The sequence below is a fragment of the Scyliorhinus canicula genome, unplaced genomic scaffold, assembly GCF_902713615.1.
Source record: "Scyliorhinus canicula unplaced genomic scaffold, sScyCan1.1, whole genome shotgun sequence".
Taxonomy (NCBI): Eukaryota; Metazoa; Chordata; class Chondrichthyes; order Carcharhiniformes; family Scyliorhinidae; genus Scyliorhinus; species Scyliorhinus canicula.
The window spans coordinates 1-60,117 of record NW_024055992.1 but is presented as its reverse complement, the minus strand read 5'-3'; the positions used below and the strand labels follow the sequence as shown (position 1 = coordinate 60,117).

General features: G+C 47.2%; 1 protein-coding gene and 1 non-coding gene across 2 annotated transcripts; both read left to right on the top strand.

The window, feature by feature from the left end:
- The first annotated feature begins 37,523 nt into the window (after nt 1–37,523).
- trnae-uuc lies at nt 37,524–37,595 on the top strand. Its single transcript has one exon. It is a non-coding gene; the product is annotated as a tRNA-Glu (tRNA).
- Nucleotides 37,596–55,090: 17,495 nt separating this feature from the next.
- On the top strand, nt 55,091–59,374 carry LOC119961411 (BTB/POZ domain-containing protein 17-like). Its single transcript, XM_038788799.1, has 2 exons — nt 55,091–55,100; nt 57,812–59,374. Exon 2 carries the CDS (start codon nt 57,812–57,814, stop codon nt 59,117–59,119), a length of 1,308 nt encoding a protein of 435 aa, XP_038644727.1. The 5' UTR covers nt 55,091–55,100; the 3' UTR covers nt 59,120–59,374.
- Nucleotides 59,375–60,117: the final 743 nt, after the last annotated feature.

Below are 60,117 nucleotides of genomic sequence, written 5' to 3'. Positions count from 1 at the left end.
TTTTTCCACCTCTTTCTGGAATTCCTGATTTCATTTCGGACATTGCGTTTCTCACTGAACCCCTTTGTTTCTCTCACTGTCTATCTCACTGCTTCTCCTGTTCCCTCTGCGTTGGTCTCCCTTCGTTTTCCCGTCTGTATGACCTCTACATATTTGCATGTGTTCCCTTCAGTGTTTCTTAACCATATTTTAAACTATTCCCCTTCCTGCCCCCGTCTCTCCTTCGTTTCTCTCGCTGTCTGCCCCAACCTGCATCTCTCCCATTTCCATCATTCCCTTTCCTCAGATTTATATCCCTGTATATCCAACGGGGTTGTCCTATCTCTGTCTCCGTATCTATCACGGTTTCTTCTTCTGATTCACTCACTGTCTCCCTTTCATATGTCGTACTTCTCCATGTTGGCTATCAAATATTAACTATTTTTCTCAGCATTTCTATAATAATATCTTTCATTTACAACATGGTATCAATACTCCAAACACAGCCTCACATTATCTTCCCAGTGTTGTACCTGTTGCTTTCGGCTTATTAATAATTCGGATTTATTTTGAATAAGAACAATCTGCTGATAGGTTTACAAAGTCCAGGTGTTCCACCTCTGCCCGCTATTCCCTTTGTTACGCTGCGGCAGTGTTTTTGTCCGAGGCTCCCACTAGTTGCTGTCACTGTTTCTCAGTCGCAGTAATACACCGCGCTGTCAGACAGCCGCAGCTCCCGGATGGTGAATTTCCCCTCACTTTTCGTCCTGTTTAGAGATGCAGAAATTCGAGTCCCCACGCCCTTTGCTCTGATAACATCTCCATAATTAGGGATGTAGATCAAGAATTCAGTGGTTCTATCCAGGTCCTGACGGTATAGCTGTAAAGAATATGCAATATTTGTTGTCGAATATTTGAAATCAATGGTCATCGATTCTCCTGCAAACTTTGTGGCTGTAACCGGCTCTTGTGAGACAGAATCTGCACCACTCGCACCTGCAAACAATTAGAAACAAGGACTTTAACTTTTTATATCACCTTTTAAGAAACAATGTGATCAACGTAATTATGGATATTACAAATAGAAGGAAAACACAGTTGAAGGGTAAGATGTATATGTCAGTCTCCTGAACAAGTTTGAGATTGTGTAACTTGGGAACTTACCAGTTAGGAGATTGGCTGTTGTTAGGAATGAGTAAAAGATAATGCACAACATGTTCACGGGGCTGATGGTGGATTTGAACTCAGTGAGTTACAGCTGTGATGAATATTTAACAATTAATGCACAACATGTTCACGAAGCTGGTGGTGGATTTGAACACAGTGAGTTACAGCTGAATTGTTGTAATGAAGAATTCAGAAGACGTTGAGTGATACCCGGCGTCACAACCGATTGGTTCATTCCTGACAGAGCCAACAGGTGACACCCAATCAGGTCACGGCTCCTTTGTCGTACGTTTCATCCAATTAGATCCATTTATTTGTTCTCCAATCCATGACGTCTGAGCGAGGAGCAAGGTACCACTTGCACCTGTTGCCAGAACAATGAATTGAACAGAACATCACACGATAAGGAACAGGAGCTGCAGTGGACCATTTGTCCCATCACTTGGACCTACTCCGCAATTCATGATTCAAGATCATGGTTGATCAATCTCACATCTACCTTCCTACCCCACATCCTTTATTTCCCGGAATATTCACAAATCCATCAACTGTCTCGATAAAACTAAACGACTGAATAACCTTTGACACAGGGAGAGCATTAAAGTGAATGTTGGCCCTTTTACTCATTGAATTTTGAGAATGGACACTGATAGGTGTTACTCAATGTTGTGATAACAGCGTAAGAGTCTACTAGACAGCTAGTCAGGAACCTCGGAAAATACTATTCAGCGCCACAGAAAGAAATTATTCGGGCGAACTGCTCGTTATAGTGTTGTTTTGTTTATATTGACGGTTCACAATTCAGGTCACAGAACTGGTTCAGAGAGGAGGATTTTTTGATTCTTTCATCTGACGTGGGCGTAGCAGGCTGTGCATTTATTGTCCATCCCTAATTGTCCTTGAGGGGGCAGTTAAGAGTGAACCACATTGCTGTGGGTCTGGAGTCACGTGTAGGCCTGACCAGGTAAGGATGGCAGATTTCTTTCCCTACATTAGCGAATCAGATGTTTTTTTTAACGAGAATCGACAATGGTTCCATGTTCGTCATTAGACCTTTAATTCCAGATTCAAATGTAGCCATCTGCTGTGATGTGATTGAACCTGCCCCCAGTGCATTTTTATGGGTCTCTGGTTTACTAGTCCAGTGATAATACCACTCCGCCACCGCCTCACCAAGAGTGCCTTGCAGGTTTGTGTGCAAACTGACTGTGTCTCTGCAATAATGTGGGACTCAACGCACAGTGATACACGACAGAGTCAGAGACACTAACCACTGTGATATTTAAAGAAACTGCTGTCTTGTCTTGGTCTAAATCAGCCGAAAACTGGTCTGGGAAATCTGAAGACTTTTCCCCATCCCCCGTATTGCATTTCTTCAGTAAATATCTCGGAGCTTCTCCTGGATACTGGATGTACCAGAAGAGAGTCTGGCCAGGGTATTCCGTTTTGTAACTACAGATCAATTTTGCCGTCCATCCATCCTGAACCGTTAATTCAGGCGGCTCCTGGGAAACTGAATCTTGGCCACTGGTTCCTGTAACAACGGATAGAACGTGTGAGAACTCTGTGAGTAAAATGACCCATGAAACACAGACTGAGGATTTGAGCTCAGACTCACCGGGCAACAAGACGTTTATTATAAGTAAAGCACACAGGGAGCACGTGGTTCCTGATGGACAGTAAACAGCGATACTGTTTCAAATATGTTACTGTTTAAAGTGTGAGATCAAAAGGTACACCCAGATCAGAGGCCATGATGTGGAGATGCCGGCGTTGGACTGTGGTGGACATAGTAAAAAATCTTACAACACCAGGTTAAATTCCAACAGGTTTGTTGGGAATCACTAGCTTTCGAAGCACAGCTCCTTCATCAGGTGAGTCACTGTGTGGAAAGAAACGCACGCAGACAGGGGGAGAAAGTTCAAACTCTACACAGACTGTCACCCAGAATTGAACGCGGGACCTTGGAGCTGTGAGGCAGCAGTACCACTTTGCCTCCCTGTGATTGTCGACCTGCTTCAGTTTGTGTATGAGCCCCGCCGGGCCCTCATCCACTGTGGGTCTCAGCGCGCAGTAATACACGGCGCTGTCTGTCATCTTCAAATCTGTCACAGACAAGTGAAAAGTGCTTTGCGTCCTGTTGAGTTTCCCGCTGAAGTGTTCAAAGCCGGGAGCCGTCTGTTTAAATCCATTATTATCAACTCTGAGCAGATACTGAGGAGATCGGTGTGGATACTGACGATACCAGAACAGATAATATACTGTAGCTGAATTCGATACCGAGTAACTACAGGGCATTGCTGAATCGTCACCCTCTTCTGCGTCGACTCCTCGTTCTACCTGGGATACGGTGTCTTCCTTACTCATCCCTGAAATTAAACAACAAAAATACAGCGGGTTAAACGAATTAACATGGGGACGATGTGTACCCGAAGATAGAAATGTAAATAAATATACGATTTGGGTAATTTAGGACAGGGGTTCAATATAACCGACCTGTTACCAGGACAATAACCAGAGACAGACAGAGTTTCACCCCCATGGCTCCAGTCTGAAGTCCAGAAACAGAGGCAGTGATCACTGTCTGCAGCAGTCCTGCAATTGCGGAAGTTCAAACATTCAGAGAGATGTCATGAGGTTAAATGCGATTTCTTCTCTCCGCCCATTGTCACGTCCTAAAATAGTCGCTTCCCCGGAGAAGGGAAACATGCTCTTTCATAAGCGATTAGAGAGCGCCCTCCCGTGGAAAACACGGCGCAAATTGAAAACAGACACACGGCCACTGCAAAGACATAAACTATAAAGAGACAACCATACAGACATAAGTTCCAACGTGCGTTGACATAAAACCAGAAGTGCTTTGGAGATTTTTGATATATATTAGTCTGAGTTGCTAACGATGAAAATACCTGAATAAATGTGCCTCCCATGTTCACCAGAAGCCTCGAACATATCGGAGAATCGACAGAAATATAGACACAGAGACAAGTAACCATACTGATAGATCCCCAAACTGATCTACTAAATCATAGATACGGAGATCAACACTTAAATCGATAAATAAACAGAGTAACAGCGCCATAGATACAGAACCTTCGAATTTTCAGAGTGAGCTTTCTGAAATGGAATTCCCGAGGTTGTGTCAGTGTGGTAATATCGGGGAGATATCCGTTGCCATTAAATTGTGCAATTTAGCAACATGAACATCCATGGAATGTATTTGTCATTAACCGTGATCATGAATTTGTACATGCGACCAGATTGTGGACCCATTCGTAGAATCAGTGTTCGGGAATGCATGTATGTTTTACAGACAAGCGCATTCTCGAAGCTTCCGTAACATGAGGGAGATTAGAGTAAGACAACCATTCTCGGAGACGTGCTATCGGATTTAAAGGAGAAAGGCTTCCTTGATCGGTAGATTGTGTCTCAGGATAGAATAGTGCGGCTAACATAGAATATGAAGTTTTGCTTTTCAGAATCGTACCCTGTACAATTGTATCGGGGCTAGTTTAGCACAGGGCTAAATCGCTGGCTTTTAAAGCAGACCAAGGCAGGCCAGCAGCACGGTTCAATTCCCGTACTAGCCTCCCCGAACAGGCGCCGGAATGTGGCGACTAGGGGTTTTTCACAGTAACTTCATTTGAAGCCGACTTGTGAAAATAAGCGATTTTGATTTAATTTCATGATATTGCTATTTGGTTGTTTCATTTATGTTTACAGCTTTGTCTGTTTGTCCATTCCACTGTCGATACAACTCTCTTCTATTTACCAATCTACTGTTGTATTAATTTCAGTCTCTCTTTACCGATCCAAATCTATCTATAACTCCAGTTATCTCCCTCGTCTATCTCGCGAAGAATAAATTGCATCTATTCAATCTTCACTGTGGACATTTCTGTACAACTGTTTCGTCAGAACCAAAGTATGATTCTCACTTTCGTATTCATGCATACTCCGAGGGAAATAATGAAGTTAACATTTATTTTCCTGTCATTCTGGACACGACAAAGAATATCACCATTTTCACATTGAATGTGCTGCAGCTCGCTGAGAGCACTGCTCCTTCTGTGTGTCAAGATCAACACATTGAGAAAGGCTCCGGGACAACTCGGACCTTTATTGGCTTCTGTGATATAATTGAGAAGGAAATTTATTCAAACGGACCACCAGGTGGCGCATGCCACCGCCTGTCACGCTGCAGGAACCAAATAATGACCATAAAACCATAAGACACAGGAGCAGAAATCGGCTACACGGCCCATCGAGTCTGCTCCGCCATTCAATCATCGCTGATATTTTCTCATACCCGTTCTCCTGCCTTTTCCCCATAACCCCTGATCCACTTATTGATCAAAAACCTATCTATCTCTGTCTCAAAGACACTCAGTGATTTGGCCTGCACAGTCTTCTGCGGTAAAGAGTTCCACAGATTCACCACCGTCTGGGTGAAGCAATTCCTCCACTTCTCTGTTTGAAAGGATCGTCTCTTTATTCTGAGATTGTGTCCTCTGCTTCTAGTTTTTTCTACAAGTGGAAACAGCCTCTCCACGTCCACTCTAACCAGGCCTCGCAGTATCCTGTAAGTTTCACTAAGTTCCCCCTCATTCTTCTAAACTCCAACGAGTACAGACCCAGAGTCCTCAACCGTTCCTCATACCTTAAGCTCTTCATTCCAGGGATCATTCTTGTGAACCTCCTCTGGACTCTTTCCAAGGCCGTAACATCTTTCCTTAGATACGGGGCCCAAAACTGCACACAATACTCCAAGTGGGATCTGACCAGAGCCTTATGCGACCTCAGAAGTACACCCCTGGCCTTGTATTCTAGCCCTCTTGACATGAATGCAAACATTGCATTTTCCTTCCTAACTGCCGACTGAATCTGCACGTTAACCTTAAAAGAATCGTGAACAAAGACTCGCAAGTCCCTTTGTGCTTCTCATTTCCGAAGCATTTCCCCATTTAGAAAATAGTCTATGCCTAAATTCCTTCTTCAAAAGTGCATAAACTCACACTTTTCCACGTTACATTTCATCTACCACTTCATTGCCCACTCTCCTAGTCTATCCAAATCCTTCTGCAGCCCGCCTGCTTCCTCAATACTACCTGTCCCTATACAGATCTTTGTATCAACTGCAACTTAACAACAGTGCCTTCAGTACCTTCTTCCAGGTCGTTAATGTATATTGTGAAAAGTTGTGGTCCCGGCTCAGACCCCTGAGGCACACCTCTAGTCACCAGCTGCCATCCTGAAAACGACCCCTTTATCCTCATTCTCTGCCTTCTGGCAGTCAGCCAATCCTCTTTCCATGCCAGGACCTTGTCCTTAACACCATGGTCTCTTAACTTATTTAACAAACATCTATGCGGCTCCTTATTAAACGGCTTCTGGAAATCTAAATAAATGACGTCCACTGGTTCTCCTTTGTCTAACATCCTTGTCACATCCTCAAAGAACTCTAACAGATTTGGCAGACATGACCTCCCTTTGACAAAGCCATGCTGACTCAGTCCTGTTTTGCCATGCACTTCCAAGTACTCCACGATCACATTTTTAATAGCAGATTCTAAAATCCTACCAATGACCGAAATCCGGCTAACCGGCCTATAATTTTCCGTCTTCTGCCTCCCTCCATTCTTAAACAGTGATGTTACATTCGCCACTTTCCAGTCATCTTGGACCCTTCCTGCCTCCAGTAGCTCCTGAAAGATTACCACCTATGCCTCCACCATCTCCTCAGTTATCTCTGTGGTGTAGTCCATCCAGTCAAGGTGACTTCTCCACCTTCCGACCCTTCAGTTTCTCCAGAACCTACTCCTTAGTGATGGTCACTGCACGTACCTCTGCTCCCTGATTCTCTTGGGGCTCTGGCACCCCAGTCTTCCATCGTGAAGACTGATGCAAAGTAACTATTCAGTTCGTCTGCCATTTCTTTGTTTCCTATTATTACTTCTCCAGCCACGTTTTCCAATGATTTAACATCTATTTTTGCCTCTCTCTTACCTTTTATATATTGAAAAAATCTCTTCCTATCTTATTTTATATTACTAGCCAGCTTGCACTAAAATGTCATCTTCTCTCCACTTATTGCTTTTTTAGTTGCCCTCTGCTCGCCTTTAAAGACTTCCCAATCCACTGGCTTCTCACTAATCCTCGCCACTTTGTCTGCTTTTTCTTTTGCTTCTCTGCTACCCTTGACTTCCCACGGCAACCATGGATGCCTTGTTCTCCCCTTAGCATGTTTCCTCCTCCTTGGGTTGAATTTGTGCCTCCCGAATAACCCCCCAAAACTCCTGTCATTGCTGTTCCACTGTCAACTCTGATACGCTATTCTTCCACTCAACTTTGGCCAGCTCCTCTCTTATGTCTTTGTAGTTACGATGTGGAGATGCCGGCGTTGGACTGGGGTGAGCACAGTAAGAAGTCTTACAACACCAGGTTAAAGTCCAACAGGTTTGTTTCAAACACGAGCTTTCGGAGCACGGCTCCTTCTTCAGGTGTCACCTGAAGAAGGAGCCGTGCTCCGAAAGCTCGTGTTTGAAACAAACCTGTTGGACTTTAACCTGGTGTTGTAAGACTTCTTACTTTGTAGTTACCCTTATTGAATTGTAATACCGTTACATCTGATTCCAGCTTCTCCCTCTCAAACTGCAGGGTACATTCTATCATATGGTGGTAATTGCTCCCGAAGGGTTTATTCACCTCAAGATCCCTAATCAAGTCTGCCTCAATATACATCACCAAATCCAGAATTGCCTGATCCCTAGTGGGCTCTACCACAGTGGCTCCAAAACAAATCTCTTAAACACCCCCAAAATTTATTTGCTTCGAATCCACTACCAACCTGATTTCTCCAATCCACCTGCATATTGGCCCCCCATGATTATTGTGATATTGCCTTTTTTACGTGCACTGCCACCTCATAGCACCAGGGACCTGGGGTCAATTCCGACCTTGGGTAACTGTCTGTGGAGTTTGCACGTTCTCCTCGTGTCTGCATGGGTTTCCTCCGGGGGCTCCGGTTTCTTCCCACAATCCAAACCGAACGACATCAGGAATGAGTTAGGATTCTGTCTTACCCTCACCAGCTTCACTCATGCCATACATCCAGGACATGCTTGTCTGCAAAACATAAACGCATCTATTGAAACCTATTATCCGGAAGGGTCGACAGTATGCTCATTTTTGTAAATCAACGATCATGGTTATTGAGAAATACATTCCTGGATGTTCATGTTGCAAAAATGTATAGTTCCATAGAAATTAATGTGCAACACAATATTGCCACACTGACACAACCTCAGGGAATTCCATTTCGGAGAGCTCACTTTGAAAAGTCGATGGTTTTTCGCAGCCTCACTGACTCTTTGCTCTTTTATGTGTCTATGGTTGTCTTAATCAGTTTTATTGTCTACCGCAGTGTTTGTCTCTGTGTCCGTGCTTGTGTTGCTTCTGTGCTATATTCGAGGCTTCTGGTGAACACGGGAGGCGGACACACGTGATAAGAAATCTAAATCTAAATCTAGGTGTGCATCTTCGCATGGGGCCGTGTTCCCGTATCCAATATGGGGTAGTGCTGTCCACTAGAGAGCGCTTTCTGATCATATATGAAAGATAGCGATCCTTTCTGGGGAAAGCGACTGCTTGAAGACGTAAAAATGGGGCGGAGAAAATATGTCGTATTCGACCTCACAACATCCCTCTGACTGTTTGAACTTCTCCAATTGTAGGTCTGGTGCAGACAGTGATCACTGTCTCTGTTGCTGGAGTTCAGACTGAAACCATGTGGGTGAAACACTGTCTGTCTCTGGTTATTGTCCTGATCACAGGTCGGTTATATTGAACGTCTGTTCTAAATTCCCCAATTCTCATATTTATTACAATTTCCATCTCTGCAAACCCATCCTCCTCATGTTACTCTTTGTAACCCGCTGTCTTTCTGCTGTTTGTTTTTAGAGATGAGTAACGGAGAGTCAGTGTCCCAGGCAGAACAAGGAGTCGACGCAGAAGAGGGTGAAGATTCAGCCATACCCTGCCGTTACTCTGTACCGAGCTCAGCTCGAGAATATGGTCTGTTCTGGTATCGCCAGTATCCACACCCAGCTCCTCAGTATGTGCTCAGAAGCGATAGTTACGGATATAAAAAGACGGCTCCCGGCTTTGAACGCTTCAGCGGGAATCATAACACGACACAAAACACTTTCACTTTGTCCCTGATAGATTTGAAGATGACAGACAGCGCCGTGTATTACTGCGCGCTGAGACCCACAGTGAATGCGGGCCCGGCGGGGCACGTACACAAACTGGAGCAGGTCGTCAATCAAGTATTCGGTATCAGAAAAACACAAGGAGTTGAATCTCATTAAAAATGAAAGGGACATTGCAGCTCCATCTGAATGTTTTTTCCTGGCACAGGTCAATGGTTGTCACAGTTGGGAAATGTGACAAGTGGCGGTCATATTACTCCGGAAACAAATTCAATAATTTCCCGATACCGATTCGGGAAATTCGCACAAACCTCTAGATCTCTCGGCTGAATAACTTAATGTATCTGTAAATTTAAAACTTCTGGATCAGCTGACAGTCTATCAGGCAGTATCTTTCAAAAGTGAAGTGATTACAGATTTGTCACATTTTAAATGACCTTGGGGAGAAATAATGACTGACTGATATCAGTACATCACACGAGTAGCCCCAATGGAACAGCAACTCGGTGTGGGATTGGGTGACGATTTATCTCCGGTACTCTTAAAACAGTCAGTATTAATTATGGTCAGGCACTGAATGGCCTGATTAATATCTGTGCATTAGACTGACTTTTAATATATTGATCTCACCTTTCAGCTTCACGAGAGCAGATAGGTAGATAGATTTTGGAAAGGAGTAAAAGCAACAGGGTTGTTGTGACGGGAGACTTTAACTTCCCCAATATTGACTGGGACTCACTTAGTGCTAGGGGCCTGGATACAGTAGAGTTCGTAAGGAGCATGCAGGAGGGCTTCTTAAAACAATATGTAGATAGTCCAACTAGGGAAGCGGCTGTACTGGACCTGGCATTGGGAAATGAGGCAGGCCAGGTGGTAGACGGTTCAGGAGGGGAGCATTTCGGGAACAGTGACCACAATTCAGTGAGTTTTAAAGTGCTGGTGGACAAGGATAAGGGTGGTCCAAGGGTGAATGTGCTAAATTGGGGGAAGGCTAATTATAACAGTATCAGGCGGGAACTGAAGAACCTAGATTGGGGCGGATGTTTGAGGGTAAATCAACATCTGACGTGTGGGAGGCTTTCAACTGTCAGTTGAAAGGAATTCAGGACCGGCATGTTCCTGTGAGGAAGAAGGATAAATACGGCAAATTTCGGGAACCTTGGACAACGACAGATATTGTAGGCCTCATCAAAAAGAAAAAGTAAGCATTTGGCAGGGCTAGAAGGCTGAGAACAGAAGAAGCCTGTGTGGAATATAAGGAAAGTAGGAAGGAACTTAACCAAGGAGTCAGGGGGCTAGAAGGGATCACGAAAAGTTATTGGAAATAGGGTTAAGGAAACTCCCAAGGCTTATTACACGTACATAAAAAGCAAGAAAATGCGGGTTAGGTGGATTGGCCATGCTAAATTGCCCTTAGTGTCCTAAAAAGTAAGGTTAGGGGGGGTGTTGGGTTACGGGTATAGGGTGGATACGTGGGTTTGAGTAGGGTGATCATTGCTCGGCACAACATCGAGGGCCGAAGGGACTGTTCTGTGCTGTAGTGTTCTATCTATTCTATCCAAGAGGGTTGCCAGAGAAAGGGTTGGCCTACTGAAGGACAGGGGTGGGAATCTATGTGTGGAGCCAATGAAATGGGCGAGGTACTAAATTAATACTTTGCATCAGCATTCACCAAATAGAAGGAATTGGTGGATGTTGAGTCTCGAGAAGGGTGTATAAATAGCCTGGGCCACATTGAGATCCAAAAAGACGAGATGTTTGGCGTTTTGAAAAATATTAAGGTAGATAAGTCCTCAGGGTCAGATGGGATCTACCCCAGAATTCTGAAGGAGGCAAGAGAGGAAATTGTTGAGGCCTTGAAAGAAATCTTTGGATACTCACTGTCTTCAGGTAATGTCCCGGAGGAGTGGAGAAGAGCCAATGTTGTTCCTTTGTTCAAGAAGGGTAGCAAGAATAATCCAGGGATCTACAGGCTGGTTGGTAGCCTTACATCACTGGTAGTGAAATTACTGGAGGGAATTCTTCGAGACAGGATCTACTCCCAGTTGGAACCACCTGGACGTATTAGCGAGAGGTAGCATGGTTTTGTGAAGGGGAGTTTTTCAAGGAGGCCACAAAAACGATTGATGCAGGTAGGGCAGTGGATGCTGTCTATCGGGACTTCAGTAAGGCCTTTGACAAGGTCCCTCATTTCAGACTGGTAAAAAAGGTGGTCACACAGGATCAGAGGTGAGCTGGCAAGAGGCATTCAGAACTGGCTAGGTCATAGAAGGCAGAGAGTAGCAATGGAAGGATGCTTTTCTGATCGCAGGGATCAGTGCTGGGACCTTTGGTGTTCGTAGTATATATAAATGATTTGGAGGAAAATGTAACTGGTCTGATTAGTAAGGTTAAGGACGATACAAAGGTTGGTGGAATTGCGAATGGCGATGAGGACTGTCAGAGGATACAGCAGGATTTAGATTGTTTGGAGACTTGGGCAGAGAGATGGCAGGTGGAGTTTAAGCCGGACAAATGTGAGGTAATGCATTTTGGAAGGTCTAATACAGGTACGGAATATACAGTGAATGGTAGAACCCTCAAGAGTATTGACAGTCAACGAGATCTAGGTGTACAGGTCCACAGGTCACTGAAAAGGGCAACACAGGTGGAGAAGGTAGTCAAGAAGGCATACGGCATGCTTGCCTTCATTGGTCGGGCATTGAGTATAAAAATTGGCAAGTCATGTTGCAGCTGTATAGAACCTTAGTTAGGCCACACTTGGAGTATAGTGTTCAATTCTGGTCGCCACACGACCAGAAGGACGCGGAGGCTTTAGAGAGGGTGCAGAAGAGATTTACCAGGATGTTGCCTGGTATGGAGGGCATTAGCTATGAGGACAGGTTGAATAAATTCGGTCTGTTTTCACTGGAACGACGGAGGTTGAGGGGCGACCTGATAGAGGTCTACAAAATAATGAGGGGCATAGACAGGGTGGATAGTCAGAGACTTTTTCCCAGGGTAGAGAGTTCAATTACTTGGGGCATATGCTTAAGTTGCGAGGGACAAGGTTTAGGGGAGATATACGAGGCACGTTTTCTACACAGAGGGTAGTAGGTGCCTAGAACTCGCTACCGGAGAAGGTGGTGGAAGCAGGGACGATATTGGTATTTAAGGGTATATTGACAAAGACATGAATAGGATGGGAATAGAGGGATACCGACACCGGAAGTGTAGATGTTTTTGTTTAGGCGGGCAGCATTGTCGGCGCAGGCTTGGGGGGGGGGGGGGGGTCGAAGGGCCTGTTCCTGTGCTGTACCTTTCTTTGTTCTTTTTTCTTTTACATTGATTAAAGGTAAAGATCTACCGAAATTTCGAAGAAAAGCGAGTTACACCCAGAAAAAGCCAAAATGTCTAATAATGTGAGACAGAGAAAAGGGAACAAGACTGAAAAACACAACCGGGGGTGGAATCTGATTGGAGAGAACCAGCTGTGTTTCGTCCTCAACTAACTATGATTGGTCCACAGCGGACGGCAAGACTGAGAGACGAGCCAATCGCAGCACGGAGGAAAGCCCCTCAATTTCCCACTAAGTGAAGCCTTTACATCTGGTCTGAATTGACTCTTTGCTGTGAGGCTAGAAGCAGGAACATATCTGAAACAGTGACGCTGTTAGCTGTCCAATCGGGAACCATGTTTGCTTTACTGATAATAATGGTCTTACTGCCCGGTGAGTCTGAGCTCAAATCCTCAGTGTGTGTTTCATGGGTTATATTTACTCACAGATTTCTGACACATTCTATATCTTGTTACAGGAACGAATGGCCAAGATTCAGTTTCCCAGGACGCGCGTGAATTAACGGTTGAGGAAGAACAGACGGCAATGTTGAACTGCAGTTACAAAGCACAATACTCCTCGCCAACTCTCTTCTGGTACATCCAGTATCCCGGGAAAGCTCCGAGATATTTACTGAAAATGTTCGGCAAGGAAAGCGGCGATAAGTCACCAGAGTTTTCTGACCGATTTTCTGCTGATTTGGACAAAGACAAGAAAATCGTTCCATTAAATATCACTGGGGTCCGTGTCTCTGACTCTGCCGTGTATCTCTGTGCGCTGATCCCCACACTGTTACAGAGTACAGTCAACCCGTACAAAAACCTGCAATGCACTCTCACCTCCTCTTCACGGAATCAGATCTGTCAGTAGAATTGTGAACTGTTAATATAAATAAAACAATATTATAAAGAACAGCTGCGCGGATGATCACCTCCTGTGATACCGAATGTTTATTATTCTGTGTAAAATCCCGCTTTACATTAGTTTTCCTGATCTCCAAGCAGCTCTGTAAATGGGAGGCTCTGGTTCTGTTATCAGAACAATATGAAATGTTACCAATCCGTGCCCCATCTCAAAGATTAATCCCGATAAAGATCCAACAATTGATTGAATGCTCGTTTTGTTATTGGTCTGTAGCACAGAGAACGTAGTTGTTCAGTCGCTGAGTTTCTTCAAGGAGGGTTCCAAAGATCTGCGGATATTAAGGCAAATAAGACAGTTGTGGATAGTGCAGAAAGGAGGATATGAGTTATATCAGCCATGATCTTATTGAATGGTGGAGCAGGCCCAAGTGAAGGAGCAAATGGTCCACTGCAGCTCCTGTTTCTTATTCTCTGATGTGATTCAGTTCAGTTCATTGTTTTGAGAAGTTTCATGCGGTTCCATTTTCCTTGTTCTGACGTCATGGAGTTAAGAACAAAGAAACTCTGAGCTGATTGGATAAAATGTAGGACACAGGTGCTGAGGGCTGATTGGGTGTCGCTCAATAGAGGGAATAGAGATATACGGACCCCGGATGTGCAGAGGAATTTAGTTTAGACCGTCAGCATGGTCGGCACAGCCTTGGAGGGCCGAAGGGTCTGTTCCTGTGCTGTACTTTTATTTGTTCTTTAGACTCTGTCAGGAATGAACCAATCAGTAGCGGGGTGGGATATGACTCAACATCTTGTCAAGTCTTATCTGAAACAATTCAACTTCAACTCACTCTGTTTAAATCCACCACCAGCACAGTGAACATGTTGGCTGTTATCTTTTACACAGTGCTCACAAGTGCAGCTCTCTTAACTGGTAAGTTTACAAGTTGCACAGTTTTTTCTTTGCTCGTAATACCGATATAGAAATCATCATTGAAATGTATCTCCCCTCCGTTTGCAATCTATGTCCTTAACTTGGAAACACCGTGATAATAAAAAAATAAAGACCACTATTTCTAAATGTTTTCAGCGGTTAGAGGTGAAGACTGGTTCTCTCAAGAGCCGCTTGCAGTGACACAATTTGAAGAAGACTCAGTGGCCATTATTTACAGCTATTCGACCAGAGCGGATTCATATTATTTACAGCTGTACCGTCAGGACAGGAACAAAGCCCTCACATTATTGATCTATATCTATAACTACGGAGATGTTTCCAGAGCAGATGGTGTGGGGAGTCGATTTTCTGCATCTCTGGATACTTCAAAAGGAGAGGGGAATTTCACCATTCAGGAGTTGCGGCTGTCTGACAGCGCGGTGTATTACTGCGGACTGAGAGACACAGTGACGGCAACCAGAGGGAGCCTCGTACAAAACACTGGCACAGTGTGACAAAGAGAATAGGGAGCAGAGGGGGGAAAGCTGGGCTTTATGAACCTATCAGCTGATATTTCTGATTGAAATATACCCAAATTATGCACAAGCCGAGAGCAGCAGATGCTGCGCTGGGGATGGGTTTCTCTGCTTATTTTACATCCAAAAAATTGCAGTATTTATTTCGGGTTCCAACTTGAAGATATTGTGACAAAAGTGCTGATTTGACATTGACATTGTGAACCAGTCTTTCAAACACCAGGTAAATGCAGCAGTGGGTATATAACACTGAGGTGTGCTCAGGTCAAATGTACAAATAGTTTGTGCAGAAAGCCTTACCCGATGTGTTCAGATTTCCCAGAGCGATTCTGGTGCTTATGGAAAACTTCGTGCTGTTCATTTCCATTTGATTGTTGTAGTCAGTTGTTTTTGTTACCGTTAATCCAGGTGCTTAGAACACGCGAAATCTGCCCTTATGGATAATTTACTTATGAATCATTGTTCATCAGCTCCTAATCATGTCCGGAAAATAACCTCTGTACTTTTTCTACATTAAGGATTGATTGTTCGGTAGCACAGACCTGAGCATTGCTAAAAATAATTGTCGAAGTTTTTGGCCTTGTACTCACCAGGACAATGGTAAGAACAGCAATGTCAGGGGAAACAACAACATGGACTTTTTCAGCGATGTTAAAGATTCTGAGTTTTAATATGTGTCAGTGACATTAACATTGAGAGATGTTCAATCGGGTTATTATGATTATTAAGATTATCCTCACCCAGTGGGCATTAGTTTGCACTATAGACTGATATTTCAAACCAAAAATGACTTGTCGCTCAGAGATTTCCTGAACAGCGGTCAGGGATATAAATAGTTCCCGGCCACCTGCACAGTTTACTTTCTCAGTGGTTGTGGCCAGTTCTCAGATATCCCCGTACCAGCATCAACTAATTCTGCTCTCAGTAAATGCAATAATCGGACTGAATGATTTTAGATGGTGTTTATGTGGATTGTACTCGGGGTCTGTGCTCACAGGAAACATTCACGTTTCAGTGTCTGAGTCGCTGTTATAAACAGCTCCCAACATGCAGCAGCTGTGACCCAGAAACCTACGGCAGTTTTTATTCGAGACTTTCCCTCGTTCCCATCAGGGAGACTCTGTGCACAGTAATAGACCGCGGTGTCAGACAGCCGCAGCTCCGAGATGGCCAATCAGTACAACTTGTCCGACTGCTGGACTGTATCAGAAACCGGCCCTGTGCGAAATCCGCCTTCAATTCATCACCGCCACCCGTGTGCCTCCGGACCGCAAACTCGGGCTGTCTGTCTGGGTATTGATGCTACCAGAATAAATAATAAGCATCATCGATATATGTATAGGTTAGCGTGACATCTTCTCCCTCTGTCTGTGTGAGTGAGGATTCCCGCTGAGTCATATAATCTCCATCGCTCAGACCTGCAACACACGGTTATAGAATGTGGAAATAAGTGATTGAATTTCAATTTAACTGAACTGATGGTGAAAATTCCATCAGTGTAACATTAAAAAAATAGAATTTAGAGCACAAGAAAGCTCGTTCGGCCCAATTGTTTCATGTCAGTGTTTAAAATCCCCAGGAGAATCCTCCATCTCGCCTCATCCCATTGTATCAGCAAATCCCTCCACCCCTATCTCTCTCATATATTTATCTAGTTTCCCTTGAAATGTATCAGTGCTCCGCTCCTCAACTCTTCCTTGTGTTAATTTGAGCCACATTCTTCCTCTCTTTCTAAAGTGATTTTTCCTTATTTCCCAGTTAGAAAATTTGGGGGTGCTTCGATTCCTGGCACCGAGATTTGGAACCTGTGGAATTATCCTCTCCACACGCCCAACAGATCATAGTAAAGACATCAAGGTTGACTTCCTGTTAGTACAGAAAAGAACCAGAACATTTACATTGCTTTCTGATAGATATCATCATCCAATTCGGTATCGTCACTCTAAATCACGTATGCTTTGTGTTTTGCCAATATAAACTCATATAAAGAAGAGGCTAGTAGGGCATAGACTCGTGTTTTCCCAGGCAGGTTGGGTACTTGATTAACACAAGGGTACTGCTTTCCAAATTTCTTCCTCTAGAAATGAACTTTTAAAAAAGTTTTAAACGTCTTACCAGCAATGAATGTTATCCAGATCACAGCGAGAACGGGGATCCGCATTGCTGCTGGTCCTGGATTGCGCGGACTAATTATGTCGCAGAAACCCGCAGAATACCCAACAAGATAAAGCTGAGAGCATTGGCTGAGGCTGCTCTGACGTTACTGCCTATGGAACGAATGATAGGAAGAGCTAGGATAGCTGGATCTGATTGGTCTGTTGTCACTTTTTTAACAATACATGTTTATTCCAGGGAATTAAGGCAGTTGCCGTGCATTTTGATCATCAGCGCGAGACCGGAAAACACAGAAAACTTGATCCCGAATTGATCTGAGAGACATTTGTATCTTCGGCTCTCGAAAGAAACAGCCTTGAAGAAAGAAAATACAAGTGCTGAATGTGAATGAAGGTGTTCCGAGCATTTTATTCACTAAAAATACTTAATTTGAGGAGGGGATGAAAGGAAATATGTTCTCAGACTTGTTTTGGCTTCGTGTCGTATCAAACAGAGCGGGAAAATACAATGACAATCAGCTGGAGAAAGTTTCAATTTAACCTATGTTAAAATGTCAGTTTGTCAAATAAACCTTAAATGTTTCCACTCAATTGCTCATTATTGAGTGAATCAAATCTGACATCTAACACCTCTGTTCAGAGCTTCTGGGATCTGTCTTGTGGCTCCATTTTCAAGTCCATCTGCTCATTGCTAGCAGTAGCGATACATCCCTCCACGGTCCACTATTCCGTCCACTCTGTCACAATGCTGCAGTGTTTTTGTACGAGGCTCCCTCTGGTTGCTGACACTGTGTCTCCCAGTCCGCAGTAATACACCACGCTGTCAGACAGCCGCAGCTCCCGGATGGTGAAATTCCCCTCACTTTTCGAAGTGTCGAGAGATGCTGAAAATCGAGTCCCCACGCCCTCTGCATGAAAACATCTTCGTATTTCGGGATGTCGCCCATAAATGTGGGGGCTATATCCGGGCCCTGGCAGTACAGCTGTAAATCATGCTAATCAGCAGTGGTCGAATTGCTGCAATTAATTATCACGGTGTCTCCTTCAAAATGTGTTGCGGAAACCGGTTCGTGTGAGGCTGAGTCTAAACCACTAACGGCTGGTAGAAATAAAGAGAAAACACAGAACACATTGCCTGCACGATGGAGATTTTGTATTCTGTAAACTTCTCAGTTAAGAGAGCTACAGTTGTGAGGAATGAATATAAAGCAACGACCAACATGTTTGCAGAGAGCTGACAGCGGATTTGAACCTGAAATTATATTTGTGATGAGTTGGGTTCGGGATGAGTAACACCTGGTATCTTTGCCGATTGGTTCTTTCCTGACAGATCATCACCTTTTACCCAATTAGTTCATGGGGTCTTTGTTCCAGTCTTGATCCAATCAGCTGAGAGCTCCTTCATGCTCCAATTCATGACATAAGGGCGGGAAGCATTGAATCGAACAGGGAACAGGAATTAAACACAATGTTGTCCCTTCAACAGTTTCACTTTGCGAGATGGGTAAAGTGAAGGGAAATAGCTCTTAATGTGTTACTAACAATGCCGGTAGCTCCCATTCACAGAACTTCTCACTGGTTATTGCAGCTACTACGGCTAGTAAAGGCCCATCGAGAGGACAAGTGAGCAGTGAAAGCTTTCAGTTCCGCCAATTCCAGCTAACGGCTGGTATATGGAATAAATGGCGTCGGTTTGGCAGGTTTGAACAGAATATTAAACATTAAGGATCAAGCTGTCTGTGTTCTCGTGCCGCTCTGATCAGCAGAATCCACGGCAACTGCCTCAGTTCTCTGGAATAAACGTGTGGTTAAATAGGTGACATCAGACGAAACAGATCAGCGAATCCTGCTCTTCCGATCATTCGTTCGATAGGTAGTGACGTCAGAGCCGCCTCACCCAATGCTCTCAGCTTTATCTTGTTGGATGTTCTGCTGGTTTCTGAGCATCAAGAACCAGCAGCAATGCAGATCCGCTGATGTTGCTGAAATGCGGGTAACATTCATTGTTGGAAAGGCGCTTAAAACTTTTTTTAAAAGTTAAATTGTGGCAGGAATAAATTTGGAAAGCAGGACAAGCACGTCAAACAAGCATCAGACCAGCCTTAGTGTACAGATTAATCTTTGTCCTGGTCTCCTCCTTACAGGGGTATATATTCGCGAAACACAATGCAAACGCTAGTTACAGTGACGTTACCGGAATTAGAAGATGATATCTAGCAGAAAGTAGTGTAAATGCTGTGGTTCTTTTCTGTACTGACGGGAAGTCAACTTTGATGTCTTTACATTGATGTGATGGACGTGTGGAGAGACTAATTCCACATGTGGAATGTTCCAACTCGCCGTGTCAGAAATCTGCAGAACATGCACATTTTTGGACACAAGTAGAAATACAAAATCCAGTCGAACTGAACTGCTGACCGAACCAACGACAGAAATGGGCCCTGGGATGCAATGTCTGCAGTAGCACATCGGGTTAAACCGAGAGAAGTAAACGCAATAACGCAATGTCCAGCAATATCACAGATTCAAAACTGATCAAACTATCAGCTGCCATCGCAATTGATGGAGTGGAAATATCAGCGATTGAGTCTCCGGAAGTTTTTGCCCATTCTGCACATTTTCATTGCGCCAGTGACTGAGGAAACAGAAAAACATTATGTGGGCAGGAAGGACCCAGATTCACAAACATTTAGGGAACGGAATGAGGCTTATTTTAAAGTGCGACCCCTAGCGGCTTTCACACCCGTATTTTCCACGTTGCCATCCGTTTTCAATTTATGGCAATATCCATTTGACAAGTTCCTGTGTATCTTCGCTCTTTATCATTTTGACGCGGTATTCCCGATAATAAGAAATCACAATGGAAAAAATAAAGTTCGTCCTTCACTATCCATTTTTCCATGAAATTAATGTGGTTTTGTCATTGAATCTTCTTCCAATGGAAATAATTACATGCGATCCCCTCCAGGACAAGGGCAAACATCTGAGGAGGTAAATTGATTCTCTTTTCTATCTTTTTTGTGTGACAAGCAAAAGAATCCAAGATTCCCTTGTCTGTTTTCATTCCTGGTACTCTTCTGCTATATAATGTGGTCACTCTCTCCAACATTGTCAGCGTCCAGATGTTCCACTGGGCCTTGGTGGCTCCAGTTTGATAGAAACGAAGAGAAAACAACAACAATTTCAAAATTCAGAATCAGCCTCATATCGAACAACATAACGGTCTTCCATAGCATCTTCGTTATTATGTAATGGACAATAATTACACAGTGAGGGGAGAATGGGGGTTTTGCAGTGAAGGAAATACTGAATAGCGAGATCATAACGAAGAGAGCGAGAGGCGGTTCCCCGCGATAGTTCCTGAATCAATCGCTCTTCAGGGCAGGCAATTATCTATCGGAGGAGCAATCTAGATTCAGGTCCCACTGCATTGCTGATCCAACCAAAGACGACAATCAACCAGCGGCTGCAATGTCTAGAATAACACAATGGTGTTAGAGCGAGAACAACAAACGGAAACTGTGACCGGGGACGGGGCAGACTCAAAGCTGAAAAAAGTGTGCGCCGGTTATTATCAGCTGCATTCGCAAGTGAGGGAGCGGAAATAGTAACATGCAGCAGCCTGTGATCACCCTGCAGCCGCTCACTGCTCAACTCGCTGAGAACAATATAGCGTCAGGTGGAGGGGGTGATTCAACTGACGCTACCTGCACCTATTTGTAAGAGGTATTTCTATTGCCCTTTTCACCCTACATTTAAATCCCGCGCTTGTTTCTGCTCCCACGTTCTGACAAAACCTTTTCAAATGTTCCACTGATTATTCTTCTCCCATCAATTTTGACGCCAGACTCCAATTGGTAACAACTCACAGTGCAATTAATGCAGCTTGCTTGCACACAATGCGGTGGCCAAGCGGAAAGGCGTTGGTTTCGTAAACCAAAAATCGTGTGTTCAAATCCCGTCCGTACCTCCGTGTCGCTGCTCGGCTTACCCATCCTTACCCGCAGCAGGCAATATCATCCACCTGCCCCTGTCTTCTTTTTAAAACATTGAACCTTCAGCTGATGAAAATAATTCCGGACAATCTGAATAAAACAAAATTCTGAGCGCATCAGTTTTTGTACTCTTTTGTACCTTCTTCGTTATAATCAAAATAAACAAAACTAGTCTGTTCAGCCCTGCTGTTATTCTGATTTATAACCTCCGCAAGTCTTGGAAATCTTTCGACTTCGTCATCCCAGGGCTTAAACAGAGAAATGCAGCGATGATTTGCACAGACTAAGCATCCCTTTCTGATTACAAACACCATTAGTAACAAAGACAGTGTCTAAACAGCTGCAATTTCGATTTCTAAATAGCTTTCGGGTCCTGGTATTTTTTGCAGTAAACTCTGAATCCACGCAACAGCTGAATACAATGTACGCTTATTGTACAATAACCGCAACATGAGAAGTACTATCAGCCTGGGACATGGGAAGCACAGGTGCCGGGTTTAGTCTTTAGTAGAACATAATTTGTCGATCGGAAATCCTTGAAGTTTCTATTTACATGACATGTCTTAAGTTGGATTCCCACACAGATCAGGGACTGACTTCGCCCAGTTGAGACGAAGGGGCGCAAAGGGGCAACTTAACATGGCTAATCCAGATTTCTTACACATCATTGAACTGTGGGAGGAAATTGCTTCTCGGCCTTTTGGCGAAGATGAGCGTGAGGTTAGGTGTAATGCCTGGATCTGGTATGTCTCTCAGATGGGGTCCGTGAATTGGATTCAATTTGAATTGTTTTTTGGAGCAGGCAAGGAGCTGCATTAGGGGTTCTCCCCGGTCCGCACTCTGAGCTCCGGCTTTGTAACTTTGATAACGTAATAATAATAAAAAAGAAACTTAAGCAGTCAGAGGAAATCCTCGTAGACACGGGGAGAAAGTGCAATCTGTACACAGATAGTCAGTCACGGCCGGAAGTGAACCGGGGTCCCTGGCGCTATGAGGCAGCAGTGCTATCCACTGTGCCGTTCCTGTGCCACCACACCGCCCCTGTTTGCAGGGACAACAGAGGCATGAATTATAAAAGCAGGGAGATCATGTTGGACTTGTACAGAACTGTTGTGAGACCATAGCTGGAGAACTGTGTGCAGTTCTGGTCGCCACATTATAGGAAGGATGTGATTGCACTGGAGGGGTAGCAGAGGAGATTCACCAGGATGTTGCCTGGGATGGAACATTTATGTTCTGAAGAGAGGTTTGATAGGCTTGGGTTGTTTTCGCTGGAGCAGAGAAGGCTGAGGGGCGACCTGATGGAGGTTTACAAGATTATGAGGGGCATGGACAGGATGGATAGGGAGCATCTGCTCTCCTTAATTGAAGGGCCAGTTACGAGGGGACACACGTTCAAGGTGAGGAGCAGGACGTTATGGGGGATTTGAGGAAAAACTTACCTAGAGGGTGGTGACGATCTGGAATAAACTACCTGGAAGGGTGGTAGAGGCAGTCTGCTTCACATCCTTTAAATAGTGCCAGGATGAGCACATGGCACGTAATAACATTCAAGTGCTGGAAAATAGGGTTCGGTAGTTCGGTTCGGTGTTTTTCGCGTGTTGGTGCAGACACGATGGCTGAAGGGCCTCGTCTGAACTGTGTGGTTCTGTGTATCTGCGATTCTGAGGGCTATAACATTCCTGGCATTATGTTAATTCCACGAGTTACAATCCTCTAGGTTTGCCACGTATACATTTATATCCAGATATTGGCTGCCCAATACTACTGGTCTTGCCTTTCACTGGAGTGTCGCTGGCATGGAGGAATGCATTTCTCTGCTGCAATAAAGCAAGATATGATAATTTTCTGATAACAAGAACCGCGAACCGGCTGCGGCATAGAGCTCACCACACCATTGAAGGATAACAAACACTGACTCGGGAAAATGCAGGGATTTTTCATTGCCATATGAGCATCCGACTTGGGAGCAGGGAGTCGGTCAATCGGCCACTCGAGTCTACTCCACAATTCAATGAGATCATGGCTAAGGTGACCATGGCCTCAGCTCCACATTCCGTGTCACCCAAGGACGCTGGAAAGACGTACAATCAGTAAGTTCGCAGATTCCGACAAAATTGTTGCTGTGGTTAATAGTGAGGAGGAAAACCTTAGAATAGTGGCAAATGGCCTCTGAAAAGTGCGAGGTGATGCATTTTGGCAGGACCAAAAAGGCATAGGAATATACAATGAAGGGTAGGACTCTGGGAATTACAGTAACCAGAGGGACCCCGGCTGCGGATCCAAAGACCCCTGAAGGTTGAGGGCAAGTTGTTAAGAAGGCTTATGAAATATTTGAGTTTATTTTCCGTTGAATATAAGATCAGGGAGGCTATGATGGAGCTGTAGGAATGCTTGTTGGGCCACAGTGTGCAGTTCTGGTCACGACACTGTAGCAAGGATTTTACTGCAGTGGAGAGGGTGCAGTGGAGAGTCACCAGCATGGTGCCGGGGCTGGAGTGTTTCAGCTATGAAGAGAGGCTGGTCAGGTTGGGGTTGTTGTCCTTGGAGCAGAGAAGGCTGAAGGGGGACTTGATTGAGGTATATTAAATCCACCTAATCCACCTATTCTGCATATTGTTAGCCACAGCATATTTTTGGATTGAGGGAGAAAACCAAATCAGACACGGGGAGATGCACAAACTCGTCCAAGGCCTGATTGAATCTGGGTCCCTGGCGCTGTGAAGTAGCAGTGCTAGCCACTGTGTCACCCCAAATAACCAAACTCTTTAACCACGTTTTTGACCATACGACCTAAATGTTCCTCACAATCTCCTCGGGACATGTAATGATGGGAAAAGCTCGATTTGTACATAAATTGCTGCATTTGTTGTAGTTCAGTGAGAACTGATAGTTTACTGAGTGAGTGAGTCTGTGCACAGGATATGAACAAGAAGCAGGAGTTAAGGAATCACAGATCGATTCGTCAATCTTATATCTGTTATGAATGTAAGTTGGAATCGTCAACTGGTATAACTGTGCAAGTGGACCTCACCTCTTGCTATTTTTGAGTGTTGTTTTCTTACAAATTATGTCACTCTGAGTACGGAAACTGAACTGCCCATGAGGACGCGCCCCAAGCTGAGCAGCAGCTGGAACTGCCAGTGTGGGGTTTTTGTACGGGATCCCCCATATGTCTGTAGCAGTGTGGGCTCCATGGCACAGAAATCCACGGCGCTGTCGGAGACCATTGTGTTACTGATTTTTAGCTCGGTAGTCTTGTTCCTTTTATCAAACGTAGAAGAAAACCGATCATTCAGGTCGCTGTTCATTTGCACATTTTGTCCAATAAAACGAAACATATACATTGGAGCTTTCCCGGGCTGCTGACTGTACCAGTACACATAAAGGTTAGCAGCGCTTGATTTCAAGATGCAGGTTAATGTAACTTCACTTTTCTCTTTAACGGTTATTTCAGGTTCCTTTTGTTCCACGGTGTCCTGCTGGCTCCATTCTGACAGAAATAACAGCGATAATGACAATCAGAGTCAGCCTCATGTTAAGCAATAAAATAATCTGCAAAATAATCATTGTAATTTTACCAATAATAACATCTGGGTTACAGCAGTCAGGAAGACAATGGGGTGTTGCTGGGAAGGAAATACTTACTGAGAAGTGAGATAACGATGATGAGCGAAGCGAGATGATTCCTCATGATCCTTCTTGAGTTTGTAATTCTGCAATGAGATAAATCCTCTGTCAGACAGAAATACAGATCCCCGTTACACCGCACTGCTGACCCGACCAATGAGAGGAATGAACCAGCGGCAGCAATCTCTCCACAATTAGGTCAGAGTGAGAGCAGCAACCGGAAGCTGTGGGCGGGGTACCGCAGTCTGAATATTGAGTGAAGTGTGCGGTGACTCTCAGCTGCACTCGGAACTGATGGAGCGGAAATAGCGACAGTTGAATCTTCACTACACCGTGACCATGCTGCACCTGCTCATCGTGCAAGTCACTGAGAAGAAAATATCGGGAGGACATGACGGACTAGAATCTAGAATCTTCGAGTCAGGGATGAGGCCACACGATCTATATTGCCCGAGACACTTTGAAATCGTTATCTTATTCTTCTTTCAAAAACAGCTTTTTCTATATACCCCGGTAATTCTATATACCCCTGTAATTCCCTTTAGATTTCCTTCTAAAAGTTATTGTTGAATCTTCTTCCTTTATTTAGACACGACTTCTATAGTTTAGCAAAGCGCAGTGTCCCTCTTCATGCGGTCAACTGTCAGCCTGGAGGGAGCAGCGGGAAACGTGTGACCATGTCGCCCTCTGGTGGATCTAATCAGAACTTGACACCGTTCGGACACTTGATGAAAATAGAAACTCAAAATATCAATTTTAGGGGAATTAACGCAGAAGGGGAAATATACACAAAGCCTGCAGCTTGTCGACAAATATCATCGACACCAGTTGAACAGAGGGGAAATATAAGTTAATATTGCAGCATGATTGTTGTGGTTGGTTGTTGTTCATTGTGCAGCTCAGAACGGGAAATACCGACAGGCAGGCAGCTGGGAATTTTCCTTCTTAAATTCATTTGATTATTGTTTTATGTCCTGGTAAGTGTTGCACAAGCCTGGACATTCACCGACAGCATTTCTTTAGAAATTGACGCCACACAAACGCACACTGCCAATTGTACTGGTATATTTTCCTATTAAGAATGAGTATAATTTATATTCAGAGGAAAGCCATCCACATAAGAGACTAAGCACAATAGGTTAAATAGCTGACCTGTAATGCAGAGCAATTCTCGCAGCGCGGGTTCAATTCCCGCACTGGCCTTCTCGAGCAGGCGCCGGAAGGTGGAGACTAGGGGCTTTTCACAGTAACTTAATTAAAGCCTGGTTGTTATTATTCTGAAATGTAAGAGGTATAACGACAAGCAAGGTGGTCCGCTGGTGAGAGATCTTCGACCCCCTCTGACTATAACATCGCTGAAGTGTTATGTGCAGAAACGCTTTGACAGTTTTTGTACAGGTTCAGCGGGTTCTGTGTGTCTGTGGGTCTCAGTGCGCAGTAATACACCGCGGAGTCAGTCAGTTGTGCCTTAGAGACTTTCAGCGGAACGGTCCGACCTGATTCATGGAGCTTCGCTGAAAAGCGGTTCTCTGGAATGCCCTCCGTTTTCTCGCTGTATCTGTTCCTCTGCAACAAGTACTCCAAGGAGCCGCTGGGATACTGACGGTACCAGAATAGGTAAGGAACGTCGCTGCTTGTAGATGTGAAATTACAGAACAATTCAATGTCACCTCCTTCATGGACTGAGGTTTCAGCTGGTGTCTGTGAAACCGAATCTCCTCGGCAATAACCTATAAGAGCCCAGAGCGATAGTAAATTAAACAATGTCGCTCCATTATCTATCCCCATTATCAGCCGATCACTCCCAACAGTTACCCAGGAATTAAAGGAGAAGTGTTAAGAAGAAAGACATTCCCTACAAAATGTGAGTCAAGGAGGAGGGGTTTGAACAACTTTCAGCACTTTCCAGCGGGGTAAGATTAGGGGCAATGGGGGAGAATGCGAATTTCCTGAAGAGTTTTCAATGTTAAGTTCAGATCGGTCTGAATGATTGTTTCTGCACTCAGAATCAAGGTGTGGATATTTCTGTGTTCTCTATATTGGCCGCCTAAATATAAAGTATGAGATAGATGTGAAACGCAGAGTTACATAGCATTCGAACTTACCAGTTAAGACAGCAGCAGCTGTAAAGATAAAGGAAAAACTGACAGTGAACATGGTCACACAGAGATGATGGCGGGGTTTGACGAGGCTTCTTCCACCTGAAATAGTTTTAATTCCAGAATAGGGTGAAGGTTGACTCATATCCAGCCTCTTTGCGGATTGGCTAGTTCTTGACAGAGACAGCAGCGGATAACCAATCAACCATTATTCTTCAAATCATCCAATCAACTCGCAGTTTCTGTGTTCTTCGATTCGTGACGTCAGTGCGGGGAGGAGAAAACAGTGAAATTGAACCTAAAATTCTCACCGAGTGTAAATTGTTCCGTTCGAAATTGGTTATTATTTGATCCGTCCTATTGATTAGAAGGCGATGAACTTCCACAGGAGGACATGCTTGTTAAATAATTCTAAAAGTGTTCTCTCACATCTAGGAACGGTTTGTGTAGAGAGTCCACGGTTCGCCCATGAATATATCAAGTCAGTGACATATTTAATGTGGCATCAGTGCCGGGATTAACATTAATCTTTCTGCTGTATCCCGCTGCTGTTGTATATTTGTCACGGATTGTATGTTGTGAATATCAATCTTCACACCGACAGTGTTCCTCTGACCAGACGGCACGCAAATAGTTTCAGTTCAGAACTTATTTATTCAAGCTGTGGAAGGGGAGCTAAACACCCACAAGGTGATTTATCAGCTCTCGGATCATAGAGAATACAGAACAATTATATTTTACATATATTTCAGGTAATTAACATACACTAACAATGCACAGTGGGTAAAACTGCCAGTGGGTAGCGTCAGGGACCCGGGTTCAATTCCGCCCTTGCGTGACTGTCTGTGTGGAGTTTTCACATTTTGTGTGGACTTCCTTCCGGTGCTCCGGGTTTCTTCCATGGATGTGCAGGTTAGGTGCAGTTACAGGGCGGACGATTGGGCCGAGGTAGGATGGTCTTTCTAAGTATCCCTGCGGACTAGTTAGGCCGAATGGCCTCTTTTTCCATTGTGGGGATTCTATGACACAAACAGTAGATGACATTGGGCAGCACGGTAGCACAAGTGGTTAGCACTGTGGCTTCATGGCACCAGGGTACCAGTTTCGATCCCCCGCTGGGTGACCGTGCGGAATTTGCATGTTCTCACCGTGTCTGCGTGGGTTTCCTCCCGGTGCTCCGGTTTCCTCCCATTGTCCAAAGATGTGCGGGTTAGGTGGATTGGCCATGCTAATTTGCCCTTAGTGTCCAAAAATGATTAGGAGGGGTTATTGGGTTATGGGGGTAGGGTGGAAGTGAGGGTTTGAGTGTGTCGGTGCAGACTCGATGGGCCAAATGGCCTCCTTCTGCACTGTATGTTCTATGATCTGTGACAACCTCTCAACGTGTCGTTCCCTTGTTTTGCAATCCAGAGCAAAGCTAGTTGTTTTCTGATTAATTATATTAATCTAGAGGGAATTAAGTTGTTCTCCTCACAGTAGGAACGAGGATTTAGTAAAGACAATGTTGGGCGCTGAATAGGATCAGTCTTTGAGGTGGGATAGCGAAGTGACATTTAGTATCTTTGTTTTGTCAGCGCTCGAGATGCCCTCAAAGTAATCTGCTCAGTGGCGGCGTAAAGCAGAAAGAGTGCTGGATTGAATTAACACAAACAGGTATACAGCAAAACTGATCTACATATTGTGATTTCTCATATGATATCAGCTCACAGTCAATGAGAGGATGTGAAAGTGCCTTGTCAGTTTTTGTATGGACTGACTGTGTCTCTGCAACAGTGTGGGTCTCAGAGCACAGAGATACACAGCAGAGTCAGACACACGGACCCCGGTGATAGTTAAAGGAACTGTTTTTTGCTCCTGGTCCAAACGAGCAGAAAAACGGTCGGGAAAATGTGACGACTTGTCCCCCTCCGCCTTGCCGTACTTTCTTAGTAAATATCTCGGAGATTCCCCTGGATACTGGATGTACCAGAAGAGGTAGGGATAGGTACCGGTTGTGGAGTAATTGCAGTTCGATATTATCGTGTGTCCCTCCTGAACCGTCACATCAGGCGGATCCTGGGAAACTGAATCCTTTGCCTCTGTTCCTGAAATAAAGAAAAGCCTGTGTTATACAATTGGGAGTAAACATGATCAATGGACAGAGACGTATTGAACCGTCGACTCACCGGGTAGCAGAACCATGATTATCAGTAAAGGATATACGCAGCACATGGTATGTGGTGTTCAGTTCGACTAGCATAACAGAATGGTTTAAACTGCGGAACTTTTTATTCTCATATTTAAAAGTAAAAACAGACCACGGATTACTGCCCTTAGTCAGACACTGAGGGTGCTGCTCAGGACGGGGATTGGCAGATTTTTAAAAACAGATACGAACTGTCAACCAATCAGCATCACTCGTGTGAAATTAACTGATCCATTCTCACCTGCTTCCGCTTGACGTCCGCCAGAGGATATCGCTCTTCTCACCCCATCTCTCTTTGTGCATACATACAGGCATAGTCACACACACTCACACACACAGAGACACACATAGACAGGCACACGCACACTTTCTCACACACAGACACCCATACTCGGACACAAAAACAGACATACATGCAGACACACACACAAACAAGCACAGACATACGCTCACCGACAGACACACACAGACATAAACATACACAAATAAACACGCAACAGACAAAAGCACAGGCAAACAGGCACCCATATGAACACGCATACAGATACACACAAACAAACACACAAATAAAACAACGCACAGGAAAACACAACACATGCAGGGACACAGACACTGACGCACACAGACACATACCCATTATACACACACGCATTCGCAAAAACGGACACAAGGGCAAAGAGACAATACAGACACAAGGAAACATACACACAAACAGAGACAAGCAGGCACAGGCGCAGACGCATCTATGAGGCACCGGCAGACACACACAGACGTACACATAAACACAGACACCAAATGGACACACACACACATACATAAACACACGTAGACACACTGACACCGGCACACTCACACACACACAGACAAACACAAGGACAGACACACATAAGGACAGACACACAGACACACGCACCTACATATATCATAGGATACAGACAGACAAAAACACACGCACTAAGACAGAGATAAACAGACCTGCCAACACACACAGACACAAATAAAACAACACCAAGCAAGTACAAACACAGGTAGTTACACACACATACACTCACACACACTGGCACACACACATTCGCACACACAGACACACATGCAGGCACGTAGAAACACAAAGACAGGCAAACATGCACAAGCACAAACGAACCAGCAGACATTCACAGATACAAACACAGTCATAATCATAAACACTGACACACAGGCACACACACAGGCACGCACAAACATACACAAAAACAAAGGCACACACAAACAAAACACAGACAAACGCGTACACAGACGCACACAGATATATACGCACACAAAATAACAGGCAATTAAAAACTCAGATACACACAGAACACATGCTCAAAGAAACTTCCCCCTCCCTCGGCTTATTTTGGTTGTTGCGTGGCTGATGAGCCAGATCCTAGAGCAGCATCTTCAATCACTCACTTGGCAGGAGTTTCCAAAAAGTGGCATCGGTGCTCGGACGCTCAGTCGCAGGCATTGGTTTCTTAGGCTCCTTTCCCGGGCCTCCCCTTGCCGTCGGGTGTTCTCGAAGAATTGTGACTCTTCAATCAGGAGGTACCGCCAAATAGGTCTCTTCTGAGCAAAGGATTCCCAAAAATTGACTTCCATGTTCCATTTCTTGAGGTAAGCCTGCAAGGTGTCTTTTAAGAACATACTTTGTCCTCCTCTTGTTCGGGATCCTTCCTTGAGTTGGGTGATGAAGATTTGTTCAGGCAGTCGGGACCGTGAAATCATATGGACCGGACAGCGGAGTTGTCTTTGGATGATCATGACCTCGATACTGGTGCTTTTGACTCCTTGAAGGACACTAATGTTAACATGTCTGTCATTCCAGCTGATTCGCAGATAAAGTGCGTTTGGATTTTGCGATTTACTTTAAGCTGAGTTGTTTACGCGTAGCACTGATGCCATGTTTATCCTTCGAAGCCTCAGTGATTATTTCAAATGGTTCAACAAAGTTTGCTGCCGTAGTTGACACATACAAGCCTCCTGTAAGCTAAAGTGATCTATCGGTCTGACAGGGTTTGCAGCGAGTCGATCACCCACCTTACCAGTGTATGATGCCAGAGGAGATGTGTGCCAGGATGCTGCGCTTCAGCAGCTGCTTCTCTCGGACCTTGAGCTTGTCAATTAACACTAGTCAACACTCCCCTTCCCTCCCTCCATTCCTTCTTCCCTCCCCCCTCTTCACATCATCCCTCCAACTCTTCCCTCCCTCCCCTTCCCGCGCTGCCTCCCACAAATATACACAGCCGTTGTGTTTAAGTCAGAAAATATATTTTATTGCATGAAATTTGAAACGGTGAAGTCGTTTTATCTCATTGTTCATTTGAGAAAGTCAAACGGTAAGTTAAATGTTAAGTGGTTTCAAACTTCTGTATTTCGAAAATTATTCTTGGTCATAAATGTTTGACATTAAACTTTACAAGCTTCTACAAATGTCTTACTGACACATCAGAACAAAGCATATAATTGAGATAATTATAAATGAAGAAGATAATGAAAGTAAACAAGGCAGAAACATTTAACACGGTGGCACAATGGTTAGCACTAATGCCTCACGACAATAGAGACCCGTCTTCAATTCTGACCTTGGTTGATGTGTGGTGTTTGTGCATTCTCCCCGTGCCTGCATGGGTTTCCTAGAACCTGGAATAGAACCATCGACTGGAGCCAATCAGTACATCAAGTCTGCACTGACCCTCTGAAAGAGTACACTACCTGTGTCCACTCCCTCGCCCTATCTCCGATACGTAACCTGTGCATCTGAAGTCGGAAGGGCAGGTGATTGGGGTGGTGAAAAATGCATATGGTACACTTGCCTTTCTCAATCGTGGCATAGATTGTTAAAGCAAGGATCTCATGTTACATTTATATAGCGCATAGTTCAGAGGAGAAGTCACACCCGGGTGTGGTATATCTGCTGGTTAATGAACCCGGCAGAAGAAAGTGGAGGACTTGGCCAAGGACTTCATTGAGACCTGTGGCGCAGTAGCAGTGGAAGGATCGCGGAGGCGGGAGCGCCAGTGCAAGTAGCAAAACCCCACAGGGAACAGTTGAATACCTTTATCAAGGAAGAGTTCTGCCAGCAGAGGAAGAAGATGCAGGAGGATGGCTCGAAGGCCATAGATGGGGCTGTGACTCCCCAAAGGGATCGATGGAGAGCGTGGAGCAATGCTGGGGGGTACAGAGGTCGCCGATACAAGAGATTGAGAAGGTGATGTCGGGCCACAACGATCGGGTGGTGGCATTGAAGGCGGAGGTGGAAGTCTTAGGAGACCTTTGTAAGAGCAAAGGTGGAGGAGCAGGAAAGTAAGTCGAGAAGGCAGAATCTGTGGATAGTGGGCCTGCCTGAAGGAATGGAAGGTGCGAGTACGGCAAGGTACGTTTCAACGATGCTGGCGGGTCTGGTGGTGGAGGGGGTGCTGGGCAAGGCCCCTGAGGTGAACAGAGAGCATTGGTCATTGGGGCAGAGGCTTAGAGGCAGGAGCCGCTGCGGGCGGTGATCAGGAGGTCCCACAAGTTCGTCGAGAGGGAGAAGATTCTGCAGTCAGCTGGCGAGAAGCGGAACTGCGAATTGGAGAGCAACAAGGCCCTAATAAACCAGAACATGGGAGCTAAGCTGGCAAAACGGCGTGTGGGTTTAACGCAGCCAGGGCGGTGCTGCATCGACAGCGGATCAGGGTTGGGGTGCTATACCCGCCGAAACTATGGCTACCTATGAATACCCGGAATGCTATTTTGAGACTCCAGAAGCGGCCAATGACTTTATCAAGGAGCATAAGCTGAGGATCACTGAACTGAACAATTTTGGGACGAGGTGCTGGTACTTTGAAGTAATTGAGATGGGGTAGAGCGGGGGTTGGAGGGAGGGGTGGGTTTCTTTTACTCCGATTTTTACTGTTGGGTTGACTAACCGTACCAGGGGTGAAAGGTTTGAAAGGGGACGGCTGCCCCCACTCCCTTCCTCCTCCCCCCCCCCCCCCCCACCCCATCCTGCTGCCTCGGGCTGTATTGTTTTTGTTTGACTTTGGGGAGGTGACCTGTGGTTCGAGATGAGTCGAGATGGGTGGAGGAGGGGGAGTTTATCGAGAACTTTTTTCACAGAACAGATAGGTGAGGGCGGGGGATGAGGGTAGTGGGGGGGGGGGGTGGTCAGTCGGAGGAGCCTTTGGGAACGAGTTTCCACGCTGGCAGGTAATGCTGGTCAACGGAAATGAGGTGGGGGGAAGGCTGAAAGAAGTGGCTGTAGGGGGATGGGGGAGGGGGCGGGGGGTGGGAGAGGGTTGGGGCGGAGGGAGGGTTATGCGAGGTGGTGAGGTTTGATACGAAACATGGGAGGGGCGGAGAAAAGGGGCGTCTAGGATGGGTTAGGTACAGGGTGAAATTTTATTTTTATAAAACATTTAACTGAGGTATTTGTGATTTTGTAACAATAACAGAAGAAACCGTGTACATACAAATATATACACTGTGCAAAGGCCGTCTTCCTCACTCACAGGTTCCACCTTTCTTACACACTAATCTAAACTAAACTACCCCCCCCCCCCCCCCCCCCCCACCGTTTTTGCTGACAGTTAATTTTGTCTAAAGAAGTCGACGAACGGTTGCCACCTCCGGGCGAACCCTAACGTTGACCCTCTCAAGGCGAACTTGATTTTCTCCAAATTGAGAAAGCTAGCCATGTCCGATAGGCAGGTCTCCGTCTTCGGGGGCTTTGAGTCCCTCCAAGCTAATAGTATCCGTCTCCGGGCTACCAGGGAAGCAAAGGCCAGAACGTTTGCCTCTTTCTCCTCCTGCATTCCCAAGTCTTCCAACACTCCGAAAATCGCCACCTCTGGACTCGGCGCCACCCTTGTTTTAACACCATGGACATGACATCCTCAAACCCCTGCCAGAATCCCCTAAGCTTTGGGTATGCCCAGAACATACGAACCTGGTTTGCTGGTCCTTCCGCACACCTTGTACACCTGTCTTCTGCCCCCAAAGAACCGTCATGTGGGCCCGGTGAACAACCTTAAATTGTATCAGGCTGAGCCTGGCGCATGATGTGGACGCATTGACCCTCTTTAACGCATCCGCCCAGAGACCATCCTCTATCTCTCCTCCTAACCCCTCTTCCCATTTGTGTCTCAGCTCCTGGGTGTGGATTTCCTCTGACCACTGTCCCAGCCATACTCTGGAAACTACCCTGTCGTGTATCCCCCTTGGTGGCAGAAGCCGGAAGGTTGAGACCTGCCTGCGTAGGACGTCCGGTGCCTGCAGGTACTTAAACTGTATAGGGTGAAATTAACGGGGTTAGAGCTGAAAGGTAAGGATGGCTGATAGTAGAGGCAATGGAGATGTAAGCCGCCGGTAAGGCTGATATCATGGAACGTGCGAGCGCTCAATGGACCGGTGAAGAGATTTCGGGTCTTTGCATACCGAAGGAGTTTAAAAGTGGGGGGGTGGGTGGGTGGCGGAGGGGGGGGGGGGGGGTTAGCACGTCTTTCAGCAGGAGATGCTCCTACGCTTGAAGGGCCAGGTTAGGCTGAGGAAGGGGTGGGTGGGTCAGGTTTTCCACTCGGGGTTTGATTCAAAGTCGCGGGTGGTGGCCATGTGGATGAGTAAGAAGACGGGGTTTGAGGGCGCGAAGGAAGTAATAGACCCGGGTGGGAGATATGTGATAGTGAGTGGGGTATTAGCAGGTAAGCTGGTGGTATTGGTGAATGTGTATGCACCGACTTGGAACAATGTAGTTTTTATGTGGGTTTCTGGAACGATCCCCGACTTGACCACGCGCCAGTTGAATATGGGAAGATATTTTAATTATGTCCTAGAACCGACAGTAGACAGGTCGAGCCCCAGGTCAATGGATAGAATATAAAGGGCAAAGGAGTTGGGCGGGTCTATAGAAAAGATGGTGATGGTGGACCCGTGGTGCTTCAAGAACCCAGGCGGAAGGGAGCATCCCTTTTTGTCACATATGTAGGGTTCAGGGTGGTTTTGGATGGGGTGAAGGAGGCAGAGTACACGGCGATAGTAATCTCGGATCATGCGCCCCACTGGCTGGAGATTCAGCTCAGATCGGCACGAGAGCAAGCGCCGGGTGGAGGCTCGATTCGGGGTTGTTGCCAGATAGAGGGTATTGGGACAAAGTGCAGACTGTGATTAAAGATTATGCGAGGAGGAAAAAGCTGCAGGGGCATTCGATAGGTTGACAAAGGGGAAGGTGGTAGGACAGCTGCCAATGCAGGAAGATACGGGCCCTTCAGTTTTTTGTCTTCCATGCTATGTGACAGTGTAGATCGCTCCCATTCAGGCTTTGTTTAAATGGGCAGATTATCTTATGAGGAATGGTTGGACAGACTAGCCTTGTATCGGCTGGGGTTTAGAAGAGGAATAGGCTACTTGTTTGAAATGCGGGGGTTGACAAGGTGGCTGTGAAAAGGATATTTCCTCTTGTGGCAGATTCTGGAAGTAAGCTTCACTGTTTCAAAATAAAGGTCGCTCACCCAAAGCAGAAGTAAGGACATTTTCTTTCCCCATCTTGAACTTTCTTCCTCAAAAGGCCGTGGATGCAAAGCCGTTGAATATTCTTGAGGCAGAGGTAGATAGGTTCTCAATAGGCAAGGGGGTGAAAGGCTGTCGGAGGTAGGTTTGACAGTGGAGTTGAGGTTGATTTCAGCTCTGCCGTTACTTAATGATGAAATTCCAATTGGAGATGAGTCAGATCTACACTGTGTGAACTGTTCGATTTCACAGCGTCAGGGACACGGGGTCGAATCTGACCCTGGCGAGTGATGAATTCCTTACTTGCACAGCGCCGTCGACCAAATCTTTAAACTCGGAGAGTCAGTAGGCAGTGAGCTGATACACCTCTGGGGCTTCTATCTGCTAGCCGGCAGGGAAATAGCTCAGATATTCACCCCTCGCAGTGGAAGGGCTGATCCATTGAAGGATGCTTAGATCAGCGCAATGTCCAACAATCTATATTGTCAATGCGTTGAGGCCAGCCGGTCACTGGGCTGCTACATAGAATGAACCACATTCACCTGCTCAGGTTTTCACAATTGATACTGGTATGTTGCTCAGATCTACCTTTCATTCATTCACATTCGTTGCATTGCTGCATCATTTTTAATCGCTGTCTGCTTTCCTATTCTCTGTCTGTACTTTTTAAGGCACAACTATTCCCATCTGTCCTATCGTTTCTTCGGCCCCTCCACCGCATCTTTGTGATTCCTGCTGCCAGCTGGAGACTCACCCTATCTAATTCACACATTCCCTTTAGATCTTGTCATTTCTATGCTAAAAGGTGATTTCTACCAGATTTGAAGAATTTTCAAAGTCTCAGTAACCTTTAATTCCTCGATCTGATCTTCCCATCCAAGCCTAATATAGAAGGAAATAATGATTCGAACAGAAATATGACTGATAGACGAATAGTATATCTCTCTGTCCCTCTCCGATCAAGTTTTCGGTCTGATTTGATTCTGCAGTTAAGTTTTCTCAGCCAATCCTGGATGTAGTTTGTTGACGGTTTCATAGGAGGTTAATGTGGTTTCCTCTGTGTGTTTGAGCGGCCATCAACGTCATTTTTTTTACGTCGAATTTACAGTGCAGAAGGAGGCCATTCGGCCCATCGAGTCTGCACTGGCTCCTGGAAAGAGCACCCTACCCAAGGTTAACACATCCACCCTATCCCCAAAACCCAGTAACCCCACCCAACACTAAGGGGAACTTTGGTCACTAAGGGCAATTTATCATGACCAATCCACCTAACCTGCACATCTTTGGACTTTGGACACATTTTCTGATCCCAATCTCCCCGTCCAATGAAACAATCTCAAATCTGCCTGTGATTTCCTCAGATAAGATTTGAATGAGTTTCCGTGATCACCCGAATCTCTTTGACCAACAATATTAAATCTCTGAGGATGAAGACAGTCAGTAAGTGAGCACAGTCCATGGTGTGAGGGAGAATCAGTGAGGGAGAATCAGCGGTTTTATCTGATCTGCTCCACTCGGTCATTGTGCATGTTGTTTAATTTAAGACGGCTCACGAGAACATTAATATCATTGCCATGTGGGTGGCCTGTTAACACGGAGCTATTCGCTCTGAGCGGGAGATTTCCTTCGGTTGCTATTGTAATTGAAACATTATACTGATTGGACATTCGCGTATTTGCGATTACGGTCACACATCTCTCAGTGGAGGTTTCCACAGAGAGGTCCCAGGATATTTTCTCGATTATGTTAATCTGCGCCCTCAGTTCATTTGCCTCGTCGTTAAGACTCCTCGCATAAAAGCAAATGCAATCCAGCCTTGCCATATTGCCTTGTGTCTTCACTCTGCCTCCCACGCTGATTTGGTATTTGTCCTCTATTTGGCTGTTTATGACCCTGAGAAAAGTTTAACCAAACATACCCTGATGGACAAGCCAGTTCCAGTGAATAGAGCGAATGAGTGAATTGATCATGGTCAGTGTTTCTGGAGCTCGACTCAGCGGCTTCCCTGGTGGTCTAGTGGTTAGGATTCGGCGCTTTCACCGCCGTGGCCCGGGTTCGATTCCCGGTCAGGGAATTGTTCTTGTTGCTGCTATGTGAACTGTCACAATGATGTGTTCCATCGGCATTTCGTGTGAGGTCAAGATTAGGAATCAGATCTGGAATTTTGTTTTTATTCCATTTAACCGAGAATTCATTTTCCAGACATTCATCGTAAATTACGATTAATGTACAGGATTAGAACTTTCCTGGAGGTTCGAATCAGTTTTCGGATCTATCACCTTAACCAGTGAGCCAATGGTACAGCCCAGGCATGGAAACTAATGGTGTTCTGATAAAATCATAGCCTCAATTGCAGAATGAAATAATATTTACTTCTCTATTAAAACTGATTCCTCATAATCCCCCTCCAGACAAACTACAAGATATTATCTTCAGATCAGTGTCCTCATTGATTATCTGTGCTTTTCATAGAATCATAAGAAATTTACAGTGCAGAGGTCATTTTGGCTCATTGATTCTGCACTAGCTCTTGGAAGAGCACCCTACTTAAGACCACACCTCCACCCTAGCCCCATAAACCCACCTAACCTTTTTGGCGCACTAAGGGCGATTTAGCATAGCCAAATCCACCGAGCCAGCACATCTTTGGACTGTGGGAGGAAACCGGAGCACCCAGAAGAAACTCATGCAGACACGGGGAGAAAGTGCAAACTCCGCACAGACAGTGACCCAGCCGGGAACCCAACCTGGGACCCTGGAGCTGTGAAGCAACTGTGCTAACCACTGTGCTACCGTGCCCTCCTTTTCTGAATAAGATTTGATCTGATTTATGTGTCACATATATTAGTATACAGTGAAAAGTATTAATTCTTGCATGCTGTACAGAATTAGTATTTACAGTATTGAACTTCTTCTGTTCCGACGAAGGTTCCATGTCTCGAAACATTAACTATGTTTCTCTCGTGGTAGATGCTGGCAGAGTTTCTGAGTTTTTTTCAGCTTCCTTTGTTCTTGCTAACCTTCTTACTAACCTGTCTGCCAAATAATTTATTGAAACCAGGGATTCTCCCTGTTCGAATGGTAAGGAGCTTTAAACAGGTTTGTTTTGAATCACTAGCTTTCAGAGCACTGCTCTTTCCTCAGGTGAATGAAGAGGGAGGTTCCAGAAACATATATATAGACAAGGTCAAAGATGCAAGACGATACTCTGAATGCGAGTCTGTGCAGGTAATTAATTCTTTACCAGTCCAGATGGAGCAGGTTAAAGAGATGTGAATTGTCTCAATCCAGGACAGTTGGTAGGATTTTGCAAGCCCAGGCCAGATGGTGGGGGATGAATGTAATGCGACATGAATCCCAGATCCTGGTTGAGGCCATCCTCATTTGTGCGGAACTTGGCTCTAAGTTTCTGCTCAGCGATTCTTCGTTGTTGCGTGTCCTGAAGGCCGCCTTGGAGAACGCTTACCCGAAGATCAGAGGCTGACTGCCCTTGACTGCTGAAGTGTTCCCCGACTGGAAGGGAACATTCGTGTCTGGCGATTGTCGCGCAATGTCCGTTCATCCATTGTTGCAATGTCTGCATCGTCGCGCCAATGTACCACACTTCGGGGCATCCTTTCCTGCAGCGTATGAGGTAGAGAATGTTGGACAAGTCTGTACCGTGTACCTGGTGGGTGGTGTTCTCACATGTAATGGTGGTACCATGTCGATGATCTGGCACGTCTTCCAGAGATTGCCATGGCAGGGTTGTGTGGTGTCGTGGTCGCTGTTCTTATGAAGGCTGGGTAGTTTGCTGCAAACAATGAATTGTTTGATGTTGTGCAGTTGTTTGAAGGCAATCAGTGTGTTCTAATGGTGACATGTGCTGTCTACCCAGTTAACTCTTTAACTTAGTCCTTAAATTGCTTGTGAATTATTCCATCATGTTGCCACATTTCAGTAACAAATGTTGAAATGTTTTCTCCACACCCACAGGGTTTCATCTGTTTAAAGGCACAAACAGAAAGGTCCAGTTTTCTCCTGGACTTTGAGACAAATCAGCTTCAAAATGATGCACAGTTTCAGCCAATGAAGGAGATCTGAGATCAGCCCCGCCCCTCATTCACAGTGATTGGTTAGAAGACCAGCTACTCTCGTTTAGTCCTCCAGCACTGCCCCTTCTTCCCATTGGCCCCGAGCAGCCGTCATCGTTCCTGGGTGGAGTCATTTGGGTATGTGCAGTCTGGTTACTGGAGGTGGGAGTTGGGTTACCAACAGCACTGATTCAAGTTGAGGAATCACCTAAAGGGGCAGCACGGTAGCATGGTGGTTAGCATAAATGCTTCACAGCTCCACGGTCCCAGGTTCGATTCCAGGCTGGGTCACTGTCTGTGCGGAGTCTGCACGTCCTCCCCGTGTGTGCGTGGGTTTCCTCCGGGTGCTCCGGTTTCCTCCCACAGTCCAAAGATGTGCGGGTTAGGTGGATTGGCCATGCTAAATTGCCCGTAGTGTCCTTAAAAGTAAGGTTGGGGGTGTTGTTGGGTTACGGGTATAGGGTGGGTACGTGGGTTTGAGTAGGGTGATCATGGCTCGGCACAACATCGAGGGCCGAAGGGCCTGTTCTGTGCTGTACTGTTCTATGTTCTAATCAGGGTGGAACCGGCTTGTGGGTTGGAAGGCTTCATCAGTACCAGGTAGAGGCACCAAACCCAGAATAAGGAACTCAAGGAACCGGGTTTGCACCAGCCGGGCGGGTCACATTCGCGGTTTTGATGAAAGGCTGATTTCGATAGCCGCCATTTTGAAATTGTAAGAAATCTTAAAACACCAGGTTAAAGTCCAACAGGTTTGTTTGAAATCACTAGCTTTCAGAGCACTGCTCCTTCCTCAGGTGAAACGGAGTGAGATACAACAGTGCGGGTGCGTGAGCGCACTCTTTATTGAGGGCAACGTGAAGGAGGGCGCATGCGCAGCGAACAGCCCTGGAAAATCAGGCCAGTCCTGCCCCCTCACGGAGACATATCTTTTTCTCAAATTGCCGGAATTTGTTATTTTTATTCTTCCAAAGGACGTGAGCCACAGTGGCATCTATTATATAACAAAGAAAATTACAGCACAGGAACAGACCCTTCGGCCCTCCCAGCCTGCGCCGATCCAGATCCTTTATCTAAACCTGTTGCCTATTTTCCAAGGTCTACTTCTCTCTGTTCCCCACTCGTTCATATATCTGTCCAGATGCATCTTAAATGATGCTCTCGTACCGGTCTCGACCAGCTCCGCTGGCAAAGCATTCCAGGCACCCACCACCCTCTGCGTAAAAAACTTTCCCCACACATCTCCTTTAAACTTTTCTCCTCTCACCTTGAAAATCGTGACCCCTTGTAATTGACACCCCCACTCTTGGAAAAAGCTTGTTGCTATCCACCCTGTCCATACCTCTCATAATTTTGTAGACCTCAATCAGGTCTCCCCTCAACCTCCGTCTTTCCAATGAAAACAATCCTAATCTACTCAACTTTTCTTCATAGCTATCACACTCCATACCAGGCAACATCCTGGTGAACCTCCTCTGCACCCTCTCCAAGGCATCCACATCCTTCTGGTAATGTGGCGACCAGAACTGCACGCGGTATTCCAAATGTGGCCTAACCAAAGTCCTATACAACTGTAACATGACCCGTCTACTCTTGTACTCAATACCCCGTCTGATGAAGGCAAGCATGCTGTATGCCTTCTTGACCACTCTATCAACCTGCATTGCCATCTTCAGGGTACAATGGACCTGAACTCCCAGATCTCTCTGTAGAGATATGGAGGGGAAAGCTCACAGTAACAGGATGCACCGTGGTTAGCACTGCTGACCACTGTCCGTTCTCCCCATGTCTTTGTGGGTTTCCCCCTGGTGCCCCAGTTTCCTCCCACAATCCAAAGCTGGTCAGGTTGATTGGCGATGCCAAATTGCCCTTAGCGTCTAAATGTTAGATAGGGTTACAAAGGTAGGGCGGGGGAGCGGGCCTAGGTGGGGCGCTCTTTCAGAGGGAAAATTCACAGTCTAAATTTGTTCACCTCAATGTTGAGTGTTACAACTGGAACCCACCAAATTGGAAGATGGTGTTCCTCCAGTTTGTGTTGGGCACAGCTGGAGCATTACAGCAGGCCAAAGGCATGTGTGGGTATGGGAGCAATATGACGAGTTGAAATGGCAAGTGACAGGAAGATTGAGGGTCAGGTTTGTGGACTGAGCAAAGGTGTTCTGCAAACTGGTCAACAATTAGCATTTAGTCTCCCCAGTGTACAGGAAACCATATTGGGAGCAGCAAATGCATAAATTGAAGTGCAATGAAATGCTGCTTCACCCAAAAGAAGTGTTTGGAGGCTTGGACAGGGGGTGGTATTGGACTGGGTATTGCACCTTCTGCAAATGCATTGGAAGGAAATACAGTAAGGGGTTGGGGGAGATGGAGGAGTGGGCCAGGGTATCATAGAGGTGGAATAAGGTGGGTGAGCTTGCGGCATGGGTTAGTACCTGGGACTTTGATGTTGTGGCCATTTCAGAGACATGGATAGAGCAGGGCGAGGAATGGTTGTTGCAGGTGCCGGGGTTTAGATATTTCAGTAAGTTCAGGGAAGGTGGTAAGAGAGGGGGAGGGGTGGCATTGTTAGTCAAGGACAGTATTACGGTGGCTGAGAGGACATTTGATAAGGACTCGAATACTGAGGTAGTATGGGCTGAGTTAAGAAACAGGAAAGGAGAGGTCACCCTGTTAGGGCTTTTCTATAGGCCTCCGAAAAGTTCCAGAGATGTAGAGGAAAGGATTGCAAAGATGATTCTGGATAGGAGCGAAAATAACAGGGTAGTTGTTATGGGGGACTTTAACTTTCCAAATATTGACTGGAAACACTATAGTTCGAGTACTTTAGATGGGTCCGTTTTTGTCCAATGTGTGCAGGAGGGTTTCCTGATGCAGCATGTAGATAGGCCAACAAGAGGCGAGGCCGTATTGGATTTGGTACTGGGTAATGAACCAGGGCAGGTGTTAGATTTGGAGGTAGGTGAGCATTTTGGTGATCGTGACCACAATTCGATTACGTTTACTTTAGCGATGGAAAGGGATAGGTATAAACCGCAGGGCAAGAGTTATTGCTGGGGGAAAGGCAATTATGATGCGATGAGGCAAGACTTAGGATGCATCGCCTGGAGAGGAAAACTGCAGGGGATGGACACAATGGAAATGTGGAGCATGTTCAAGGAACAGCTACTGCGTGTCCTTGATAAGTATGTACCTGTTAGGCAGGGAGGCAGTGGTCGAGTGAGGGAACCATGGGTTACTAAAGCAGTTGAATCACTTGTCAAGAGGAAGAAGGAGGCTTATGTGAAGATGAGACATGATGGTTCAGTTGGGTCGCTTGAGAGTTACAAGTTAGCTAGGAAGGCTCTAAAGAGAGAGCTAAGAAGAGCCAATCGAGGACATGAGAAGTCTTTGGCAGGTAGGATCAAGGATAACCCTAAAGCTTTCTATAGGTATGTCAGGAATAAAGAATGACTAAGGTAAGAGTAGGGCCAGTCAAGGACAGTAGTGGGAAGTTGTGCGTAGAGTCCGAGGAGATAGGAGAGGTGCTAAATGAGTATTTTTCGTCAGTATTCACACAGGAAAAAGACAAAGTTGTCGAGGAGAATATTGAGATACAGGCTACTAGACTAGAAGGGCTTGAGGTTCATAAGGAGGAGGTGTTAGCGATTCTGGAAAGTGTGAAAATAGATAAGTCCCCAGGGCCGGATGGGATTTATCCTAGGATTCTCTGGGAAGCTAGGAAGGAGATTGCTGAGCCTTTGGCTTTGATCTTTCAGTCATCTTTGTCTACGGGAATAATGCCAGAGGACTGGAGGATAGCAAATGTTGTCCCCTTGTACAAGAAGGGGAGTAGAGATAACCCCGGTAACTATAGACCAGTGAGCCTTATTTCTGTTGTGGGAAAAGTCTTGGAAAGGTTTATAAGAGATAGGATGTATAATCATCTGGAAAGGAATAATTTGATTAGAGATAGTCGGTTTTGTGAAGGGTAGGTCGTGCCTCACAAACCTCATTGAGTTCGTCGAGTAGGTGACCAAACAGGTGGATGAGGGTAAAGCAGTTGATGTGGTGTATATGGATTTCAGTAAAGCGTTTGATAAGGTTCCCCATGGTAGGCTATTGCAGAAAATACAGAGCCATGAGATTCAGGGTGATTTAGCAGTTTGGATCAGAAATTGGCTAGCTGATAGAAGACAAAGAGTGGTGGTTGATGGGAAATGCTCTGACTGGTGTCCAGTTACTAGTGGTGTGCCACAAGGGTCTGTTTTGGGGCCGTTGCTGTTTGTCATTTTTATAAATGACCTGGAGGAGGGCGTAGAAGGATGGGTGAGTAAATTTGCAGATGACACTAAAGTCGGTGGAGTTGTGGACAGTGTAGAAGGATGTTACAAGTTACAGAGGGACATAGATAAGCTGCGGAGCTGGGCTGACAGGTGGTAAATGGAGTTTAATGCAGAAAAGTGTGAGGTGATTCATTTTGGAAGGAATAACAGAAAGGCAGAGTACTGGGCTAATGGTAAGATTCTTGGTAGTGTGGACGAGCAGAGAAATCTCGGTGTCCATGTCCATAGATCCCTGAAAGTTGCCACCCAGGTTGAGAGGGTTGTTAAGAAGGCGTACGGTGTGTTAGCTTTTATTGGTAGAGGAATTGAGTTTAGGAGCCGTGAGGTCATGTTGCAGCTGTACAAAACTCTGGTGCGGCCGCATTTGGAGTATTGCGTGCAATTCTGGTCGCCACATTATAGGAAGGATGTGGAAGCATTGGAAAGGGTACAGAGGAGATTTACAAGAATGTTGCCTGGTATGGAGGGAAGATCATATGAGGAAATGCTGAAGGACTTGAGGCTGTTTTTGTTAGAGAGAAGAAGGTTAAGAGGGGACTTAATTGAGGCATACACGATGATCAGAGGGTTAGATAGGGTGGACAGCGAGAGCCTTTTTCCTCGGATGGTGACGTCCAGCACGAGGGGACATAGCTTTAAATTGAGGGGAGATAGATACAGGACAGATGTCAGATGTAGGTTCTTTACTCAGAGAGTAGTAAGGGTGTGGAATGCCCTGCCTGCAACAGTAGTGAACTCGCCAACACTAAACGCATTCAAATGGTCATTGGATAGGCATATGGACGATAAGGGAATAGTGTAGAGGGACTTTAGAGGGGTTTCACAGGACGGCGCAACATCGAGGGTCGAAGGGCCTGTACTGCGCTGTAATGTAATCTAGAGGTAGCGATCCCTGCAGAATGTGGACTGGGGGTTGTGCCTATGTGTTTCATGCAGGCATCGTGCTGGATTTGGCAGATGTTGATCCTTTGGAAGCGGAGGCTGGTTGGGTGAAAAGGGAAGACAAAGGGACCGACCTTTCACCCATAATCTTTTCCTTTCCACAAATTTAGAGTATCCAATTCAGTTTTCCAATTAAGGGGCAATTTCGCGTTTCCAATCCACCTATCCTGCACCTCTTTTGGGTTGTGGGGACGAAACCCACGCAGACACGGGGAGAATGTGCAAACTCCACACGGACAGTGACCCAGAGCCGGGATCAAACCTGGGACCTCAGCGCCGGGAGGCAACAGTGCTAACCACTGCACCACCATGCTGCCATTTTCACCCAGAACTAATGGAATCCTGACATAACAGAGCTACCCCACCACCTGTTCCCAGCTTCTTATCATTTTGATATGTCAAACACCATTTGTCTTCATCTGTATTAACAATTTATCCCTTTCGTTACGAATACTGCATGAATTCAGACGCAGGGCCTTAAACAACCTGAGTGTTATCATTGACCAGAAACTGAACTTAACCAGCTATATAAATACTGTGATGCCAAAAGCAGGTCAGAAGTGAGGAATCCTGCAGTGAGTAACTTTCCTCCTGACTCCCCAAAATCTATCCACTATTTACAAGATGCAAATCAGGAGTGTAATGGAATACTCTGAACTGGTTTGCATGAGTGTAGCTCCAACAACACCAACAACAACAACAAGCTCAACACCATTCAGGACAAAGCAGCCCACTTGATTGCTCCCCCTTCCACAAACATTCAATCCCTCCACCACTGATGAACAATGGCAGCCGTATGTACCATCTACAAGATGCACTGCAACGACTCACCAAAGCTCCTTAGACAGCACCTTCCAAACCCACGGCTACCATCATCTCGAAGGACATCAGACATGTGGGAACGTCACCATTTGGAGTTTCCCCTCCAAGCAACTTACCATCCTGACTTGGAAATATATCAGCCGTTCCCTAACTGGTGCTGGGTGAAAATTCTGGAACACACTCCCAAACAGCACAATGGTTGTCCCTCCACCTCAGGGACTGCAGTGATTCATGGAGACAGCTCATCACCACCTTCTGAAGACAACTTGGGATGGACGATGAATGCTGGCTGAGCCAGTGAAGTCCACATCACTTGAATTAATAAAATAATTTTTTTTTCTCGCTTTATGTGTTAGTGAATTATTACAACTATATTTTATTCATTCGTGTCACACTCTGGAACTCATCACCAAAACTGCTGCTCTGCTCTATTATTTTGATTTCCTTTACATAGAATTTACAGTGCAGAAGGAGGCCATTTGGCCCATTGAGTCTGCACCGGTTCTTGGAAAGAGCACCCTACCCACGGTCAACACCTCCACCCTATCCCCATAACCCAGTAACCCCACCCAACACTAAGGGCAATTTTGGACACTCAGGGCAATTTATCATGGCCAATCCAGCTAACCTGTACATCTTTGGACTGTGGGAGGAAACCGGAGCACCCGGAGGAAACCCATGCACACACGGGGAGGATGTGCAGACTCCGCACAGACAGTGATCCAAGCCGGAATCAAACCTGGGACCCTGGAGTTGTGAAGCAATTGTGCTATCCACAATGCTACTGTGCTGCCCTTTATTATGTATCTCTCACATGATCTCTTCCCCATAAGATGTAGTTAAAGCTCTCTCTACCGCCCGAGTTACACAACCCATTTGATTATATAACTGGTCCCAGCATAGTTCAGCTGTCGACCATCCCAATGGTACAGCTCCCACTTTCCCAAATACTGCCCCATGAATTGAAACCCATTTCTCCCACATCCATATTTGAGCCACATATTCGTCTCTCGAATCTTATTTACCAACACCAATTTTGTGCAGTTAATAGTTCAGAGATTATTACACTTGAGGATCCCCTTTTAAATTTAGCTCCAAGGTCCTCATGCTCCAAATGCAGAACCTCTTTTCCGGTCCTATTGATGTCATTAGTACCTAAATGGACCTCCACCACTGGATCCTCCCACATCCACTACAAGTTCCTCTCCTGAGCAGATAGCCTTAAATCTAGCACTGGGCAGGAAACACACATATCTGGACTCTGACTCTCAACTGCAGAGAACATTATCTACCTCTTCGCTATAATACTTCCTATCATGACCACATTCCCCTTCACTTCACCCACGAGAATGGCATCTTTCACCGTGGTGATATGTTCAGTCTGTTTATCCACCAGACAGTCCTCCTCCTCACCCACACAAGTAGCACTCACATTGTACCTGTTGGACAAAGTTTTTTTTTTTTTTTTTAAATAATTTTTATTGAAATTTTTCGATACAAACATTTACCCCTACTACATTTTAAATTATAACACAACAAATCCCCCCTGGAAAATCCTCCCCACGCCCTCCCCCGCGCGCACCCCCCCACCCTCTCTCCCCCCCCCCCCCCCCCGCGCTACCAGTCTAGCAACCAAACCGTTTTTCCCTTTCTGCCGATGGCCTCGGGCAGTCATTGCCCGCGACCCCCCGCTGACGTGCTCCCTTCGTTGCTATCCCCCCCCCTCCCTTCCCCCCCCCCCTTTCTCCCCGGGTTGCTGCTGTTTCGGCCTCCAGTTCCTATCTCTGATCCAGAAAGTCAAGGAAGGGCTGCCACCGCCGGAAGAACCCCTGTACCGACCCTCTCAGGGCGAATTTGATTCTTTCCAATTGGATGAAGCTTGCCATGTCGTTTAACCAGGTGTTAACACTTGGTGGCCTTGTGTCCCTCCACTGAATCAAGATCCTTCTCCGAGCTACCAAGGACGCAAAGGCCAATATTCCGGCCTCCCCTGCCTCCTGTACTCCTGGCTCCACCCCAACCCCAAAAATCGCTAGCCCCCACCCTGGTTTGACCCTGGTTCCCACCACTCTCGATACCGTCCCCGCCACCCCCTCCCAGAACTCTTCCAGTGCCGGGCACATCCAGAACATATGTACATGGTTCGCAGGGCTTCCCGAACACCTAACACACCTGTCCTCACCCCCGAAGAACCGACTCATCCTAGTCCCCGTCATATGGGCTCTGTGCAGCACCTTAAATTGGATGAGGCCCAACCTTGCGCACGACGACGACGAATTGACCCTCTCTAAGGCATCCGCCCATGTCCCATCTTCTATCTGCTCTCCCAGCTCCGCTTCCCACTTGTCTTTCAGCTCCTCTATCGATACCTCCTCCACCTCCTGCATTATTTTGTAGATGTCCGAGACCTTCCCTTCTCCGACCCAGACCCCTGACAGCACCCTATCACTCACCCCTCTATCGGGAAGCAAGGGAAATCCTTCCACCTGTCGTCTGGCAAATGCCTTCACCTGCAGGTATCTAAACGTGTTCCCCGGGGGGAGCTCAAATTTCTCCTCCAGCTCTCCCAGGCTCGCAAACCTCCCCTCTATGAACATGTCCCTCAGTTGCCTGATGCCCGCCCTGTGCCAGCTCTGGAATCCCCCGCCAGTGTTCCCCGGGACAAATCTGTGGTTCCCTCTCAGTGGCGCCGCCATCAGACCCCCCACTTCCCCCCTGTGTCGCCTCCACTGCCCCCAGATTTTAAGGGTGGCCGCCACTACCGGACTCGTGGTATACCTTGTGGGGGGGAGCGGCCATGGTGCCGTTACTAGCGCCCCCAGGCTTGTATTGCCGCAGGACGCCCTCTCCATACGTTTCCAAGCTGCCCCCTCCCCCTCCATCACCCACTTGCGCACCATCGATGCGTTCGCCGCCCAGTAGTATCCGGAAAGATTGGGTAGCGCTAATCCTCCACTGTCCCTACTCCGTTCCAAGAAAATCCTTCTCACTCTAGGGGTGCCATGTGCCCACACATAGCCCATAATGCTGCTAGTTACCTTCTTGAAGAAGGCCCTGGGGAGAAAGATGGGCAAGCACTGGAACAGAAACAAGAACCTCGGGAGGACCGTCATTTTGACTGACTGCACCCTCCCTGCTAGCGACAGCGGTACCATGTCCCACCTCTTGAACTCCTCCTCCATCTGCTCCACCAGCCTTGAAAAGTTCAGCTTGTGGAGGGTCCCCCAGTTCCTTGCCACCTGCACCCCCAAGTACCTGAAGCTCTTTACTGCTCTCTTAAAGGGGAGCCGCCCAATTCCCTCCCCCTGATCTCCTGGGTGTATCACAAAGACCTCACTTTTACCCACATTTAATTTATATCCCGAAAAGTCCCCAAACTCCGCTAGTATTTCCATTACCTCCGGCATTCCCCCTTCCGGGTCCGCCACATATAACAACAAATCATCCGCATAGAGTGATACCCGATGTTCCTCCCCTCCCCTTGTCAGTCCTCTCCACCCCCCTGAACCCCTCAGTGCCATCGCCAACGGTTCGATCGCTAACGCAAATAGTAAGGGGGATAGGGGGCATCCCTGCCTGGTACCTCGATGGAGCCCAAAATACTCTGACCTCCTCCCGTTGTAACCACACTCGCCATCGGGGCCGAATACAGCAGCTTCACCCACTTGATAAATCCCTCCCCAAACCCAAAACCGTTCCAGCGTCTCCCACAGGTATTCCCACTCCACCCTATCGAATGCCTTCTCCGCATCCAGTGCTACCACTATCTCAGCCTCCCCCTCCACTGCTGGCATCATAATCACATTCAACAGTCTCCGGACATTTGTGTTAAGTTGTCGTCCCTTTACGAACCCCGTCTGGTCCTCATGGATTACCCCTGGCACACAATCCTCTATTCTGGTTGCCAGGACCTTTGCCAACAGTTTGGCATCTACATTCAAGAGGGAGATAGGCCTGTAGGACCCGCACTGTACAGGGTCTTTGTCCCGCTTCAGGATCAAGGAGATCAGGGCCTGTGACATTGTCGGGGGCAGAACCCCCCCCTCTCGCGCCTCATTGAAGGCTCGCACCAGCACTGGACCCACCAAGTCCACATACTTCTTATAAAATTCCACCGGGAACCCATCCGGCCCCGGCGCCTTCCCCGCCTGCATCTGGCCTATCCCTTTAACTAGCTCCTGCAGCTCTATCGGCACCCCCAGCCCCTCCACCCGTTCCTCCTGGACCTTTGGGAACCTCAATCTATCGAGGATTGAAGTCCCCCCCCATGATCAGGCCCCCTGCCTCCAGACCCGGAATGAGGCCCAACAGGCGCCTCATAAAACCCGCGTCATCCCAATTCGGGGCATACACATTCACCAGCACCACATTCTCTCCCTGCAGCCTACCCTTCACCATCACGTACCTACCCTCCTTATCTGCTACCACCTGCGCCGCCACGAACGACACCCTCTTTCCACCAAAATCGCCACCCCCCGGTTCTTTGCGTCCAAGCCTGAGTGGAACACCTGTCCCACCCACCCCCTTCTCAGGCGTACCTGGTCTACTACTCTCAAGTGAGTCTCCTGCAACATTGCCACATCCGCCTGCAGTCCCTTTAGGTGTGAAAAACCCTTGATCTCTTGACCGGCCCATTCAGCCCCCTCACGTTCCAAGTAATCAACCGGGTCGCGGAGCGACCCGTCCCTTTCCCCTGTCTATTAGCCATGTCCTGTCCCCTGTTCGCCCCGGGTCGACCCTCCCCTTCTGACCCGTTCCCCATGGCGATGGCCCCCCCCCCCTCTCTCCTCCCGTTCTTCCCTTCCCGCCTCGGCCTTTCCAGCAGCAACCCGGTATCCCCCCCTAACCCCCCTTCCCCCCCCCCCCCCCTGGCTAGGACCCCTCCTAGCCGCGGTGTATCCACCATCGTACTCCCGAGAGTCAGCTGGTTTTCGCTGACCCGGCTGCCCCTGCCACACTCCGACTCCTCCCGATGTGGGGGGGGAGGGGCCTCCCCCCCCCCCTTGCCATCCCTCTCTGACCCCGCTTCAGCGCGGGAAAAGCCGCCATTGCTGGCCACACCCCACTCTTCTCTCCTCCCCCTTCCTCCGTCCCGCGCGCGGGAAACAGGGGAAAGCGCGGGCTTTCCCCCCGGCCACACCCCTACCCGCCATCTTCAATTCCACCCCCGTCCCCATCCAAGCCCATAAAAAAGCCCCCTTAAAACGAGAAGAAGAAAAAAGAGAAAAAGAAACACGCATAACCAACTTGCACCCCCCCGTCCCGCCTCCCCAACTTAACAATATAACAATATAATAACAAATCTCAAATAAATACATAAATACATAACTATGCCTGCATAACTAAATAACTACCCAATAATAACGTATTTAACCATCACCCTCCATCGAACAGAACAGTAACCATAACCCTTAAAGAACAGATCAAAAACAGTAAAAAAAGCCCCCCCTACAACAACAATAATAAGGGAAGTTGGCAACGGGAAAGAGACACACAAAAGGAACAAAGAAACCCCCATAACACAAGTTTCAAAGAAACCAAACGATCCATCAACTTTAAACCAAGTTCCGACCTGGCCTAAGAAAGACATGGGCCAATTGATCAGTCAAGGGTACTCGGGCGGCCTCGACCGCCGGCGTTCCCAAGTTCTAGTTCAGGTCCAGCTTTTCCTCCGAACAAAAGTCCATGCCTCCTCTGGGGTCTCAAAGTAATGGTGCTGGTCCTTGTAGGTGACCCACAAGCGCGCTGGCCTGCAGCATTCCGAACTTGATCCTCTTGCGTGCAGCACCGCCTTCGTCCGGTTAAACCGGGCCCGCCGCTTTGCCACCTCCGCACTCCAGTCCTGTATATCCGCCACCGTCGAATTCTCCCATTTGCTGCTTTTCTCCCTCTTGGCCCACCTCAGCACTTTCTCCGATCACAGAAACGCTGGAATCGCACCAGCACCGCCCTCGGGGGCTCGTTCGCCCTAGGCCGCCTAGCCCATGACCCGATATGCTTCTTCCAGCTCCAGGGGCGATGGACCGGCCCCCTCTCCATCAGGGAGCTCAGCATCTCCGCTACATATTTTCGGGAGATCAGGCCCCTCCAGGCCTTCTGCTAGGCCCAGGATCCTCAAGTTCTTCCGCCTCATTCGAGTGTCCAGCTCCTCAAAGCGGCTCTGCCATTTCAGGTGGAGTGCCTCGTGCACCTCCACCTTTCCCACGAGGACCGTGGCCTCCTCCTCCCTTGCAGTCATCTCCTGCTGCAGCTCTCTTATCGACGCCTCTTGGGTCGCCTGGGCCCCCATCAGCCTTGTGGTCGTCGCGTTCATAGACTCAAGAGTTCCACTTTCAGCTCCGTAAACACACGGAGGAGAGCGGCCTGCTGCTCCTCCGCCCATTTTCTCCAATCTTCTAGTGCGCCACCCGGCCGCCATTTTGGTCCTCTTCCCCGCTTTTTTCGGGGAGCTGCTGCCGCTTTTTTTGTCGCCCCACTCCGAGTACCGACCATAAAGTTGGTCTCACTCTCCTCAGGGAGCCTTCCCCCACCGGGATTCGTCTTTACAGTACCGTCGGGGCCCTCCAATCGGCCCTTAAACACCTTTGTCGCAGGAGCTGCCAAATGTGCGACTTAGCTGGTCATAGCCGCAACCGGAAGTCCCCCCTGTTGGACAAAGTTAACGGCTGAAGCTCCTCCATCAGTACATGCTGGTTCCTGACTCGCACTCACATCCTCTGGTCCCTAACCATTGACCAATTCTAAATTCCTGCCTAACCTGAGGGGAGTGAGTGCCTCCTTGAACAAGGTGCCAGGTAACTCTGGCCCCTCCCTGATGCCCCACAATGTCCACAAACCAAACCCCAGCTCAGCATCTCTGAGTCGAAACTGCAGAAACTTTCTGCAGATATGGTTGTATGGGATTCCAGTGCATTCCACACCACCAGCCCTGCCGTTTCTGTCCAACGTTATTTACCTAATTAGTCAATTGGTTAATCATTGATACAGATACAGTAATAGAAAGTTGCGCTCACCTAACATGGAGCAAGGAAGGAAACCCACAAACTGCTGGAGGCTGAAAAAAGTAGAGAAAAGAAAGAGGCCCTCTTATGAAAATCGCTTATTGTCACGGGTAGGCTTCAATGAAATTACTGTGAAAGGCCCCCAGTCGCCACATTCCGGCGCCTGTCCGGGGAGGCTGGTACGGGAATCGAACCGTGCTGCTGGCCTGCTTGGTCTGCTTTAAAAGCCAGCAATTTAGCTGAGTGAGCCGAGCTAAACTTAGCCCCTGTGCATTGAATTCCCACCTGACCCCAATTCCCAATTCCTCACTCAGTCTCCGTCTCACTCAGTCTCCGTCTCACTTAATCTACATCCCTTGTCCACATGTTCCTCTCTCCCCTCACACAATACAACAGGTTTACTCTTGCTAGTATTCATTTGGAGATTTTTGTCAATCAGGAATTGGGTGTCAGACACCCAGTGTGAAATTTTGGATTCAATGGAGAGGGTTGAGAGAAGTGATGTGAGGGAGAACTGGATGCTAAACCCACTTCACTGATCGGGATTCTGCTCTTACCTCCCCCTTCTTTGGCTTGGCAAGCATTCCGTTTTGCCTGATATTGCGCACCATTGATGCTCTTCGGAAGTTTTTCTCTCTTAGCCGTGGCCTAATGCATAAGGCAAGAATCATATAAAAATACAGTGCAGAAAAGGCCCTTCTGCGCATTGAATCTGCACTGCTGCATGAAAGACACCTGATCTGCCAATCCTAATCCCATTGGCCAGCACTTGGCCCATAGTCTCGAATGCCAAGTGCTCATCCAGGTACTTTATAAAGGATATCAGGCAACCCGCCTCTACCACCCTCCCAGGCAGTGAATTCCAGACCATCAGCACCATCTAGGTAAAAAGGTTTTCCTCAAATCCCCCCTGAGCCTCCCAGCCCTCACCTTGAACTTGTGTCCCCCATGTAACCGACCCGCCAGATAAGGGGAACAGCTGTTCCCTATCTAGTCTGTCCATTCCCCTCATAATCTTGTACACCTCGATATAGTTACCCCTCAGTCTTCTCTGCTCCATCGAAAACAACCCAAGCCTATCCAACCTCTCGTCATAACTAAAATGTTCCATCCCAGGCAACATCCTGGTGAAATACTTCTGCACGTGCTCCAGAGCAATCACATCCTTCCTATGATGTAGTGACCAGAACTGCATGCAGTACCCCAGCTGTGGTCTCACCAATGTTCTACATGACTCCAAAAGGACTTCCTTGCTTTTGTAATCTATGCCATGATTGATAAAGGAAAGTGTACCATATGCCCTTTTTCACCACCCTATTTATCTGTCCTTCTGCCTTCAGAGATCTATTTACACACACGCCAAGGTTTCTTTGTTCCTCAGGACTTCCCAGTGTGGTGCCATGCATTGAATGCTTCCTTGTCAAACTACTCCTTCCAAAGTGTGTCACCTCAGACTTCTCAGGGTTTAATTCCATTTGCCACTTTTCTGCCCATTTGACCATCCCGTCTATATCTTCCTGTTACCCAAGACACTCAACCTCACTGTTAATCACTCAGCCTATCACTGTGTCATCCAGAAACCTACTGATCCTATCGGCCACATCGTCAGCTAAGTCATTTATATAAATGATGAATAATAGGGGACCCAGCACAGATCCCTGTGGTACCCCACTGGACACTGGCTTCCAGTCACTGAAGCAGCCGTCTGTCATCATCCTCTATCTCCCACAGCTAAGCCAGCTTTGAATCCACCTGACCAAGTTCCCTGTATCCCCATGTGCATTTGCCTTCTATAAGTCTCCCACGCGAGAGCTGTCAAATGCTTTGCTGAAATACATGTAAGCTACATCAACTACGTCTGACTTCGGCGATTCTAGTTGTGATGTCAGAAGACAACAGATTCGAGTCCTGCCTTGGTAGTTTGGGGTGACACGGCTGCACAGTGGTTAGTACTGCTGCCTCACAGTGCCAGGGACGCGGGTTCAATTCCGACCTCGGGTGACTGTGTGGAGTTTGCACGTTTTCCCTGTGTCTGTGTGGTTTCTTCCAGGTGCTCCAGTTTTCCCCAACGTCCAAAGATGTGCAGGTTAGGTGGATTGGCCAAGCAAAATTGCCCCTTAGCGTCCAAAAAGATTAGGTGGGGTTACTGAATTTTGGGGATAGGGTCTGGGCGTTGGCCAAAGTAGGGTGCTCTTTCCAAGGTTCGGTGCAGACTCGATGGGCCGAATGGCTTCCATCGCACTGTAGAGATTCTATCATTAAGTTTGTTATTGAGGGTTTTATGTTGGAGCTTCCTGAGTGTGAGACGTGGACGTTATTGTTCCCGCCCACTGAGACTTGTCAGAACCAGGAAGTGAAAGTGAAAGTGAGGAGCTAAAGGTTCCTGCCGGCTGTAATAGTGTCGTTCGTTCAATCATTGGTGAGACCTCATTACTTTACTGTAGCATTTTCCTGCATTACATGTCAGCAATAGGAGAAGCGATAATGGAAGAGACAGGGATAGAGAGAGACACTGAGAGGGAGGTAAAGACAGAAAGAGAAGGCGAGACAAAGAGACGACAGAAGAGGCAGATATAGAGCGGGTAGGAAGAGAGGTAGCGACAGAAAACACATGTAAGAGACAGAAAGAGTAGAGACAGAGTAGAGAGAAAGACACAGAACAGGAGACGGAAATAGAGAGATTTAGAGAAAGAATCCTATATCAAACAGGACGATTGAAATTATACCTTGTTGTACAGGAGGAGAGATTGACGCCTCTTCTTCAGTGAGCCGAGACTTTTATGCCAAACGTTCCCGTGAATCTGTGCTGCATCTTCAAAGGCCAATATATATTCTTCCTGTGTTGTGCCCAGAACTGAGCACAGCCTCCAGATGTATGGAAACAGATCTCTGTTTCATTGAAACACAAGGTCAACATATTTGTAATCCAATTCCCTCCAGGTAAAGGCCAACAATCCATTACCTTGCAACATTATTTTTCTATCTGTCGAGCTGATTTGGATGCTTAAATTTTCTGCTCATCCGCTCCTCGCTTCCCAGCATTCAGAATTCCGTCCACTAAAGTTTGATCCAATCACTTAACCTGGAACAACGTCCCAGTGTAACTTCCTTCTATTTTGTATCGCACCTACATTACTTATTTTATCACCTTTTAGTGTCATCAGCGACCGAAGAAATATATTCTTTAGTCTTTCACCCAACTTGTTCATAAATGTAGTGAGTGTCTGAGACCCCAGTACAGATCCCTGGCTGAAGGTTGGGGTGAGGGTGTCTGAGACCCCAGTACAGATCCCTGGCTGAAGGCCGGGGTGAGGGTGTCTGAGACCCCAGTCCAGATCCCTGGCTGAAGGCTGGGGTGAGGGTGCCTGAGACCCCAGTCCAGATCCCTGGCTGAAGGTTGGGGTGAGGGTGTCTGAGACCCCAGTACAGATCCCTGGCTGAAGGCTGGGGTGAGGGTGTCTGAGACCCCAGTCCAGATCCCTGGCTGAAGGTTGGGGTGAGGGTGTCTGAGACCCCAGTCCAGATCCCTGGCTGAAGGCTGGGGTGAGGGTGTCTGAGACCCCAGTCCAGATCCCTGGCTGAAGGTTGGGGTGAGGGTGTCTGAGACCCCAGTACAGATCCCTGGCTGAAGGCTGGGGTGAGGGTGTCTGAGACCCCAGTACAGATCCCTGGCTGAAGGCTGGGGTGAGGGTGTCTGAGACCCCAGTACAGATCCCTGGCTGAAGGCTGGGGTGAGGGTGTCTGAGACCCCAGTCCAGATCCCTGGCTGAAGGCTGGGGTGAGGGTGTCTGAGACCCCAGTCCAGATCCCTGGCTGAAGGTTGGGGTGAGGGTGTCTGAGACCCCAGTACAGATCCCTGGCTGAAGGCTGGGGTGAGGGTGTCTGAGACCCCAGTACAGATCCCTGGCTGAAGGCCGGGGTGAGGGTGTCTGAGACCCCAGTACAGATCCCTGGCTGAAGGCTGGGGTGAGGGTGTCTGAGACCCCAGTACAGATCCCTGGCTGAAGGCTGGGGTGAGGGTGTCTGAGACCCCAGTACAGATCCCTGGCTGAAGGCTGGGGTGGGTGTCTGAGACCCCAGTACAGATCCCTGGCTGAAGGTTGGGGTGAGGGTGTCTGAGACCCCAGTACAGATCCCTGGCTGAAGGCTGGGGTGAGGGTGTCTGAGACCCCAGTACAGATCCCTGGCTGAAGGCTGGGGTGAGGGTGTCTGGGACCCCAGTACAGATCCCTGGCTGAAGGCTGGGGTGAGGGTGTCTGAGACCCCAGTCCAGATCCCTGGCTGAAGGCTGGGGTGAGGGTGTCTGAGACCCCAGTACAGATCCCTGGCTGGGGTGAGGGTGTCTGAGACCCCAGTACAGATCCCTGGCTGAAGGCTGGGGTGAGGGTGTCTGAGACCCCAGTACAGCCTGGCTGAAGGCTGGGGTGAGGGTGTCTGAGACCCCAGTACAGATCCCTGGCTGAAGGCCGGGGTGAGGGTGTCTGAGACCCCAGTACAGATCCCTGGCTGAAGGCTGGGGTGAGGGTGTCTGAGACCCCAGTCCAGATCCCTGTCTGAAGGCTGGGGTGAGGGTGTCTGAGACCCCAGTACAGATCCCTGGCTGGGGTGAGGGTGTCTGAGACCCCAGTACAGATCCCTGGCTGGGGTGAGGGTGTCTGAGACCCCAGTACAGATCCCTGGCTGAAGGGGGGTGAGGGTGTCTGAGACCCCAGTACAGATCCCTGGCTGAAGGCTGGGGTGAGGGTGTCTGAGACCCCAGTCCAGATCCCTGGCTGAAGGCTGGGGTGAGGGTGTCTGAGACCCCAGTACAGATCCCTGGCTGAAGGCCGGGGTGAGGGTGTCTGAGACCCCAGTACAGATCCCTGGCTGAAGGCTGGGGTGAGGGTGTCTGAGACCCCAGTCCAGATCCCTAGCTGGGGTGAGGGTGTCTGAGACCCCAGTACAGATCCCTGGCTGAAGGCTGGGGTGAGGGTGTCTGAGACCCCAGTACAGATCCCTGGCTGAAGGCTGGGGTGAGGAGGCTCCGTTAGTAACATTCTGCTCTCCATTGGTTTCCATTATCCCTGCTCACTGTCTCCTTGCTCCTGGTTAGTTAGTGCTAATTATTGACTGTTTGCACTTCACTGACAGATGATGGATGTCACTGGGCCATTGGAGAGTCTAGATAACCAGACTAGCTTCGTTAATACCCTCTCTGCCCTGTTCAACAAGGAGGATTTCAGCGACATCAAACTGATTGTGAACAAAAAGCTCACACTGAACGCCCACAAGTTCATCCTGGTCGTGCGCAGTGACGTCTTCAGGACCCTGTTGGACACTGAGCGTTGGTCGGATGCTAAAGACCAGACTGTCCACCTCACTGAGGAAGAGGACTGCCTGGATCACTTCCAGGATTTCCTGAGGTATCTCTACAGCGGGAGTGTCACCCTCAGCACCGTGAATGTGCTTCCCCTTCACCTTCTGTCAGAAAAGTACAACGTCCAGGAGCTGAGAGAAAGCTGCCAGCAGTTCATGTTGGCCAATGTGGCTGCCCCGGGCTCCTCCAACCGCGCCATCACATGGCAGAGATATGCCAAGCTGACTGCCCTGACCCAACTGGAAGAGAAATGCCTCCGGTTTATAGCCTGGAACATTGACACCATCATAAAGTCCCCAGACTGGACATCGATGGAACCCCACCAACTCTCTTCTCTCCTCCAAAGATCTGACCTGGTTGTGGAAGATGAAGTGGTCCTTTTCCAAGCTCTGGTGAGTTGGCTGTCCCTGCATCCTGCCCATACTGAGGAAATGCTGCAGCATATTTGCTATCCGATGATGCCCCCAGAGAAACTGTTTGATCTCCAAGCCCCAGGGAACTTACCCGAGGCAATCTCTACCTACCTGTACAGGGAGGGCTTGCTGGTCTACCAAGTGCACCTTTTACCTATGGATGTCATCAGCAAACGCCATGATATTACCACCATCCCATTTACCATGAGGCTGTATACATCACAAGATTTCAGCCACCTCTGGAACATCAGTGGATATGAGCTTCAGACGTCTACTTTGACTTCGTTCTCGACCAGCCACTTCAAACTGAAGACTCAATGGTGTGTTTCCTTTTTACCAACAGGTCAAAGGGTCCAATGGCCAAGGAGGAATTATCACAGTCACATGCAATATGGTGAGATTCAGCAAGAGGATGAGTTTTCCACTCTCTCTGCCTCGGTGAGCAATTGTGACCCAGCTGGTAAGACACATTCTCACAAGCTGAGCATTCTGCTTTACCAATGTGTCAATGGCATGTGGTTTGTGAATGACATGAAGACCCTCAATGTCCCGCACTCTGAGAATACCCAGATCAATGATCTGATCCCCTTGTCTGAGTGGGATAAATATATCAGCAATGACACAATTAAGCTGCACGTCATCGGACATACCATCTGGGAGAAATGTTAAGATATTCAGGCGAGATTGAATTGAGGTGTTCAACTCATGAAGAGTTTTGATAGAGTATATGGAGAGGAACTGTTTTGAGCAGCAAAAGGGCTGAAAACCAAAGGATGCACAGATTTAAGACAATCTGAAAAAAAATAGGAGGCTGGGATGTGGAGATGCCTGTTTTATACAGTAAGCAATTGGGTACTGCAGGGCCATGGTGAAAGACTTGGTCAGTGGGATTAGTTGGATAACTATTTTAAAGAGTCAACACAGGTACGATGGATCAGATGGTCGCATTTTGTGTTGCATGTTTCTGCAATCAGAATCATTAAATAGATCATAGAATTTACAGTGCAGAAGGAGGTCATTCAGTCCATTGAGTCTATACCGGCCCTTGGAAAGAGCACCCTACTTAAGCTCACGCCTCCACCCTATCCCTGAAACTCAGTAACCCCACCTTAATCTTTGGACATTACAGGCAATTTAGCATGGCTAATCTACCTAACCTGCACATCATTGGACTGTGGGAGGAAACCGGAGCACCCGGAGGAAACCCACGCACACACGGGAAGAACGTGCAGCGTCTGCACAGACAGTGACCCAAGCCGGGAATCGAACCCAGGGCCCTGGTGCTGTGAAGCAATAGTGCTAACCACTGTGCTACTGTGCGTTCTGATTCTCTTGTCTCTCCAGATAACTGAAGATCTTCATCTCCTGGTACTATTCTAAATGAATTCACATGTATGTATAATGTCTGTATTTGTGTGCAAGGCAGATTATTGTTTGCAAATTAATTCCACAATTAGGGGCAACACAGTGGCTAGCACTGCTGCCTCATGGCGCTGAGGACTTGGGTTCGATCCCGGCCTTAGGTCACTGTCTGTATTGAGTTTTCACAGTCTCCCTGTGTCTGCAACCCAAAGATGCGCAGGGTAGGAGGATTGACGATGCTAAATTGCCCCTTAATTGGAATCTTTTTTAAAAATCCACAAATAGAACCAATTATTTTCTAGAAT

Coding starts and splice junctions, on each gene's coding strand:
- LOC119961411 (XM_038788799.1), top strand. CDS start 57,812: ATGATGGATGTCACTGGGCCATTGGAGAGTCTAGATAACCAGACTAGC.